The sequence below is a fragment of the Corylus avellana genome, chromosome ca10 (assembly GCF_901000735.1).
Source record: "Corylus avellana chromosome ca10, CavTom2PMs-1.0".
In the NCBI taxonomy this organism is placed as follows: Eukaryota; Viridiplantae; Streptophyta; class Magnoliopsida; order Fagales; family Betulaceae; genus Corylus; species Corylus avellana.
Window position 1 is genome coordinate 5,698,053 of NC_081550.1, and position 61,866 is coordinate 5,759,918.

Genomic DNA, 61,866 nt, shown 5'->3' on the forward strand with positions numbered 1-61,866 from the left:
TTCCACCAAACTGCTAAAATCATATAATATAAAGGAAAAGAAAAATAAGGGAAATTACCACAACAATCATTCACAAAGTGATTGATACTCAACTCATATAAGCAAATTGGATTTTATCATATTCCAAGATGAAACTACTGAGCATTATACCTATACAGAACTATTCACCTCAAACTAGAAATAGCTCAATTATGATGTATGGTTATAGTTTTTCTTCATTTCATTTTTTCACAATGACATAACTTGGGCCGGAACTTGGGCCCCCATCGGCAAAGCCAACACCAACACCCGAACCCACACCCAAAACTCCAACCCACGATTTTACCTTCCACTAAGGGTGGGTTTAACTTTGGGACAGATTTGGGGTCTAACCAGGGGCTCACACGGGCCTTTACCCTTTAACCTCGCATCCTTCAACTGGCCCATCAACTTGGATTCTAAAGCATCAGTAGCACCTTGCCTTTTGAGCTGGGCTTCAGGACCATAGTGACGACCCCCATTGGACTAACCCCATGCTCTGACCTAGAGGGATCCGGGCCCGAATCCAAACGATCAATAATATGATCCAACTCGTCTCTCAAACATTCCAGCTGGCTTCACACATCACGGAGGTCACAGCTCACCTCTTTGACACCCCTTGAGCCTCTCACACCCTCAGCACCACAGACTTTAAGATAGTCCCCCTCAGTGTAAAATCTAGAATATGCTTACGTATGACATCCCCGATCGTTAGCAACTTGTACATCCAATGCAGAAGTGACATGGTTGGGAGGCAAACTCCGACAAGAGGAGGAGCTTGTCGAACTCTTCCCCAGCCCAACCAGCACCCCCTTGTATGAACTCTTAAGAGCCGCTTCACCCGACGCACCCATCACAATCACTGGTGTTTGCACCATCATTCTATGCGCCAGGTACTCATGGAGAGCTTCCCCGGCTTGCACAGCTCTATTTCCACCATCGTGGAGAGACTGGAAAAAATCTAGAAACTTCCGCAATTCTTGAGCAAAGCCCTACCATCCCCTACCACCTTTGCCTTCTGGGATTACCACCAAGCCTCTCTATCCCCCTCCTCCATACTCCATGACTACCAAGAAACAACCAAATTTGATTGCACAATATTGAAAGATGAAAGCTTTGCTCCCCACCCTAGAGAACTTCACGAACTCTTTCGCACCCTCTGCTGGAAACAGAGACTCCATGATGTTCAACAGCCAGCTCACTATAACTTTGCTGAGAAAGATTAAACGAACAGGGCCCCTATCTCTCTCAAAAACCCGCAGAATCAAAACATCAACCTCAAACATAAACTCAGAGGACTTAACTTCAATGCAGAACCAACTCGAATATCCCATCTAAAAGTGCCAAAATGATAAGCTAGGAAGAAGACGATGATCAGGGAACCAACAAACAGAATAGAACCGCCAGGACGCATCTACACTTGCCGATGAGGAAGGAAGAGAGAAGACTACAACCTATCCACTACATTTCGAAAGATTATAGGCTGTAACAACTTGTCTCACTCAATACTCATCTCATTGTTATCTCTCCCTCTCCATATATATACATATTCAAAAAAATCTGAATAGGAGGTAGGGTTAACGAAAAATCCGCTTCTCCTACATTTTTTCTAAAGTTCTCTCCCTTTCTTAACCCTAACATGAACAGTTCAGAAAAGTAGTTCCTTTTGAACTCCATGAAGTCAATTGACTTGGTAAAAAAGAAAGAAAAGGGTGATAATGAGTGATGATGACAATGCCATATGACAGCCACTTAGAAAACTCTTCTCACTTCTTTTCTTTTTTTTTTTTTTTTTTTTTTTGCAGATTCATGACTTTCAACCAATTATTCTTATAAACTGTGCAGTTTCAAAATAAATAGGTATTTCAAGTTAGGGGATGCAAAATATGAAACATCTAAAAACTCTGATGTTCCTGGCTTACTAATTATGGCACAACTCCTCATTTTCAACAAGTTGGTTTCATAATAACCACAACCAGTTGACTACGCATTAACTATATACAAATATATCTCCTACCATAATTCGAACATGAAGAAATATCCATTAATGTATTTCCAAAATACCGTAAGAACACTTATAGCTATGAAGCAAACAAATTTTTGGAATAAGTTACAGAACACGTGATGTGGCCCTCAAAATATAGATACTTAAGACCACAGTTTTGGATGAGGAATCAGTCCAGTTGAATGTTAGGAACTTATAACATGTAAATGTATACGATATTTGATATCTTTGGTTTTACCATCAACGCTTCCAGTGATGAAAAAATCTGCTGGAGAGACAGCAACATGCGTAACCACGTCGCGGTGCATATAACTTTTCTCGTACCTGAAAAACCAAGGCTCAAGGATAAGACATTCTCAATAATACCCACAACCTGTTCGGCCATTATTAAGCACAAACTTAGCATTCTCAAGCACTTGTAATGAACCCAACATTTTCAAACTAATGAAAAAGTAACAATTAATTATACAAATTCTAAAACTTCATTCACAGCAATGACCCAAAAAAAAAAGACAACGAAAAGCAGAGAATTAGAGCCAACGCTCAGAAATGGATCCAGAACAACGAAAATGCAGCAAAAAAAAAAAAAAAAAAACCCCAATCCAAAAAAAGAAACGACAGAAAATAAAGCCTGTCCCTAATTCTCTAGCATAAACCCTAAACCCTAAGCAGATAATTCGAAAACAACAAACCATAAACCTTAAAGACCACGGAAATGTAGAAGCATACATGTTAGCGGAGGGAAGCGCATCGAGGTAGGCCTGCTCGAACTGGAGCGGGCGCTTAGGGCGAGCTCGCGGGGCGGGCCCCGGTCCGACGACGAGCTCGTTCTCGGTCTCTGCTGGCGCCGAGGCTGCGGCGCCGTTTTGAGGTTCCTCCATTCTCTTCGCTGGGTTTGAAGAGTAATTGGCGGTTTGGAAGTGAAAGTCAAGGATTTTGATTTCAAGGCTGAAGCTTGCGCTGGCCTGAAATTTTTGAAGTTTACCTCAACCTTGCGCAGTACTGAGAAACCCTCAAATTACCCGATTGCCACCTCGTCCAAGCTTTCAAATTGTTCGGAAGATAATTAAACCGTCGTCGTTTTTGCCTCTCCAAATTCCACTATTACGCGCCTCTAAAATATGAAACTAGAAATGATCCTAATTCGTAAAATATGAGCTACATGCACTAGATATTATCTACTCGTATCCGCTATATGCAACTATTTATTATTCATTATCCGTTATCCGCACATGCGGATGAGGATGCAATTAGCAAAATTCACTATCCGCATATACGAATGTAGATAGTGGTTTTAGGGTATGTAGTTGAGGGGCAATTTGTATTTGCATGTCGGATTTGTCTTATATCATCAATCATTATTTCCTCAATCCTAAACCATTAATTTTATATTGAGTTTGAAAGTAGTGTGATCATTCATTACAAGGTAACTACTATATAAATAATGAGTAATGTTATATACAAAACTCTTATTTATCTCTTATTTCCCTAAAAGTGACTTGGCTTTTAAATTTATGATTGGATTTGCGGATGTATTACTCATAAATAATGACATGTTTTTAAAGGATAAGTTAATAGATTCAATGTGTATTGCAAAACCGAAGGGGTTTTTTTTTTTGTCTTTCTTTCTTACGAATAATTCAAACCTTGCAATATGATTTGGATATCAATGTCTTCAAAATGATTCTCATGTGATCGACAAAAATCTTGGATGCAGATTTTCACCAAATGAGTTGGGAAAGATAAGTAATCATTTAGGCTGTCCTGTTAAATCGAGAAGCACATATACTTTGATGTTGTGAAGAAAATCATGAAATAACAACATAAATCAGATTTTTCAATTAATTTTTTCTTAATGATTGTTGAGGTGGCAAGCTTTACATACGAAGAAGACAACTGCTGAGAAGTCATATGAATAGTTTATTATTGAGATAATTGAAATTTGAATGAATATTTACTTTCCAAGTCTCTGATGTTGCTTAATAAGTCTAAGGGCCAACGCAAATAATCCCTGCAAAGTTTCAAGTAAAAATAGCATTTGATAAGTACTGTTGATGACAGTTTTTCTATGAGTGATGTGGCATGAAATTTGAGGAGTCAACGGTCTGCAAAATAACAAAATAGGATAAAAGCTGACGGGGCGTGCCGGTGGAGGATAGCTCCAATACCTAAGTCAGTGTTTGTTTTGAGATAGGAAGAGCATATGTGCAATCAGAGCTTGAGAGAGAATTGTGATTACCAAATAATAAATTGGGGTTTCTCTTTATAGACATCAGGTAGCGGTTGTCACTCCGTAATTCTCAGCCCCACGTTCCCGAGGATCCACTGTGTGATGTTGGCAAAGTGGATTGTGGGTTGTGGGTTACTCCATGATCCTGAGATGTATTTGAACTTGTCATTTGATCATGAGATGTATCTTGAATATCTTGAATCTTTAAATCTTGAATGGTCTTCTTATCCGAGAGTTGTATATCTCTAATACGCCCCTTCAAGCTAAACGGTATAAAGATAACATTGAGCTTGTCCCTGAGAGTGCTAAACCGTGAGGATGACCATAGTTTTGTGAAGATATCAGCCAATTGATCTTTGGCGGAGATAAAATTGATAGAGATTAATTTTTTTGCTATCATATCTCTAACAAAATGAAAATCTATCTCAACATGTTTGGTCCTGGCATGAAATATTGGATTTGAAGATAAGTACCTAACTCTAATGTTATCACACCACAGGGTTGGTGGTTGATTGAATTTTATGCCAATTTAAGCAAATGGGCGTGATCCAAGAGATTTCTGTAGTAGTGTTCGCAAGGGCTTTATACTCAGCTTCTGTGCTTGACCGAGCTATTGTGGGTTGTTTCTTATAGCTCCACAATATAAGATTACTACTAAGAAAAACACAATATCCACTGGTTGATCTTCAGTCATCATGACTACCAGCCCAATCAACATCTGAAAAAGCTTGAATTTTATGCCAATTTATGAGCAAAGGGACGTGATCCAAAAGATTTCTGCAGTAGTGTTCGCAAGGGCTTTATACTCAGCTTCTGTGCTTGACCGAGCTATTGTGGGTTGTTTCTTACAGCTCCACGATATAAGATTACTACTAAGAAAAACACAATATCCACTGGTTGATCTTCAGTCATCATGACTACCAGCCCAATCAACATTTGAAAAAGCTTGAATGTGATTAACAAATGACTTTTGAACTGAAGTCTAAACTGAATGGTCTGTTTGATATGTTTGAGAAGCCTTTTTACAAATTGCCAGTGGAGTACTGTCAGTTTGTGTAAAAATTGAGACAAATTATTTACACAAAATGAAATATCAGGACGAGTGATGCATAAGTATTGAAGTGCCCCAACTGTACTTCTATAGAAAGTAGGATTAGAAAAAATTTCTCCCTCAAATGCTGAGAGGTGAGTAGTAGAAGCCATAGGACAGTTCATAGGCTTGGCCTCTATCATTTTTGTACGTTTCAAAATATCCATGATATACCTTTGTTGAGATAAAATAACTCCCTTAGAGTAAGGTAACACTTCAATACCCAAACAAAAATTAAAGGCTCCCAACTCTTTTACAGCAAAGTCATAATGCAGAGCAGTCAATAATTCACGAATGGCAGCATGATTTGAACATGTAATCAGAATATCATCTACATAAATCAGAACTAGCATAGTGTATGTAGATGTGTGATTTACGAAAAGTGAGCTATCTGACCGAGAGCTAAAAAAGCCTAATTCAAAAAGCTTGTTGCTCAACTTAGAAAAGCAAACATGAGGGGCCTGTTTCAATCGATACAGAGCCTTTTTAAGTTTGCAAATATGAGATGGAAATTGAGGATGAGTAAAGCCTAGGGGCTGAGTCATGTAAACTTTCTCAAACAAATTTCCATGAAGAAAAGCATTTTGAATGTCAATCTGATGAATAGGCCAACCTTCAGATATAGCTAAAGATCTAGGCGTACCGTTGTTGGCTTGATAACAGGACTGTAAGTTTCACCATAATCAACGCCCTCTTGTTGATGAAAGCCTTTTGCAACGAGCCAGGCTTTATATTGATCAATAGAACCATCAGCTTTTCTCTTCAATCGAAATACCCATTTACACCTAATTACATTCTTTGCTGAAGATGAGGGAACCAAAGTCCAGGTTTGGTTGTGGAGTAGAGCATCAAATTCCACATTCATGACTTTTCTTGAGAGAGGGTTTTTCATTTCTGAGGAGTAGCAAGTGGGCTCTGGTTCTTGAGGGATTGTGGTAGCAATCAAGGCATGAGGTAGGGGATAACGAACTGTACTGTAGGTGAGAGTTTTGGGTTTTGTGATATTATTCTTGGCTCGAGTAGTCATAAAATGAGTAGGTAGAACTGTGTTGGTTGAGGACTCTGGTTGGCTTTGTGTGATGCTGGAGGTTGAAGAAGGTAAAGATAAGATGGGTAAAGGTGGGACAGTTGTATGTGGTTGATTGGCTGGAGCAATTGCTGGTTGAGAAGAATTCTGTGAAGGAGTTGACGCTTGGGTTGGACAGTGTAGGATCAGGCTGTGTGAAATTGGGCTTTGTGGGACTATGACTTCTTGAATTGCTGAAGGAGATGCTGCTGTGGAGGGATCTGCTGGGGACCCAATATTCATAGGTGAGATGATAGGAATGGACAAGGGAACATGCAAAATAGAATTATCTTGTGCTGGAATTTGAGTGGAATTGAATGAGCATGGAAATGTGGTTTCATCAAAACGAACATCATGTGAAATATATAATCGGTGAGAATTAAGATTTAGGCATTTATAGCCTTTGTGTTGAGGACTATAGCTTAGAAAAAGACATTGAGTTGCCCTGGGTTTGTCACACCCACGATTAAGTAGAATAGGGGAACGCGAACTTAAAAGGGAAAACATAATAATTAAGGAATATAAATATCAGATATCATTACATTAATACTAAACCAAGGAAAGATAGGAAGTCAAAAGTTATATAGAACTAGTGTTTAATATGAACATTAACAAGATCTTGTTTACATACGAGCTCGGAATCCAAAAAAAATAAACATTTCAAGCCATGTTAGGAGGCATAATCAAAAGCGACTACTATAAGGAGGTTATAGCCTCCCCATGCGTCAAGTGTTCTCCTATATATACATAACAAAAATTGTGCAGTCTACAAAAAAAAAAAAAACAAAAGTCCTCACAACAATGGCTTGATCCTTGCAACCCATTGGAATCCCAAGCTCTAAAACTTCTACGGCTCCGCAAAGCAGTAGATACATGTGTCCCAAGCATAAGGCCATATAATCGGGTCCTCAAGAATAAGGACACCTACGGGAAGCCTCATTCTCAACACTATTATGTATAACGGTATCTGAAAAATTTAAAGGGAAAAAGGGGTGAGTTCGACAACTCAGTAAGTAGCTACAACACTAAGATGCTATAAAACATGCTATGCAGATTTTATGTTATAATCTTAGTTATGCATAAATAATAAAATAATTGACAATTAATACAAGAATAACAAGTAACTTATAAGATGTACAAGAACTTCCTTTTACTTTTCTTTCAAAACTACTGTTTTTACCCTTTTGACTCGACACCATAAATTTACCGTAAGCGGCGCACGTTGGCTTGTCCCGAAAGACCTATATGCTCATCTTGTCGTCACATGGGAGAGCTACCAGGTTAGGAACTTCCCTAGGTGAAGGCCACCTGGCCGATAGCACACACCTTCTCGTAACCGTCTTTCGGTATGCTTGCCATGCTACCCTATGCGGTACCGATCGTCATTATAATCGTGTCTCGGGTTAAACATTTATAACCATGAATGCACATATAACATTTCATATGATTTGTAAGCTCATTTGTAACTGTATGCTATATCATGAACTTTGAGAGCTCTTTTCATTCATAATTGCAGTCATGCATAATTCATGAAGTAAGGTAACTGTAACATGTAAAATTCTTAAACAATGATATGTGATTGAATAAAACTTGACATTAAAATATGAAAGGAAGTGCAATTAAAAATTATGTAAGTGAATTCTTCATAAAATCCCAAACATTTTTCCAAAAGATTTATAAAATTTGTTGGGGTTTTTGGTGTTGTGTCCCCTTACTTGGATTTGACGTTGGGTTGAGTCGAGTTGTCATTTCACCTAAATAAATTGCAAAGATGAACTTAGCGGAATATTCTGAAATTTTTGTCTAAAATTTAAATAAATATACCCTTAAGATTTAATCTTATAAGGTACACAAATTAAAATTAGATTGATCTTATGATAAGTTATTATGTGGTGTAACATTATAAAAGACTACATGTCTGTTAAAGGTGTTATAGTCTTCATCATTTATTTATTTATTATTTATTTATAATATATAATGAATCATGGCTTGTAATAATAAAACAAAACTTTTAAATTTGCATGTGATAAAACAGCTGTTAAAATAATATAAAAGAATGCAAATGACAATTCACTTGACTTGCCTTCACCACGTACAACACCATCATGAATTTTTATTTTTATTATTTTATTATTTTATTATTTATTATTATTTTTTTATTTAACTGAATATTGACTTGACTTTGATCATTCTATTTGCAAAATATTCCCAAAGTAATTTGATCTGACGGTGTAGTCAAATAAGATTTAAAATAGTACAAAATTGAATCACCTAACAAAACACCACTACAACTGAAACTGAAACTCTGATTCAATCATTCAAGTGAACACTCATAAATTGAATAATAATCCTCCAAAACTAGAGCTTTGCCTTCCAATAGAAACCCAGCAAATACAACCCCAACAACACAGAAAATGATAACAAAACATTAAACACCTTTTCAGTCAAGAATCTGCGATAACCCACTAAGGAAACACCCAACAGGAACACAAACTTACATCAAACAGAAAAACTTCAAAATAACCAAAGATCCAATTAATTCCAAAACCCAAAAATCACAATTCCAGCCCATAGAGATTCAACCAAGAAAATAATAAATAAATAACAAAATATCTAATGGGTAAGAGAGACGATTTCTACCTTAAAAAGCTTATTAGATATTACGGTGTTAAGGCTGTCATGGAAGAAGAAAGAAAAAAAAAAAAAAAGAAACAAAGACAAAATGACGGTGAGACTTTCGATCGAGAGAAAAGCGTGTAGAAGAAAGGAAAAGAAAAGAAAAAGAATAAAAACACTACTGATATATATTGAAGAGAAAAGAAGGACATTACCAACTAGAAAGATACTTGAAAGAACTATTTTTCTGTGCTATGCTTCAGAGTGTGAGGAGAAGGAAGAAGTTCTGGGTTTTTTATAGGCAACTAGGAGGAGAGAAGATAGCAACGTGTAGTCTGGTAAGAGGACAAGTGGCTGCCTAGGTGTCAATTGCTAAAACAACCGCTTATGCATGCAACACAATTGTCCAAGAGAGAGAGGAGAGCACACGTTGATTTGCCCCTTTTCTAGGGGCTATGCTGGTTTTGAAAAAAATAAATTAAATTAAATTCCCACATTAAGTTGGGGAAAAAGAAAAAAATTATTTCCTCCTATATTCTAGGAGACTTACTAGATATCTAAAAAAATCTCACCTAAAATCCTAGTGGATATTTCTATATATATAAAAATACGCACTCCAATAAATAATCTCATGGATTTACATATAATTTATTTAATAGATAAATAATATTAATATTACTTATAAAAGCATTAATATATACAAAGATGTATTATAATTCTATTTTACATTTAGGGAAAAATTCACTTTACCCCCCCTGAAGTTTCAGGGGTTTTTCAATTTGAACCCCCAAGTTTAAAAATTGGCAATGTACCCCCCCAATGTTTCAAAAATTTTCAATTTAAACATTCCGTTACTAATTTCCGTTAAATTGGACGGAAATTTTTTTTAAAAAAACCTGAGGGTAATTATGTAATTTTAAAGATTTCCGTCCAATTTGACGGAAATTAGTAACGGAAGGTTTAAATTGAAAATTTTTTAAACATTATGGGGGTACATTGCCAATTTTTAAACTTTGAGGTTCAAATTGAAAAACCCCTGAAACTTCAAGGAGTGAAGTGGATTTTTCCCTTAAATTTATAAAATCTACAGGATGTCACAGGGTTGGAGTTTGTGTGAGTTATAACGATGTAAATTTGGCCAACATGCACAGCCAAACGTACGAAGAAATTTATAATCAGGGAGACGTTTGAACAATATTTCAAATGGAGATTTATTTTTGAGCAATGGAGTATGCATTCGATTTATTAAATAACATGCAGTGGAAAAAGCATCATCCTAAAAATATGATGGCATGTAAGCATTGGATAGAAGTGCAAGATCAGTTTCAACTATGTGACGATGCTTCCACTCAATAGCACCATTTTGTTGGTGCGTATGTAGGCAAGATATGCGATGAGAAATTCCATTTGACATAAGTAGTTTGTTTAAATGGCGATATTCACCTCCCCAATCAGATTGAACATATTTTATTTTGGATTCAAAGAAATATTCAACATAAAGTTTGAATTTAATAAAAACATTGGTGACATCACCTTTACAAGAAATGGGATACAACGAAGTGTATTTACTAAATGCATCGAGAAATGAAACATAATATTTAGAACCATTTTTTGAACAAATATGGGAAGGACCCCATACATCCATATAAATGAGTTCTAAATGATTTTTTGTTTGAAAGTAAGATGATGTAAAAGGGAGTTGCTTGCTTTTGGAATTGAGATAAACATGACATATCTCTGGAATTTTATTTGACATAAGTGGAAGACAAAATGAAGAAAGGACTTGAGAACAATCTTGAAAGTAGGATGACCTAAACGTGCGTGCCAGTGAGAGATGGAAGTACACTCACCAATGAGAGCTAACGATGGCACTTTATTTGCGGAAGGGAAAAATTGGTAGAGACCATGATTATTCAGGCCTTGAAGCAGCACCTTCCCTGAACAGCGATCATTCAATAGAAAATAATGGGGATGAAATTCAAAAAAAGTATTAGTATCCTTGGTAAATTTATGAATAAATATCAGGTTTTTGGTAATGTGGGGAACATGTAAAACATCTAACAAATCACAATTTAGAGATGGAGATAGAAGACAGATGTTTCCAATATGATGAATGGAAAGCCCTTTATCATTGCCTATGCGATCTGATCGGTTCCAGTGTACTCCTTAACTTTGAGATTGAGATTAGACAGATTTGAAGTTAAATGATGCGTAGCTCTAGAGTCAGGGTACCATATGGGATTAGGCTGCAGACTGCTTGGCATTGTGAGATATGCTTGATGGGAGGGCTTAGAATAACAAGTATAATTGTTATCAAATCTTGAATAGCAATCCAGTGCAATAGGACAAAATTCTTGCAAACCTGACAAATGGAACAGCTTGAGGATGAGCCATGTGAGAACCACGGCCATGATAGCCTGAAGTGCGTCCTCGTCCACAAGAGAAACGTGAGAAAGTGTTGGAAGACGAATGACGTCCAGTGGATTGGTTTGAGTGAGATCCACGTGGGTTATGACCTCCACGATATGAGGGACTACGTGAAGCAGTATGTGCACCAGCAACAGAGAGATCAATTGCTGTGAGGTTTTATTCTAGTCTTTGTTCATGAGCTAGCAAGTGACCATAGAGGTCATCTATGGATAGAGGTTCAGCCCGTGTATGAACGAAGGTAACAAGTGGATCATAGTCTGATCTAAGTCCTGCAAGGAGAAAGGATACCATCTCTGTATCAGCCAGTGGTTTAGATACGGCAGCTAGTGTGTCAGCCAGAAGTTGGAACTTCTGATAGTAATCAGCAATAGAATCATTTCCTTTCTTGAGAGTGGTCAATTTGTAGTGAATTTGAAAAGTTCGAGCCTTCGAGTGAGACTGAAATAAGGTCTCGAGTGTTTGCCAAACAGCACGAGATGTGCCACACCGTGTGACATAAGAGAGCATATGTTCTGATGATGAAGAAGTGAGGGCTCCAAGAATCAACCGGCCTTACATGTATCAGTTTAGATAGGCAGGATTTGAGATATGGTTTCAATACCATCTTTTGTCGAGGACAGTGTCTTTGGTGGAGCACAAATGGTGCCATCAACATAGCCGAATACGTTTCCTCCTTTAAGTTGAGGAACGATTTGTGTGAGCCAGTAGTTGTAGTTGTCACGGGATAATTTGAGAGGATTAAAGTGAGTGAAGGTAACAAGTGGTGGGGTTGAAGAAGCCATCATAAAAAAAATAAAAAATAAATACAAAAAATAAATACAAAAATAAAAAAATAAAAAATTGCAAAAAGAAGAAAGGATATGGACGTGAGTCAAAAAAGGTCTGATACCATATAAAGTCTTTGAATTTATGTTTGTTGCCTTACCTTCAACTTGTATATATATAAGTTGAACAGTTTACAAGATAAGATATCTAAATACAATTGAAATATTTGAATGTAAATTATCTACAATGTTATCTTGTATTTGAACTTGTCATTTGATAATGAGATATATATTGAATATCTTGAATCTTTGAATCTTGAATGGTCTTTTTGTCCAAGAATTGTATATCTCTAATAATCTCGATCCCAATAGTTGTGTGTATGCATTTTTGTGAAGTTGAATATGAAACCGTATGGTGCATATTGAGGACTCTCCTTTGGATTGGAACCCCTGAAGTTAGGCTGTCCGAATTTCATTGAACTGAGCAACCTAAGGAAGGGGACTATGGGGTCCACTTACCTTGGGCAGGTTTGCCTGACACCTTAGGCTAACTATGGCCTGCAACCTCTGCTCAAAAATTCAGGCAATTTAATTTCAGGAAATTCACATACCTCTCCTTCCCCTTTCTGTGAACTACTTCGATGTACTGTTATATTTTCTCTTTTCTTTTTTCTTTTAATAAGATTGTGACAAGTGTTTAAACTTATAAATATTTTGGAGATCTTTATGCATGTATGTTTGAACTAAATTCCAAGGATGAAGGAAAATCTTTCTAAAGGTTATGAATTGCAAAGGACTTCTTTTTCTCAAGGAAAATCTTTCTAAGGACCATGAATCTCTTAAAAAAAAAAGTGCGATATTTTAGTGCAAACAAAGGAAATATCAGCCACAAACCCGAAGTACCCAAATCCCACCGCAATACCAAACATGCTTTTAGACTAAGAAGAGAGCATATGAGCAAGGCAAATCCCTTGAGATTTGCTTGCAGGTAAACTCTAGTACCACCAGCTTTATGAAATGAAGTTGAGCTTATCTCTTTTCGGGCAATTGTATTTGTCACTTGAATATGAAAAATAAAAATAAAAAATTTAAAATGATCTTTTTCACATATCATAATGCAAGACCTGTTGGAACAATATATATATATATATATATATATGGTGTAAATTTAAACGCATACCACACTATATTTGTCAATGCATCCCATACAAAAAATTTCTATGTTCGATATGAAGGTCATTACGAATTTCTCTGATGCAGTAGCTCAAGGCAATGTTAAATTGTGTATATAACATAGCTCAAAGCTACTTCCCCCCCTATGGTATTAACTACTTACTGGTAAGGGCTTTGATTGCAGGCAAAACATGTTCACTTGGATGTGCAGAGGATAGCCGTCAGGGGGTCTTGGGCTATTCGGCTTGTTAGAGAGGAAGCCTGTGAGGAAATAGTACAGCGATTGAGGCTTTCTTTTATTAATGGTCCCACTCCAATTGGTGTAGTGGCCTGTAAGGGATTAATTGATCTTGGAATGTGGCATGGGCCTCAGGAAGTTGAGGGGGCATTGGGTGGGGACTTCACATCAAAAGACCCAGATACTAGGCAGGCTTTTTAGTCATGTAAACGTTTCTGATATAGATGAATGAGAATATTTTAGCCTTTTTCAAGCTTTTCAGAATTATTTTATTCCCATTATGCGGTTATCACTTTTAGGTAACCACATTCGTCCACATTCATATCGTGTGATTATTAACCTTCTTATATTACATAATAGGCTTTTGGGCCTATTTTAATCATTTTGGCCTATAATGGGTTCATCCGTTCATATAATGGGAAGGAAAACCTTCAAAATAATAATAATAATATTGATAGGAAGGAAAGGCATGTCAACAAGCAAAGATGAAGCGTTCCAACTTGTCTACATTATGACGAGTAGATATCGCATAACACAACACTTAAGCAAGGCAATGGGAGTTTTTAATGGACAAGTCAATCGGTTAAGAACTATGTCTCATGAACAAAAATCACTAGTTCGAATTTCCCATTTTCATTCTCTTGTGCAAACATATATATATATATATATATATATATATAAAAGGAGAATAATATAAATAAATATAAACTTAAATTTGGATGATATTATTAAGGAAGAGTACAAGCATCATGTGAGTCGTCACCGAAAAGAAAACAAGACTTGGTCTCACAAAACCCCTCTTGCCCCAGCCCCACATTCCTCCCTCGCAGAAAACACGTCACGTGGGGTGGGCATGCTCTTCACAAGCAAACACGCACCAGCCCATTCGCTCCGTCCCCGCGATGGGTGAACACCCAAATCACTCGGCGCCACCACCCTCCCCCGTCAATATCACTGTTTTTAATTTTCGGGATCCAATGTTCCCGACACAGCCATTGACCAATTAAGCTGCACTACCAATTTTCTTTTAATAAATAAAAAAAAACAAAGCAAAAAACAAAGGCCACTAAAAAACATACAACCAGGAACCCGGGCTGTCGCTGTTACGATCAAGTGAGATACCAAAAATATTCCGATCAATTTTTTCTGCTACGTACCCATCAATTTCTTGCCGTTGAGGGTAGGTTTTCAATCTCTCTCTATGCGATGGCAACTCCTTTCTTCTCTTTTACCCTCACAATAATTCGTCCCATTTTTCACTTCCAAGTAAAATTGCCAATGCACATGGTAAAAAGTGGGTCAAATTATGGCAAGTGGACCATATTATGCTTCTTACCATCTTTAGCACCATATTGCCCACTTGAAATTTCCTTTTTTTTATTGAAAATCCTTTTTTTTTTTTTTTTTTTTTTTTTTGAGAGGGAGGCTCGTTAATAATACTCCATAGGGGTCTCAGGACAACTTTCATCTGATACAACTTCTTTACTAAATGGTGGGGGGGTAAAAGGTGGAGGCGTACATCTTAACAATGCCCAGTTGACCCCTTGGAAAAACGGGTGGTGCTTGATGGCTGAGGCACCCATTGTGCACCCTAGTCGCCTGGCTGGGTCTTTCACTAATAGTTGTGATATGAGGTCCTTGGCCGTAGCTGGCACGGTTGGCTCTTTCGGGAACTCGAGGGCTCGTGCCACAATATTTGCTAGGGTTAGCTCGTTGTCCACTCCCCTAAAGGGTGTGACCCCATAAAATAGTTCAAACATAAATACTCCTAGTGTCCACCAATCCACCGCACTCCCGTGCCCCTCGCCGGACACGATCTCCGGCGCCAAATACTCGTGGGTCCCAACGAAGGACATGGACCGGACATCAATGGGCTCGGCCACAAACTCCGGCCCGCCTCGTTGGCCCAGCTTCTTCTTGCGCTTGCGTCTTGGGTGGAAGCATGATACGGCAGGGACTATACAATTGGGAATAATGCATGAAGATGAGGTGAAAGGAGGTGGATCCACCGAGCAGTCCCTTTGTGGGGCCGGGGTGGGTGGTTTTTGATCAGAAATTAACTGAGCCGTCGATGTAGAGCTGTCACATTTTAACGAGAGGTCAAAGTCAGTGAGCATGATGTGACCGTCCGATCGAACGAGCACATTCTCAGGCTTGAGATCACGGTATACAATCCCCATCATGTGAAGGTATTCAAGAGCCACCACCACCTCCGAAGCGTAGAACCTGGAGACACCAATAGATTAAGAGCATTATTAACCGACCAACTAATTATATAATTAAGTCAACATGATTGATTAAGACCAGCCAGAAATTGTAGCGGGGTCCAATTGCTTTAGACAGGGATATGATTACCCCCCATGTTTGATGAAATTGCAATAATGCCAATATGCATGATTTCGTTGAGATATCATTGTCCTTCCAAAATCATTGGTCTTTGCATGATATATGCAAATTAGGTTTGTGATTAATTGACGTGTAGATAATGGAATAAGTGGACAAGGGGAGGGAACCTTCAGACACCCAGTTATCCCATAATGTTTAGTTCAACTGTTACTGTCCCCCTACCCCCCCCCCAAAAAAAAAGAAAAATCTTTCTCCTTAAAATAATACGAAAATAATCTTTTGGCCTCGTTTGCTAACATTTTTTCGTTTTTACCATAATAATACAAACATTAACAAACAACTTTAAACACAAAACACTCACCCAATCTCAAAATTACTTTTACGTTTATGTCATAAAAAAAACGTTATCAAACACGTATGTTTTGTTCAAAATAAACCATATTATAGCAATTAAGGTTTAAAGAGAGAGAAAAAAACTATATGATACATCAAGTTCTAGCATGTGCCAGATAGGACTAACATGACAAGATTGATGAAACAGATTTGTTGCACTCTTTTGTTATGATGCTGTTGTCTACTATCCATATCTGTTCAAATTCACATCATTATCACTATCTCTTGCAACACACTGTTGCATACTTTCCAAATGCGTTCAAACGGTTGAAAATCACATAATCATCATCATCATCATCATCAAAATCCATACATACATACACCAAAAATCAGTCCATGATCGACATAGATTCTAAAGGATAAACAGGACAAGACAAAACAATAAAAAAAAACAGGACTAAAATAAATTATGAAGGTAATGGATTCTAGACGTCGCGAAAAGGCAAAGAGAGATATTTAAAAATATTTCGATGCCAATTATGCAAATCAACAAGGGAACAGAACGCAATAAAATAAATATAAAGAGGCCAATATGTGAGATAATATTGGGAAAAGAATCCCAGAAATCCCGTGAAAGGCAACAGATATACAGGAATTACGGATTTCCTGGACACCCCTCATTGCCATGAAAATTGTTTATATGCCCCCCAATGCTCCTTAAAGAGCAACAACTTGTATTATGAATGACTAATAGAAGGCTCAACCATATTAATAAATAATAATAATATGGCATTTACCATGTTAGCACCAACGTTGGTGTCCGAGTGGTTGACCTTCCATAATTAAATTAGTACGGACTAGGAAAGACAACAGAAGTGGCATTAATGCAATTAATACCGTAATACAAGCCCTGTTATTACCGGATTGCACTATTACCGATGAACTCTAGTACGCGTTGAATACGATTGGCTGGAAGGGTCAACCAACGGATTCGCGACTCTCGAGCTTACCTAGGCTTTCACGTAGCCGAGCGCTACACTCTAAGCATCGAAGAGCCAAGTGATCCCCTGTGGGACTCACACACGGTAATCCAGCTTCACCCGACCAACCGGTGGGCCCGATTATGAGACGCACCGGTTCTGCCAGGTGTTGTCCCCACAGGCGATCTATCATTTCGTCGTCGTCGCTGAGACGGGAAGGAGCGCGCGTACAGTGTACACACAAACAGCGCTCTCGAATTTTAAAAGAAAGGAAAAGCGAAAGATTATGATGTGCTTTAGCAACGTGCGCACCTGACGGCAGATTCGGGGAAGCGTTTGGAGGGCTGGCGTTGGCGGAGCACGTGGAGGTCACCGCCGGGGCAGAACTCGGTCAGGAGGCAGAGCCACCGGGGCGAGTCGATGCTGGCGTAAAGAGTGGGCAAGAACGGGTGGTCCAACATTTCGAGAATTTCTCTCTCGGTCTTTGCCCGGCCTTCCTTGCTCCGGCTAGCCAGCTCCTTCTTGTCCATCACCTTGGCGGCGAAGAGGCAGCCGTCGAAGGACTTCAGCTGGGCGAGGTAGACGGAGCCGATGTCGCCGGAGCCGAGGCGGACAGCGAACCGAAGGTCCGGGAGGCCGAGCTGGCGGGCCGGAGACTCGGACCGGATCCGGTGGATGGCGGACCAGCATGGGTCGGAGGAGGGCGCGTGGGGCTTGGTGGAGGCGAGCGGGCCGGAGGAGGCCGCGAGGGTGGCCTCGGAGCCGGAGCTGGTACTGCGGTTGATGTCAGCTGTGGTGGCTGTGGTGGTGGTGGTAGCGGTGGAGGTGAAACTCAGGCTCTGGAGGTCGTCGGCTAAGTCGTCTAGCCACGGCTCCATTTTGCACGGAGATAGAGAGGGAGTGAGAGAAGAGTGTGCGTGTGTCTGTGTGTCCATTGGCAGAAAAGAAAGGAAGTAAAAGGGGGAGGTTTTGAAGGGTAGGAGTGGGACAGTTGTTTATATGGGTGTTGGGCCGAAAAGGTTGTTTTGGGCCATGTGGAAGTTCACCTTTGCCGGGAATTTGGGCAAAGGGTGGCCTGGTTTATGTAAACATTGCCCAATCATACTCGTTTAGTCGTTTTTATATGGGAGAATAAATATCCATTCACGCACATGTATGCTAAACACAAACAACCAATTTTTTTTTGAGTATATCCATGCATACAAGCCTATTGGATAATATTAAAGCTATAAATGCTTAAAAACACCATTGATGTAAACACATTTATTTTCTATTCTTTCTGGTTAATATATGTTAGAATATTAATTAAATAATTAAATTCATAATTTTTTATTTTTTTCTCTATAACTTATCTTTAATTTCAATTAAATATTCTATTTATTAGGTCTTACTTGTTAAGGAAATATAGCATTAAATTAAATGATTAAATTTATCATTTTCTATCAACTTAGCTTTTGTTATAACTTGTAATTTAACAATAGATAATATTTTAATACGAGAGTTGTATTCCCACGATACTACATGTGATCGCCCAACACACCGAGATTTTGAGTGAAATATCTCACTCTTAAATATATGGAAGTGACCTACACTCCTCTCAAATGATTGAGAGTCAATGCTATAAGAGATCGTGAATTCAAGTTATTTCTATTGACAAAAGTTATATATAGTATAACTACTCACATGTGAGTTGTCATACTAAGCATGCAATTAATTTAAACTAGCTTAGAACCCGCGCTATGCATGTGATTATTTATTATAATTTGATTTTAAAACTTAAAACACATCTTCATTGTATTTTTTATTATAGGTCAAAAAAGTTGTGTAAACAAATCTATCATGCCTATTTCAATAAAAAAATAAAAATAAAAATACAAAAGGTTATTCAATAGTATATTGTTTAACATAGTGACACCATTACACATAAGTTTGCATGAATACATAAATCACATAAAAATATACTATCATAAGAACCATATATAATTTTAGTTTTAATCCATATAAATTAAAACATATTAAAAAATTTCAATATGTGTAATTTAAAACCAGCTGGAATTGGTTAAAACATAAGACCCTTAAATTATAAGACACATAAAACATATTAAAATATTTATTCTCATAGGAGTAGTTTTATTTCTTTCATTAAAGTAAGAGATAAAAAATCGTAGAAGGAATACTAGAATACAAAAAAACATAATGAACAACAAAGTCAATTACATTTACAAAAGAACAATAAGAAATTTGAATGAAAAATAATATATAAATTAGAACAAAAAATAAGGAAAGAGTAACGCTAAACCCTATAACAATATATTGAGAATGGTAGTAAAACTGAGAATAACCATAAACCCAATAGGTTTTTGTGTAATACCTATTATGTTTCAATACAAATAAAACTCATAAAATTTTGGACATTCAAAAAATAATACAAAGCAAAATAAAAATTTTTATTTTATTTTATTTTTTATGGATACAAAAATAAAAAAATCTTTCACTCAATATTTAATGCAATCAAATAAATCATTTCAATCTTCCCTTCATCTAAAAAATAAATTAAAACAACCTAAATCTGTTCCATATGTGTAGTTTAAAATGAAAAGCATAAAATAAATAAAATAAAAAAAATCAAGAAAACATGAATTTTGATTATCAAAGTATTGAAATAAAATTAGCATAAAATAATTTTAATATTTTTGGTGTAATACCTATTATATTTTAATACAAATAAAACTCATAATTCTGAACATGCAAAAAAAAAAGAAAAAAAAAAGAAAAAGAAAAAGCTGAACATAAAATTTCACAAAGCAAAACGGAAACATATTCATTTGTATCTAATCTCTAATTTAAAACGGTGTTTGGTACAAAAAAAATTCTCAAGAAACAAACTAAAGATCATCAATTCACAATTGCTAAAAATTTATACATAAAAGCACAAAGATATATTAATCTAGAATATCTCATACCTTAAACCATAGTTTGGAGTCACATATATTTGCATGAAACTGATCAAATAAATTTTGTGCAACCATCAACTTCTATAGGAAAGAGTTTTGAAACGTTGTTGCCGTAAAAGGAGAGACATGGGAGAGATTGATGTGATTTAGGGTGAGAGAGATAAACGTGAGTTAATAAAAAAAAAGGTAAAAAAGAATTAATTAAGGAAAAATCGTACACTCAATTCATTAAAAAAATAGAAAATAGAAAAAAGAAAAACCCTTTCAATATTTACACGGTTCAATTATTAAAAATTATGAGTAAAAAAATTTAAAATTTAAACAAAATATTGTTGGTGTGAAAAAAAAAAGGTTATAATTTCATTTATATTATTTGTTTCCTTATTTAATTCGGACATTGATAATACTTAATTTATTGAATAATTTATGTATGGAAAACTCTTGAAATATAATCAACACAATTAATTATGCTAATTAATGACCGGAGGTAAAAATAAAAATAAAACGGTTCAGATATTAAAAACATGGACACGTGTCACAATTCAAAGCACTCTCAGATATTAAAAAATATGGACACGTGTCGCAATTTTAGGCACTCTCTACGTCAAAACTCGGCTTATCTATATATATATATATATATATATATATATATATATATGATAAGAAGTAATGAAAAATAGCAAACTATTAAAAGAAAAGGACTATGGTTTTGGAATCCACCTCCTACATGATAATCTAGAAATCAATCTTATTATCATTATTGAAAACCTTAAATAAAAAAACTAAAGCATATTCTCCTTTCCTCAAAAGTTTAAGACCAAATAATCTATTGTATTTGTTCAAAACAAACGCAAGAGATTCAAGCATACCCAGAATTCAATCAATTCAGAGGATCCTCAATTATGAGAAAAAACATGATTAAACTCATATTCAGAATTCTATGTTTTATTAAGTGATGTGAAGCAAGAGAAATTTAATTAAAATAAACTTTAGGTTTAAGGTTAATTAAAACTTCTAATTAGGGGAAACACCAAGATTGGCCCATTAGAGCCTTCCTCCAACTAGTTCAAGACCAATAGGTCCAAAAACTCTAACTCGAGCTTACTACACTATTAACTAGCTTGGGCTCACTTAGCACTAGCAAAGTCAATATGGATTAATTAAGAACATATTAAAACATCTTTATGAAATTTAACTAAATCAGAACATGATGCATGATTATTTAAAAAACTTGATGCTACATGATCCCAAAACATGCCCATATTGATGCAAATCGATTTCTATCATTAAAACTCACATTTTAACCTTATGATTGATTTATAGGTCTTTGGAATTTCTATTCAAAATTCTAAATCATCTCGATCTTAAAATCAATTTTTGAAAACTATTTTTGAAGATGTAAGGATCTACATAACAACTGTTAAAGTAATGGTTATCTCTTCATATTAACTTAAACTTTTGGGATAACTGGTAATTTAACATAGTATCAGAGCCAAAGGTTAGGGGATCAAACCTTAACTCCATCAAATCACCTCTCATTTAAATTAAATATTTCACATGTCGGGCATCACCTATTAAAAGGGAGTTTAAGTCCATACGTGAAGGGGGGTGTTAAAGTAATAGTTAAGTGATTAAATTTACCTCTTCCTATCAATTTAAATTTTTGGGATAACTAGTAATTTAATAGCAACTATATATAATATATGCAATATAGAAATTAAGAGCATGAACTAGTAGAAACGTGTGAGATTTAATCTCTACCGTGGCCAATACTATATGTGAGTTTGAAAACTATTTTCATGCATCTTAAACAACAAATCAATGCACTCGTAGTATCGTACACTTAGGTGATGATCAAGAACGTAAAGTTACGATTTTTATAAAACTACTCCTAGTTTATGCATGCTTTTTGGGTAGTTTATCATAAAATTGATTTGGATGATTGAAAACATGATAAAATAAGTAGCATGGATATGTTTCTAAGATGTTTATATGCATGAAAACAATACAAAAAAATGTTGGTTCATGCAACCTACATCATATCTCTATATCAATTCATACAAACTTTCATGCCGAGACTTTGTCGGACCAGAGACTTGCCAGGACCTTATATCGTAATCGAACCACTATCCAGACTTCACTAGGATCCAACTAGGAACCCGGCCACGAAGACCCAAACAAGAATCGGTCGAGACTTGACTTGGACACCACCCGACAAGAACTAAGAAAACCAAAGACATACACCTCCCTAACACTCGGTCGTGGCCTACATGAATGGCTAATTAAACAAGAAAAAAAAAAAAGTCGCTATTTGTCAAATTTCGTTCGACAGTATCCCAAAACGTTGCTATCAACTTTTTGAGATGCCACTATCACCTGTGCTTAAAAAAGTCGATAGTATTTTGTTAGTGTTTCTTTGAGCTTTGGCATGGCGTTTTTTGTATATAAAACGGACTTAGAACACAGATAAAAACTATAGGCTAATTGTCAAAATTAAAGACCGAAAGACTAAATAGAAATCACAAGAAAAACCTATGGACTAATATTAATTCCTCCCCCACCCTCCCAAAAAAAAAAAAAAAAAAACAGCTTTTTGCAAACTAAACCTAAAATGTGCAGTAAACGGCCATATATTGGACAGTCCAACAACACTTTTGTCATAAAAACCAATCATGCATCATGTATATCCATTTTCTAAGGAAAAGTATACATCAAACTAACACTCAATTTTGTAACTTAGGAAAAACTACACATATTTAAAGTTAGAACCACTATATATCGTTCATGGTTGATCACACCAAACAAGTGCACTAACCCAACCATAATAGAGATGGATCCAAAATGCATCCCGATCGAGTCCATGTCAAATAAACAAAATTGATTCTGCTGCTTCGCTTTAATCTTACACTTTTCTATTCAACTCCACCTTAACATGCATGGAACTACCTGCTTGGTCTGCTCCTACATCACTGTCTTCACCATTAAAGACACAAACAAAGGACACAACCCATCTGCGTCATCACCTTCTCCAACACTGTATATATGTGTTGTTGATCTTTTACATAAAAGTTGTATTTCTATATATATTTGTAGTCTTTTACAGTACTATATATTAAGCTATAAATGAAAACTGAAGGGCAAGTGGCACGTAGCAAAAAAGTTGTAAAGGAGTTAATAGAGTAAATATATGTCAACTTTTCTTCATCAATCATCATCATTGATCATATTGATGAGTATTTTGTCATTTCTCTATCTTCTTAAGTGAAAAAAAAAAAAAAAAAAGAAGAAAAAAGTAGATCCTTTGAGCCTGAGGGCTCAGAGACATTATGGTTTTTTTTTTTGTTTTTTGTTTGTTTGTTTGTTTTTTTTTTTTTAATAAAGAAAAAAAACAAAAATGCCATCATAACATGAGTGTTTTTTTTGCATTGCTTTGTTGACCTATATATCTCTTTTGTTGAATCATGAATGACATCTCTAATTCCATAAATATGAGAATTAATGATGGGTGACGTCGAGGGTTGGTGTTCTTTCTTTTAGATGCATTAGAAATATTGTTACTGTGCACACTTGATGAACAATATAGAATTGAAAAGAGAGAGAGTCAAGACACAAATTTAACGTGGTTTAGCAATGTACCTATATCCATAGGGATGCAGCTGTATTTTTCTCTTAATGATTCAGGGTTATATCATAACCTAAAGTACTCTACTTGTACGGATGTATTAATGAAATCTCAAAAATACCCCCGCTTTGTAAACGTTGAGATACTTGGACTTCCACTGGTGTTAATATGGGCCACCAATTCCAACAAGAAAAATTATCTAACAAATAAAAGATCAAAATACAGATTCATCCCCTCCATCTTCATGATCATTCAATTTGGTCTAAAAAAGAAGAAGAAAAGAAGATGAAAAAGAGAGAGAGGGAAGGGAAAAGTCCAAGGAAAAACGAATCCTCCGCCATGAATAAAGTGAATTATTCAGAAATATACATATATAAAAGCAGGACTTTTGAAGAAATGAGAAAGACGAAGAGCGTACTTGATATCTTGTCATCTGGTATACAAGTGAGACTCTTCAGCAAGTGCATTTATCAGCGTGTTGTCCTTTTGATTCCTTGCCTGCGAATGCTTCGTCAAAAGCTTGTTTAGCCAAATGAAATATAGCTTGATTATCTTCAAGGGAAATGTAGCTTGATTATCTTCTGATTATGCAGAAGATATACACAGAAATTGAGAGCAAGGCTGTTTGGTTGATACAAAGTAGCTAGGGATGATATTACGTGTTTACATGATAAATTTTGATTGTTTAGGATTAATTTGACCTCTTTAATTAAACGGATTAGGTTTTTCGATCCTAATTCACTAATTTTGTGATGGGTTCGTGTATAAAATTGCTTACCTATGGCTTTTTTTTTTTTTTTTTAATATGCTTACCTGTGGCTTATCAACTAGAAACGTTGCCTAAGATTAACTATAAGTCTATACCCTTATGCTGCGTGTCGAGTTCGAGTCGTGTCGAAGCATGAATGTAAAATTATATATGTTAATTCCGATCAAACTTATTTAACAAAACGTGTCAAAACCTTTAGTAACAATCCGCTAATTTTGTATTATGTTTGTGTTAAAATCACAAATTATGTCAAAAATTATAAACTATACCATGGATGGAATAAAAGAGCAATGTGTCATTTTGAGATTTTGGAGAGAAGATGGCTAAAATTTTCATAATTTTATCTTAAAGTTAGTTTGAAAAATCAATAAGATCTTAATCTGAATTATTTGACATTGTTTTGAGCATCAAGGGGCCATGTGCAAGACGGTGTTGTGTTAACTTTTCTTTCCTTTATTTTCGTCTCATCCTGTTTAAGATTTTTTATTTTTTATTTTTTTATTTTACCAAAATGATGTCAGTGCTTGCTGAGGTGACAGGGACAATTCTAACACTGAGGTGAAAGGAGGACTGCGTCAGGTGAAATATGAAAAAGGTTCAAATTTTAACCCCCCAAACCTACACGTGTGAGATGGTTATATTTTCAAACTTTAAATCGATATTTTACCCTTTCCAACTACTATACCCTATACGAAATTTAGGCTATATATATATATACACATAAAATCAAATTCTTGCTTTTTATGTTATAATTTTTTTTTTTTTTTAATCATATGATATTTCAAGAAATAATCACAAATTAAAATGGTCATATGAAATCTCAGGAAAATAGTAGCTCTTCTTAGATTTTCATCTTGTTTCAAATAAATTCATCTGGCAACCTACTGTCCAATTAATTAAACAGTATGCCGCATCAAAGTAATCAATTAATGACACATGACACATGACACATATTCTTGGTACATGACGTGTTGAACAAAAGCTACGCTGAATTAGTTGATTGGTCTAATGTAGCACATCATTAATTAGTTGGACGATAAGTTAACAAAGAAATCTTTTTTTTTTTTTTTTACATGTCCGCACAAGAGGGAGGAAAGAGATTTGAACTGGTGACCTCCGCTTCATTAAGTGTGGTCTCAACCGATTGAGCTACCTTTTGATCTATTTGAAACTAGAAAAAAATCTAAAAACTTAATTGCAGAAATTGTATGAAAAGCTTAAAAGTAAATTTGACTTTTTTCTCCTTATATTTTAGTCTTTCTAATTAACTATTAGTTATAATTAAGGGTTAAATATTATTCCAGTACATGTGGTTTGTACCAAAATCAAATAGCTACCTAGGTTTTTAAAGATATCACAAATAGTACCTGTAGTAAGCCAATAAACATACTTGGTACTTATGTCAAGATTCTGTTAAGTTTTTTAACGGAACACCACGTCACTCTTATACATGGGCGCCACATGGCATGGTACCTGGGTTTTTGGGTGCCACGTCATATTATATATTTTAAAAAAAAAATCCAAAAAAATAAAATAAAAGAAAAAATATGCTGGGGTGGGGTGGTTCGGCGGTCCAAACCCTCAAAATTTGGGGGGGCCGGCCACCCCCTTGGGCCAAACCCTCAAAATCTTTAGGCCATGGGGGTGGTTTGGCCACCCCCAGACGGCCGGCCTGGGGGTGGCCGAACCACCCCTAGGCCAAACGAGGTGGCCGACCACCCCAGCATTTTTTTTTTTGTTGGATTTTTTTTTTAAATAAAAAATAAAATATGATGTGGCACCCAAAAATTCAAGTCCCACGCCACATGGCATCCACATGTAAGGGTGATGTGACGTTTCGTTAAAAAACTTAACGGAATCTTGACAAAGGTACTAAGTGGGTTTATTATCTTATCACAGGTATCATTTGCGATATTTTTAAAAACCTTGGTGACTATTTGATTTTGGTGTAAACCACAAATACTGGAATAATATTTAACCCTATAATTAATATAAATGATTGAAACTTAACTTTCATTTGGCTCTTCTGAATTTCTCTTTTCTTTCTTAAACTCATTCTATCCAATTCCACAAAGTCTTCAAGAAAGATCACTATCTTATGTTAAAACTTACTTTAGATCATGGATTTAAAAGTTCTCTTTAAATTTTCATGGTATTTGTAGTCTCTTTAATAATTGGATAATCCCTCTTTACCCATTTTTTTTTTTTTTTTTTGGCAATGAATTAAGCATCAAATTGCATAAATGTTTCTATTTTTATTTTTTTTAATTTTTTTACAAGTGCTAATTTCCACTGTCATATTATCAAGTTATATGACAATCATATAACAGTCTAATAAATAACCTTATTCGTTAATTTTTTCTTACTTTTATCTCCAGGTAATAATGAGAAGGTAGATGGGACAACCATTGTCACTCTCCAAAGAAGTTTCTGCACATTCAAACTCCATAATTTATCCTGACTAACTCATCCTCCTTCAAAGATGGGATATAATATCAGCTCCATTTTATCTCTATGATGATGGTTTAAGACAGTAAAGCATTTTTACCTAGAGAGTAAAAGGAAGAAAAATTTGGACCTACATTATTTTGCTAGCTTTAAAGTTGTGTATTTGATTATTTTGCTGTAGTGTTACCATTATTACATGATAATCAAGGCACCCCTTTTGCTTTCTATAAGAATTATAACACCACTTATCAAAAAAAAAAAAAAAAGAATTATAACACCAAGTTCGATGTGCTTGATATTCTAACAAGTGGCATTAATAACAAAGACAATATGCTATTTTCTCGTGTGCTTTTAACCTTTTTCTTCACATGTTGCCCACTTTTGTTTTCTAACTTTTTAACAATAAGACGTAACAAATCTTCTAGGCAATGGTTCTAGTGGTCCCCTAATTAAGCACTATTGATATTTGTTATTTTTAACAAATTTTACAATAATTATTAATGTCGTATTTGAATTTGTATGTCTATCACCTTCACAATGGAAAATTGAATTGCACATATTGGAGCTATAGATTTATTCTTTTATTATTAATTTTTTTTTAAAAAAATAAATGTATCGTATAAGATTAATTTTAAAATGAGTAATGTTACATATTACATAGTTATCTCACTCAGTTGATATAACAGTGTCATTAGTTCTGATTTTTTTGTTGGGGTAACTTCACTGAAGATTCTTGAACTTCAACTCGATTTGACAAACCCGCCCTCCTAAACTTCAGAATATCTCAATTTAGTCCCCTGAACTTTCAATTGCGCTCAATTTGAACTATTCCGTCAAATTTAGCCATTAGAAATACCAAAAAAGACAAAAATATCCATGATTTTTTTTTTTAATAAAAAAAGGTTTTGGAATTAAGGGTAAAGTTAGAATTTTATAAAAATGTAAGGGATATAAACGTCATTTAATGTTTAAAATCTAACGGAGAGGTTTAAATTTATTGTAATTGAAAGTTCAAGGGACTAAATTAAGAGATTTTGAAGTTTGGAAGAGGATTTATCAAATCGGGTGAAAGTTCAAGAGTCTAAGTGAAGTTCTTTTTTTTTTTTTTTTAATAACTAATTGATATTGCTAGATCAGTCCAATAAAGTAGGTTTAGGATAAATGTGTAATATGTAGAATTTTTCTTTTAAAAGTACTTTGTTTAATTTATATATTATTTTCACACATTCCTATGTTTACTTTTGTTGTTGTTGTGGTTGGTATGAGAGGAGACTCCACTAATGTAGCACAAATTAAGGAATTGAAACAACGGATGCATGGGATAATCCACCTATTTCTATAAACCATATAGTTTTTAGCAAACAATCCAAGTATTATCCAACCCTAAGAAAAACTTTGTTTTCTCTCAGGAATGTCTCTTTATAAAGTTTATAGTCACCCTAAGCCTAAGGTATGTTCTTTTCTCAAGAAATATTTTTCAATATTTCAATTTCTTTTATCCTGGTATGTTTGGACCGACATTAAAACAGTAGCTTCCACTTATGTGATAACTTCCGACTATTACTGTGACTATCGTTTAGTTCATTTTCAATAAGTATCTATATTACTATAAATTTACCCATCATTTGGTTTTGATTAATGGAGGGTGTGATGAATAGAGTTATTCTTTAATTTTTTTTATCCCTAAAACCCTTAGGAAATTATGAAACTATATATGGACAAGGAAGAGAAGAATTCTTCTTGAAAATAAATTATGTTGTACGTATTATTTTTAGGTCATCCTGTAAATAAATTATACATTTTGATATTTTTCATAAAATATAATGTGGGATTTTATTGAATAAATAATTAATGCAGAAGTTAAAAGATTAATTGAAAGCCGAGCGTTTTTGTTTTATTAATAGCACTAACACTTCAAAAAACATGGTCCATTAGGCTTCTATAGTGTAAATCACATGCCTAAACAGAAGGATTAGACCCATAATGGGAAGTTATTGTTGGCCTATTCTGAAGATCATTGATAACAGACAAAGCATGTTCTTTACAACTATTATGATTATGCTCCTTTTTTTCTTTTTTTTTGAAAAAGTGAACATCTTTCGTATTTTTCGAATTCAGGAGATGAGGGATTTAATTCAGGAGGAAAATTATGGAGTGGTCTTCGTGGGAAGTTAGGTGAGCTTTTCACTCAACGATGACATTATTTGATTCTTAGTGTTTAATTGTATTGGAAGTTTTACTTGGTCAACAATGGTGATGATCGATTAACCTTCCTTAAAAGTGGGAGTTTGTGGTGGTTTTCCTTTGTTGTATTGTTGTTGTGTTATTCCTCCTCCCATTTTTTTTTTTTCATTAACTAAATTGAAAAAGAAGAAGAGAAGGGGTCGATGAGGGTATTGTGTTTGAACTTTGACTCTGTTAATTCATTTTCATTTAATTAAAAATATTTTACGTGTTGGATTTCATCTATTAAGAGAGTGTTAACTCACACGTGAGGAAGAATGTTACAATAATGATTAAATTTATATATTCATACAAGCTTAAATTTTTTAAATAAGTGGTGATTTAACACTAAAAATGAGCTTTATCTCTTAAGGTCACAATAAGGAGAGGTTTTAAGGGTTTTTTTTTTTTCTTTTTTTTTCTTTTTTTCGGGGGTGGGGCGGGACGGAGGGTGCTACTATTGACACAACATATTAGCTTTTCGTTTTTTATTAAAAAAAAAAAAGAGTAAGAACAAAGAGAGAAGAAAAAAATTCCACTACGGAGAAATGCAACCTTTAAGACAAATCCATTTAGAAAATGTATGAGGTACTACAACTTTTATTACAATCTCTTTATAACCTGACATGAAAATCTATATTTTATGAAAATGAGTATTTCCATGAAAGTCCACATTTTAGTGGGTGGCATGTGAGTGCCACGTGAACAAGCACAATGGTTTGTAAATGTGGTTAGTACCGTGTGGCTGTTGATTTTAGTGGGTGAATAGCAAGTGCCATGTGTACTGTTATCCAATTTGTAAAGAACTTATAATAAAAGATATAATACCACTAATATCGCTAACCCTATTTTATATGAGTAATGCTACATACAATACTATTATCTCATTATAATGACGTGACATTGTCAATTTATCATTAAATTAGCCATGGTTAAGAGTAAAAAAATAATAATTGTAAATCAACAATGCCGCGTTAGTATAATGAGATGACGGTAAAATAATAATATGAAATATATATTAGTCATTTTATTTATGAGGGTTGGATCACATGGCATTTTCAAGAATAATGTTCACCTAATAAGGCTGCTAATATTACGTACCAAGGACAACCATTGACCCTATTAAAACTTTACTAATTGAAAAAGATAACACTCAGGGGCTACCTCCTATGAGTCCTATGCTTCACTTTTGGGCATCGCATTGAGTGCATGTTTCCTTCGTCCACGATTCAAAAGTTCTCTCAGTAAATCAAATTTCTAAATGGAACAATTTGCATCTTCTTTTTAAATAAAAGTAGTGGATTGTCAAAGTTAACTCTCCAAAGCTGGAAAGTTCAAATTGCAAATGTTTTCTTTATAGAGATGGTTTAGGCAACTAAAAACATTTTATATTTGAATTTTTAAATGAGATTGATTTTGAAATATTACAAAATAGAATTAAAGGATTTTCTTGGAGATGGACAAAGTTCCTTTTTTTTTTTTTTTTTTTTTTTTTGAAAATTATACTTTGTTCACTCCTAGGTGAGAGGAGAGGAGGGAAACCCTCCCCCCTCCGTCATTTCTCTTACTCTCTCTTCTTTCCTCTTTTGCTTAGATTTGCTGTCCAACTGTCTACCAGCATGTTACGTTCTACGCACCGTCATTCCACCAGATTTGATGGGATTTTTAAATCTATTTTTTTCAAAATCAGATTTGGCTTTCTCCATCAGTTCTGTCCATCCACACTACTGCTCACCGTGCTCGTCAGCCTCCCCTTCTTTCCAATCGCTAGCCTTTATGCATCATTCCGCCGGCGTGTCAGCGATGTCGTCACTATGAGTGTGGTGTTTTTTACTTTTTTATTTATTTATTTTTTATTATTATTATTATGTATTTTCGTTTTTGCTTCTGAACAAGACAAGTCTGCTGTTGCTCTGGCTGCAATAGGTCTTAGATTTGTTGTTTTCTTAAGTTTTGCTTAAGAATAACGTAATGGTTTCCAGTATGTCTTTTGTTTTCTTCTGATTCTTTTCTAGGAGCAAGCTATTGACTGCCAATGGAGGAGCTATCAAGTTTATGGAAGAATCGTCATTGATGAAAGTGACAACGACTAGTATTGTAGATCTATATACTGACTATAATGATGACATTTCTCAGGTGTTCTTTTGTAATAACCCAAGAAGATATTGGGTATATCATAGATCGTGTTGGAGCCGTAAAGTTTTCAACTCGTATCTTTGGCATTGTATGATGGAGTATTTTGCACCAGATTGATTTTATATCAATGATGAGAACTCGCTTGTTTGAAAAAAAAAAAAAGAAAAAAAAAGAAGTATGAGACTACATGTTTTTCTTAATCTACTTATTAAGTGTTCGAGAAATTTTACATACTACGTACACTTTCATTTCATTGGACTAATACGACAGTACTCATCAGCCCTGTTGGGGGTGGCTTAGTCATCCCATTTGGCCTGAGGTGGTTTCAACCACCTAGACTAGCTGATCTGGGGTTGGGGGTTCGTCTACCCCAAAAGGCCAATTCAAAAATAGCAAAAAAAAAAAAAAAAAGTGTAGAGTATATTGTCATTTTTTTCACAAAGCATATGAACAATTCATGCATGTTTAACCGCAAACTTGATAGACAACAAGGAAATGAAACTCAACCGGATAAAACATTCATTTCTAAACTACACATTGGTAAACTGAAATGGTCATATTACAACTAGGTTAAATGTAATTTTTACATTTTCTTCTTGATGTGGACGTGTAAACTAATTGAATATAATCACAATGAGGTCTATATAGAGTTTAGGTTGTTATCGAGTTAAGACAATTTTTAACCAATGATTGGTAATTATAAGTGAAAAGAAGTGAAATCAAGATTAGACACAAAATTACTATGACAAGGATTTGGATTTGATGCTGATTTTTTTAACGGTTTAGATTTAATTTTAAAATTTTTATAAAAATGAGAAAGAGAGTGAAATTAAATTTGGATTATTGAAACTATATAACACAATATTTTTTTATAACACTTAAGCCAAATCCCTATGACTATGAGAATTTTTTTTTTTTTTTTTAAGTCAACTTATTATGTTTTGTAACCAAAAAAGAGAAAGCAAATCCCTATGACTATGAGAGTTTTAAGTCAAATCCAGAGTTTTTTGTTATCTTGGTCTTTGAGTTAAGGATGAAGTTGTTATCCTGGCCTTCGGGTTGAGGATGAAGTAGATCAGTGTGAGGGGGTTATCTCCCACGGTTGGTTTTTTAGTTTTTTTAGTTTGTTTTTATTTTTGTTTTTGTATTTGGGCTACCCATGTTATAGATTTAGTTTGCACAAACATATTTGCTCCTTAAATGTATTTATACATAGATAAACGGAAGATTGAAGTCAGTTTTATGACTTTGTAACCGTCTTAACTTTTGGCTATAATTTTTTAGAACTTTATACTCTGTGTTGTATGAGTTTAATGCTCGTGAAATCTCATAAATGGAAATTATGTTTTTTTCTTAAAAAAGAAAAAGAAAAAGAGAAAACAAAGTGTAGAAAACAAAGGGGAGTAATGCTGAATACTATAATCACATTTCAATGAATCGTTCATCAATTTTTAAATAATGAGAGGGGGATGGAGGTATAGTGTATTTAGTATTACTCAAATTTCAAATTGTTGTGAATATGTATATTATTAAGGAAGGCAATCAACATCAACATTGAAACCAATAAACTAAGCAAGGAAATGACAGAAATCACAGGGACAATTCATCGAGTACCTACCATGCATGTCGGACAAGGTTGATAGCTTCCATATCTAACTTTGCTATTCCATACTAGGCTTCTGTCGTGTAAACACCATATTAGATTCTTGTTTTTTACAGTCAATAAAAATATTTGGAATCTCATTAAATGGAATTTCACTGTCAATTCTACAATTGAAAAATAATCAGATTTTTTAAAAATAAATAAGACACGAAATGTGAATGAACATTTAAGATTATCACGTACGTACGTACGTTACATGAGTTATAAATTTATAATCAATGAATCCTGAAAAAAATAGTTATACCATATTATGGCTAAACCAAACAGGGCCTTACTAATTTAAATAAATAATAATTTTTCACAGGGATACTTGATGATGTGTACGAAATCCGCCTAGAGCAGCATTTTGTATGGGCCCCGCTTATAGTCTACGGCGACTCCATTTCTTTGTCCAAATCACCGGCAAAAAACTAAAAATAATTAAATAATAAATAAAAAAAGAAAAAAAGAGAAAACTCTTTCCGCCATTTAGGAGAGAAGGAAGGAAGGGGAGAGGAAAGGAACAGTACGCAGAGCTGTAGTTGCAGCAGTGAAGTCTCTGATATTTCTCGTGATTTGCATTTCAACCTTTTTCCCTCTCTCTCTCTCTCTCTCTCTCTCTCCTCATTCACTTCCCTCAACCTCTAACCAAACCCACCTTCCTCCTCACCAAAAGCCCAAAAAGCGACTCTCGTTCTCTCTCTCTCTCTCTCTCTCTCTCTCTCTCTATCTCGCACTGTCTCTGTCTGTGTCTCTGTGGGTTGGAGAAACGGAACCCTAGGTTTTTTGGCTTGAAGCCGCGCCTCTCTCTCCGTTCAAAAAGGGGGCGTCTTTTTGGTGTTCTTTGTAGCGGGTTAGCGATCAGTCTCGGTGTTTAGCGGGACCACTCTGATCTTATTCCAGGTCTGCTTTACTTTTTCTCTGTGCCTTCAAAAGTCTCTGTTTTGTTGTTCTTCTTGTTGTTTTTCTTTTTTGAAATCTCTTTAATTCGATTCTGATGGATACTAAGAGTTTATTTTTTGAGGTGGCATTTGCGTATGATCATATGATTTTTCTTTCTTATTTTTTTTTTTCAAGAACTTTTCTCACTTTTTATGTATTTTTTTCTTTTTCAGCTTTAATTGTTAGTGTAATTTTTTTTTCTTCTTCTTTGCATTCTTCATAATTTTCTGGAATAATTTTCTTAGAAATGTTTGTAATTGCTATCTTGTGGTGTAAAGAGCGGATTTTTATTTAGTGTTAAAAAATACAAAAAGGGATTAAGTGGATCCATTATCATTTAGCTGATCCTGAATTATGGTTTGGCTTGTGAAATTTTCGCCCTTTTTTTGGGCGAATTGTTTGCTGAAAAAGATCTATACGAAACTCCCTAGTTTGTGAACGGCCAGTATCAACCACACTTTGTGCATTGAAAGCTAGAGGCAAGAACACAGATGCTTGAGCCGGTGATTCTGAATTTGTGATATCGAACTTAACACATTAAATTTTTCTTAAATTTTTGAGCTTGTGTGAAAAGAGGATTTTGAGAATTGTTATGGTTTTGCCCATGCTCCTTGGATCAAATGGCATCTCTTCCCCACACTGAAACAAGGGCTAGAGGGTAGGGTTGCAGTTTCGATCCTACACTGTTTCATAATTTGTGTTTGCCTATAGAAAAGATTGTTATGATTTTATGATAGCTTCTGCACTTAAAAAAAAAAAGAAAAAAAAGAAAGAAGATTTCACATTTTTTTTCATGTTTTCCAAAGTTTCGCGCTGGAAGATTTTGTAAATGAAAATCAAAATTGAGTCTTTAGCCCTTTGGTTATATATAGATTTTTTAGCCCTTTTTGGAAGGCGAAGTATGTACGTGTGTGTTAACGTTAAGATATAATTTTAAGGCATGTACTTATCTGAGATGTTTCAATCATGACAGATTTGGATGCTTCATTTTTAGCGAAGAGACTTTAACGACCCATTTGAATCTGCAAATCAGTATGATTGAAGGAAGATTCAGAGTATATGTGGCTTGTTTTCTAGTTTCTGTGTTCGTCCATATGCGTAATTCTTCTCTAGAATTGGGTTAGATTTCATTTGCAAAGCTGTATCTATCTTTTGTGGAATTTTGGATGAATCCAGCAAAGATGGAAACACTGCCCAGTACTAGTGAAATTGTTGAATCAACAGAAGAATCAGATTCTCAATCAAAAAAGAATGAGGAAAAAGGAAAGCGCTGTATGCCAGACTCAGGAAATAAGTATTCTATAGAGGATGATATTAATCGCCTTTTCCAGGCAATTGACATCCGAACTAAAGCTAGAAGATCAGGTCAGTTGCATGAAATTGGTAGAGACCCTTTGAGAAAGAGTGCTCAGAAAAGGCCAATGAGAGTCAGTTCATCTCATGCAACGGGAATTGGAATATCTGAGCCTGTGAGTTTGAAGCAAGCCTTAAGAGGACTGTGCATCTCGCAGGCATCAGAGATGGCTGCCATGAAACGATTATCTAAGCCAGCCAGTTCGCCAGGGCTGTCGGAAGCGGGAACTATCAAAAGGTTGTATAGGGCAGTGGTTGTTGAGGCAAATGGATCTGGCACTCCATCCAGAGCAGGTAAGGGGAATTTGATGGAAATCTCTCTTGTACCAGAAGAAAGCACATCAAAATTTTCTGTTATGATGCCTGAATCCATGCAAGTTCCTGAAGCAGAGTTATCAAACGCAAGGGCTCATCCTTCTATTCCGTTGGCTGATAAAATGATCCCAGAGGCAATGATGACCAGATTAGCATCACAGGGTCAGATTGTTCCTTTGCAGACAGAGGTTGGGAGTGAAATTTTGAAGGCAGAGGTTGGAAAACTGAAAGCTGCAGATTCTTCAATCTCTCATGGTAGCCAGAATGTTCAGGAGGTGGATGCAGCTGCTCCCACCTTGATAGAAGTTCCTAGCAAAACTCCAATGCCAGATGAGGGACAGAAAGGCAAGTTGCATTCTCTGAGTTCCATAGCTAGCTTCAGCAGTGCTAGTAAGATTAGCAAATGGACTAGTAATAGTCCAAATTTAATGAAGCCAGTCTTCGGGAACAAGACCTCTGTTAAGAAGAAAATAAAACAGGATTCAAATTCTGCCTCAAGCAGTTCCAATCCATGTAATGAAAAACTTGATGATGATTCGGTTCCTAGTACGAGTAATTTGGACAACCAGACACAAACTTGTACTATAGAGCATGATAGGAAACATAATGAAAAAGCTTCTCCAGCATCCAGCAGTACAAATCTTAGCATGGAAGTCAATTCAAGTACTCTGGACACGGGATCAAGCAAACCAGGTTTTGGTTTAAATTGCACCAACAGAAGTAAATCTCTAGTGACAAAAGCTGATGACAGATCAAGGTCTAGAGAAAAGGGGGAGTTCTCTCAGAGCTCAAAAAGTAGCATTGGTGAGTACAGCAGTAGCACAACCAATAGTGAGGAGAGCAATGTGTGTGGGTCTAGTCGTAGTGGCAAAAGGCCTCACATGTCAAAAGACTTGAGATGGGAAGCCATCCATTGTGTTCAGAAACAGCAAGGAAGCTTGAGTTTGAGGCACTTCAAGCTGCTCAGAAGGCTTGGCTGTGGGGACATTGGAACTGTTTATCTTGCTGAGCTAACTGGTACAAACTGCCTTTTTGCTCTGAAGGTGATGGATAATGAGTTTTTGGTAAGCAGGAAAAAAATGCCCAGGGCCCAAACTGAAAAAGAGATACTGCAAATGCTGGATCATCCTTTTCTTCCTACGCTGTATGCCCATTTTGCAACAGATAAGCTGTCATGCTTGGTTATGGAGTATTGTCCAGGTGGAGATTTGCATGTGCTGCGGCAGAAGCAACCAAGCAGGAGTTTCTCTGAACTAGCAGCCAGGTAGTGTTTCTTATTAAGGTTCAGGTTTGAAAATTTGTGCATGCATTTTTTGCTTAATAATGTTATGAACTTGATATTGACCTGTGCGTATATAATATTGTCCTGTGATACATCTTCAATAGTTTATTTATGAGTGATGTGGTCATTTTCTCTCTCTTAAATTCATTTTCCCAATGTTTTATCCAGTATACCACTTTGATGCTATATGTGTTTATGCACACACATTTAGGTTCGAGTTACACCTGATTGATTTTAACAAAAGTTACTCCCCTTAATAACTTTTCATTACAATAATATTTTGTTAAATCCACCATTGGATCAAATGGTTTTCTCATAACCATCATACTTTGTAAATATCAAGGTGACAGGACATAGAAAACCATCTTATCCACAAAGTATTCAAAATATAGGTCTTTTGCACTCTTTGCAGAGTTTTTTGTATTCTTATCCAAACAAATAAATTTATGATTTTAATAATAAAGGGAAATAAGGTCATAATCCTTGTGTTTTTTTTTTTTTTGTGGTCATTTTGACTTTAAGACTCCAGTTTTCAATTTGATAGATTCAAGACCCGAGTTTGAGCCCATTTTAAATTTGAGACTTTTATCTATCTTTCCGTCAAATAGATAACAGAAATTGTTGTGAAAATACAATTATGTCCCTCAAATATGTATGTGTATATATATCATTTTTTTAAAAAAAAGCCGGCGGTGGCTAGCGGGTGGCTCCAGGAATTACCTTAAGTCTATGCTGACATTTAATTTCAGGGCACTCAGCCTGTGCTTACTAGGTAAAAGTTTGATTCCCATCAACTTACATATGACACTGATTCCTAGGTTTCCCTTAATACGAAGTATAGATTGGATGCATGTCTTGTTAATTGGAGTTGGAATGAGGTGTCTGGCTAAGTGGTAAGGATTGATCCTGTGTCAACTGAGTGCTAGTTGTTTATTTTTGATTGTTATCTTCTCTTGGTGAAAAATGTGCTGGACTCTTCATGATAGCCATAGATTACGTGAAGGAGAGAAATTAACTACATGCCAGTAATAAAAGATTAAGGGAATTTGCTACATCATCTGTCATCCACAACATAATTGTTCATTGGTCTTTCAAATCTGCTTTAGAATAATTCAAGCCAACGGCATTGCAGGTTTTATGTTGCTGAAGTCCTCCTCGCATTGGAGTATTTACACATGCTTGGAGTTGTGTATAGAGACTTGAAACCAGAAAATATCCTGGTCCGAGAAGATGGTCACATAATGCTTTCAGATTTTGACTTGTCGCTCAGATGTTCTGTCAATCCAATGGTACTTAAATCGTCTTCTCCAGTTGTGGAGCCCGAAAAAAAGATGTCTAGTCCATGTACCGAATCAAGCTGCATTGACCCTTTCTGCCTCCAACCTTCCTGGCAAGTACCATGCTTCACGCCTAGACTTATAACTGCTGCAGCAAAAGCTCGGAAGATAAAAGCTGATCTAGCCGCCCAGGTGAGCCCATTGCCACAGCTTGTCGTGGAGCCAACAAGCGCCCGATCAAACTCCTTTGTTGGAACCCATGAATACCTTGCTCCTGAGATCATCAAAGGTGAGGGTCATGGGAATGCTGTCGATTGGTGGACGTTTGGAATATTTCTTTTCGAGCTGTTGTATGGAAAGACACCCTTCAAGGGTTTAGGAAATGAGGAAACGTTATCTAATGTAGTGTCAAGAAGCCTCAAGTTCCCAAATAGCCATATTGTTAGTTTTCACGCAAGAGATTTGATCAGAGGGCTGCTAGTAAAGGATCCTGAAAATCGGTTAGGATCTGTGAAAGGAGCTGCAGAGATCAAGCAGCACCCTTTCTTTGAAGGCCTTAATTGGGCTCTGATACGATGTGCGGTACCACCAGAACTGCCGAAGCCCTCCGACGTTGAAACTGCACAGAAAAAGGAGGGCACCAAGTGTACTGAGCTGGAGGCTACAGGAGGAGAGTATGTGGAGTTTGAGCTTTTCTAGTTAGAAAAAAAAAAAAAAGGTTTCTTTTCCAAAACTTTTTTCATCCTTGTTGCAACTGATAATACAGCTTATAATGTCAATGTAATTCAATAGTAATGGCGGCAAATTATAGGGTTTTATATATATCAACACTGAATCAGTAGCTGAGAGAGAGTCCAAACGGGGGAATTTAGGGGAGCATTTTTCTTGTTTGTTTCCTTTTCCTCACTCTGGCCTTGTTCATACGTTTTCTGTTTTTGGCAGAATTAACATTTGAATCCCAGGTTTTGTGCCGGTTAAGCATTTCTGGAGTCATGAACGTTTGCTCTTTATTATAAATCATATGTAAATTCTGCTCAAATTCTGTTCCCATTGCCCATGCATCCATTATAGAATTAGAAAACATTTTTTTCTTTCTTGTTAGTCCAAATGTCATGCCCTGGAGACCAACATCAGAAATAGTCAAAGGATATGTAGGGGAAGAAGATGGCCTGGATTTTATATTGAAGGTATAAGACAGAATTTCAAGCATAATTAAATTAATTATGTTTTTTTCTCAGTAGCACAATTATATTTTTTCATTTTCCTCTTTAAAAAAAGAAAAAGAAAAAGAATGTCTTTGGGAAGTTGCCTTACCCTCCCTCTGCCCCCCTTGCAGGGATGGAGGGGTGAACCTCTATGCCACTCTCTTCGGTTTTTTATTTGCTTTTTTTTTTTTTTTCTTTTTCTTTTTGTATTTTTTTTTTAGTAATGCTATTTAATAAAATGTTTATTGATTGCTATATAAATTGATGATGTGGTAGTAAAAACCAATTATTAAATTATTACTTGAAAAAGAAAAAATTGATTGATTTTTACTATTACGTTACTTAGTTGTAGTTGTACTGCATTAGTATAATAGTCCACTAAATAGTATTATGTGCGAAACATGACTCAGGGTTTACATGAAAAGAACTTCCGTTAAATTGTTGAAGGTGTATATTATAGAGCCAAAAGATAGAATCATAGAAGGTAATTTCCCTACCCTATATGGCTAATCAGCAGGATGTTACCTGAATACAAATAACCCGAAACGCACCCGACCCAAACCAATACCAATCTGGCCCATGAGAAGCCCCATCTCCAACAAAACATGAGTTTTCAAACTCTGAATCCAATGAAATTCACACAAATCCTCCACACTCACAGGAGGGATGAGGGCTCTGCAAAGTAGACATTCAACTCCTCTAAATTTAGGACGGTTTTGCTCCTCCCATCCACGCCCTGTAAAAACCCCATTTCTTGTTCGCCTTTTCCCACCAACCCAATACCCATCTCTTCAAAACTCAATTCCCCACAAACCCAATTCCTCATTTTCATTTGGCTCTTCGATAATAGCATCAATGGCTTCTTCCACAACGCCACCCACAGGCGCAGAGGCAGAGACCAAACCTTTCTCTGTGCTCTTTGTGTGCTTGGGCAACATCTGCAGAAGCCCAGCCGCTGAAGGAGTCTTCAGAGACTTGGTCAAGAAAAGGGATTTGGATTCCAAACTCAACATTGATTCTGCTGGCACCATTAACTACCATGAGGTGGGTATCATTCGATTATAACCCTTGTTTGGTCACCGAGAGAACAGAGGGAAGGAAAAGGAAATGGAGATAGTAGTGAGGAATTGAGAGTTGATATTTGCTCTTTTCGTTTGTTTTTAAATGTTTTCCCTTTCATGAAAGGGAAATCAAGCGGACCCAAGAATGAGAGCGGCCTCTAAAAGGCGTGGGGTTGAGATAACATCTATATCGAGGCCCATCCGGCCCTCTGATTTTAGAGATTTCGATGTCATTCTTGCAATGGACAGGCAAAACAGAGGTAGGATAATCTTAGGCATTGCGTTTAAGAACCAAGATTTTGATTTTCCCCCCCTTGAATATTTGATAATTCCGGCGTTTTCTATTTGCTGCGTGCGCAAGCATATACACATTGTATATTTTTAATTTTTTATGCAATAATTTGTTTATTTTGTGGTTGTTGATGCTGGCTGTAGAGGATATATTGGAGGCTTTTAATAGGTGGAAATTTAGAGATACCCTCCCTGCTGATGCACACAAAAAGGTTAGTGTAAGATTGTTATCTGGGTCTGCTGTGGTTTGGATCGTGTGGTCTCATTAGGGTATGGATGATTCAGGTGAAGTTAATGTGCTCCTATTGTAAGAAACATGATGAAACTGAAGTCCCGGATCCTTACTATGGTGGTCCGCAAGGTTTTGAGAAGGTAATATAATGATTAGTTCATCTAGTTTGTTGTCATATACAAAGATGGAAAATATATGACTGTCTTCTTTGTGGATGTTTTGGAGTTCGAAATAGTTACATGCAGTAAGGTCGGAATATATGCTCCAAATGGTCATAATATTGTTGCATTTATGAGATTTTCAACTAAAGAATTATATGCAGTGTATTATGACACAGGGTAATGGTCATGAAATTGTTGCCTTCATGAAAACTTTAATGGAATTTCAAAAAATTGAGATGTGATGACTTTTTAATGTAGGTATGATGTCAAATATCTGCAAGCATTCAAACTGTTTGAAGGTTTTAATCTAAACTTCAGTTAGGAAGTTATTGTATGGTTCTTGCTGTATGATCTAGATGGGTCATTTAAAAGACAAGTATGGTATTGAGGTTTGGCTTGACAAATTATGTTGTGTCATCTGGTCAGCTTCTGTAGCTGCTTTGCATTCATTTTTTTCCCCTTAAATCACCCATGTCAACTTTTTTGAAATAGATTATTACTATTTGTTTTTGTGTACTCAGCATTTTGTACTTTAAAACTGGGATATTTTATATTAAATACTTGTCTTTAAAGAATTTCAGTACTGCTATACTATTAAATGGTCTCCAGCAGAAGATTTCTGAGTTATATACTGCAGACCCTTCCCCAACTTTCTGATTTTAAACTAGTAATAATGGCAAGAATTTCAGTACTTCTAATTTATAGTTGGCTTATGCAACCTCATTTTATGGCAGGTTTTAGATTTACTTGAAGATGCTTGTGAATCATTGTTGGATAGCATCTTGGCAGAAAACAAACACATTCTGGATTCTTAGCAACTGGTTGAAAGCCAGATGATCTTCTCCTGCAGAAGATAGAGGAGAGAACTGTATTCTTCACTGTATAATCCTCTTCTATTAGTATGTAAAGTATTTACATCTGGCCTCAATGTGGGTTTTTTTTTTCCCATCCATAAATTGGCTTATGGTACTTCTTGAACTTTTTCTGTGGAATTGGATTTGTGGTGTCACTGTGTTGAGCTGGATAATTTGACCCAACAAAATGAATAAATGAAAAGATATAGTGTCCCCAAGGGATAGTTGAATTGGCTGGGGACAACTCCTTATGAAACAGAGATTACTAGTTCGAATCTCTTTTCATTTTTTCCCTCTTTGTGCAGACATGTTAAAAAACAAAACAAAAAAAAGAAAAAAAAGAAATAGTTATTATTGCATCTGAGGCAGCAATAAGGGATTAGGGCAAAGACCTTGCTTATGGCCTATCCAAGCATAGGAGGTGCAAAAGTCAACAAGCATTTCATGCTCGAGTGAAACCCAAGTGTCTGGACGAAAAATTTAAACATGGCACAAGAGTCTTCCTTAAATCAAGTTCTACATGGCACTTGCGTTAGAGCTCTCTTCTCCATAGACATGGACATAACACCAAAAGACTTCCCCAAAAGACATGATGAGCACCTGTTAAGGAGTGTATAGAGTCGTCTTTCCAGCCTTGAAACGGCAGTATGCGAAAAGCAAGTGTTCTCCAATTCATATTCTTGGGAGAACAGCAGTCAGAAAATCATAAATTTAGCGAAAAAAACAATGTCTAAAAAAATCAACAGCATGTAAATTATCAAACCCAAACAGGAAGGACATACCGCTTATTATTATTTCTAACAACACAAACATCCTTTTACAGACTGTTGGTTGCGACAAGAATAAAAAAGACTAGCTTCAGATTTAAAGCAAAACCTTTCTTCCTCGAAAGAAAACCATTTCACAGTAACTTGTATAGGATAAAAATACGGGATACACTTTTTATTTTTTTCTTGGCCAAATTAAAACGGAGGCTTTATCTCATTTGTTTCCTTCCTACCACTCTGCTTCAAAATTTAAACTCAGATTATGAAGCTCCGTCTCTTTTGACCCCGTTTCCTCCTTGGGTTGCCACTGATCATGGAAGAAAAAGCATTTGCAAGTTCTGAATCCTCTTCGTTTATAAGGATGTTGGCCGCACTTGGGTTGGCAAGGAGGAGCTTTGCCACAAGATATCCTGCAATTGACCACGTTTGATACAGCCTTGCCTGTTTTCCGATAAATCTTCCTCGCTTGGTGTCATAATATTCAGGCCACTTATCTCCGGAAATGTGTCTCTCAGCAATCTCAACAGCCTTCAAGGCGATTTCTGGTCGATCCATCTTTATACATGCCACTGTGAGCTGAAAACCAAGCCCGCACCATGTTAATTTAATTTTTTTGATAAGCACATCATCCTCAAAAAAAAAAAAAAAAAAAAAAAAAAACATCATGTTAATTTCATAAAACATCTTTCCAGTCATTGTGCTGTATGCTATAACAAGAAAATCGAAAACTTTGCAGGTCCTGCTTCCCGGATCTACTGCAACATACTAAGCATGTTTTAGTGGTGAAACACAAAGAACAATTGCCTAACATAGAACAAAGAACAATTGCCTAACATGTATACTCCCGGTGTACTTTGGGGCGCCTTTACGCTTTTAATAAGATTGGTTATTACTTATCAAAAAAAAAAAAAACAAAAAAAACAATTGCCTAACATAGAACAATGAACAATTGCCTAACATATCAGATAAAATGAAAACACCAAATACCTACAAAAAACCATATGGAAGAAACTCCAACACATGCAGGCAACATACTAGTTAGCCTGAGTTCAACACACAGACATCTTATATTGCCTAAAAGCGGAGTTCAGGTTTTACATGAAATACCAAATTGGGCCAGTTTTTTTTTTTTTTCTTTTGAACATAAATTGGGCCAATTATACACACCCCATGTGTTGTTCTATTGTGATTCTAAATATCCCTTGTCTGGTTTTTTAAATTAATTAATTCTCGTGCCTTGTCTTGCCTTACCAACTACCACCTGCCTCAGCTTTAGGGTCTGATGGTACAATTGACTAGGCAAGTCCTCAAGGACACCTAGGATAAAAGTGTTCCACACTTTCAGTAATGTTAAGCGGTTTGCATACATAAAGTATCACAGACCCATAACTACTTTGATATCTGTCACTGGCAAGAATTTGCCAAAACATAATCACACATTTTGAACTAGGTACATACATGAAGCAAAGATTATTAGGCCCTTCAACTGTAGCCTTCTGCCCCCCATTATGTAAAACTATTAATCTACAGCATCCATTAATTGGCATCGATTCTGTAAATATATGGAGCATTATAGTTGTAAGGGAATAAAGGCTCTTCCTATTTGGTTTTAAAGATATGTTTTTAGACAAAGATAAGCATATTCAATTCAATAATGAACCCTACAGGATGTCTAATTAAGAGGGATAAAAAGAAAAATGGCTCTTAACATGGCCGAAACAAAAGGACAAACAGGCCTCTTCAAATTCTTTACAACTAAAGACTAAGAATTGTGGAGCATAGAGGTTTTAGGTACCACAATGACCTCTTGTACTTGAGATGAATTTAACTTTGACCTCTTCGAAATGTCCTAATATAAATATTGATAAGAAAAGAGGGGAATCTTGAGATTATATCCATTGAGCTCAGACTTGCTTTCTTCAAGCGTGCATAAACCCACAAGAATGCAGGGGATGGAGTGCCACAGGAGGGAAGCATACCAAGATGGCATAGATATCAAGGACATTCATGTTCAATGCAGTGGCACACACTTGCTAGGAGTAAGCAAATTACATGGTACCGGCTTGAGCACATCAACAAAACTCTTCTTTTGTAGAAACATTGAATTTAAACACGTATTAATTGGCAAATTATTAACTTATTGTGGCACTCTGACATAGTGGTAAGACCTAAAATAAAACAAAAAAAATACCAAACTAACCTGCCAGAGCAATGTTGGCCAAGAACCTCCATTGTGGTAAGACCAAGGACTGCAACAAATAACAAAGTTAAAGGGAGGAGTTAAAAGTTAGGAATAGGAACTTAATAAAAATCAATGTAAACGCATTACGTGTTCTTGGGATCACTGCCTGTGATAAGTCGCCATTCCTGGCCTTCAAGAGCAGGATAACATATTTTGAGTGGCATATCTGCAACTAATTGAGCCCATTTTGTTTCTATAAGGTCCAATATTGCATGTGACTGATCTGGCGTCGCAAGACTGCTTACAATAGACCATAAATTTCCAAGAGAAAACATACGGAAGTCCATGTGAGCTGGCTGCAGATTTCCAATCAAATAGCCTCCTTTACTGGGCATAAATTCCACCAGCCAGGAAGGGATCTGATCTGGGTATATGTTGAACTTATTAACAGCATCAAATGAGTATTCCTCTGTCTGGTAACGGTAGATCTCATTGAGCTTTCTCATATCAATCCAGTAATATTCCCTAATGTGGAAAGACAATGCAACTAGACGATTATTAAGTGCTCGTATAAGGTCGGCTGATGCATCCTCAGGAGCAAGCATCTCACGTGCACAAAGTAATGCTGAATAAAAGAGCGCCTGCAAGGACATGCATCATTGTGTACAAAGTTATGTCATTCATCTTTTCTCTTACACAGGAAAAATGCTCATCAACAATCAACATGCACCAGAAGCTTTAGCTTTTGCAAACAAAATAACAGATTGCCTATAAAGAGTCTTAACTCAAATCTCAGTCCCATGTAATGGTTCTTATGTTCTCTTGTAGTCATTGCAGAATTTTTAACTTGAATTCTAGCATTGCAAAATAACATGTGCAACCTTTATGCTTCATAGTTAACATATATGCCACATGTCAGCTTTATCAGCTTCTAAAGAAACCAGCATGTTTATCTCATAAAATCCATAAGCAACAGGTCTTTCTATTCTTCTAGAATGGGCCCTAAATTAAGAAAATAACAATAATAATAAGAAAAACTAAAATAAATAAATAACTAAACAATGATACTTGTATCAAAGTAGTATTTAAAGTTATTAAAGAAAACCTGAATTTCCAAAGGATGTCCATGAATTCCCATGCGACGATCTATCATGCAAGAGCCATCAGTGACCAATAAAGTAGGAAACATATCAAAACCATCAGCAAGACACAACTTTAAAATCATTTTTATCCCAGTTTGCACATCAACTCTCTCTTGCACTGATAAATCTCCAGAACATTTTCCATATGCTCGTAACAATATAATCCACCACAATCCTGAGTAAAGTTATATTATTAACAAATCAAAAATCATAAAGCCACACATATTTTCAAAGAGAAATTATTAGCCAAAAATGTTATTTCTCACCAGAATCAACTGGTGCCACACGGCCAATTGCTGCTTCACCAAAGTCGGGATCCAATACATCTTCAGTTGCAGAATCATCACCATCTAGGGGAACTGTGCGCACCTTGAAACTGGCAGGCATCAGTCCTTGACCAGGACTATGGCAATCCATGGTTTTCTCCCAACTCTGTCAAGAGGAGTGTTAATCGCTCGTCTAGATTAGGAAGAAAAAAAAACATACAACTCAAAGACAACATCTGCAACAAGTAAGATTCTTGTGCTAAGACTTACAAAAAATAAAAGATTCTTGTGCTAAGGGGAGTTTTCCAAACAAAGAACCTATTAAGCATGAAGTTGACCAGATTATTTTTTAATGTGGCCCCCAAGAAAGCAAGACATTTGGTATGTACTCCTTGAGCAATTTTCCCTACGTAAAATGTTCAGAAATAGTTCATTTACCATAGTTTAAATCAGATAACCAATTAGTGCTTCCCTAAGATTACATTTATAGAAAAATAAAATAGAAGAATCTAGTTCAGAACTGGCTTAAGCATGTGTTAGTTGTGATAATAGAAAACAACTCCTAGGCCAAAATCCAAAATTTGCTTTAAACCCCAAAAAAAAAAAAAAAAGGAAATAAGAATACATCACATGAAAGAGAATCTTCCCTTCAGTAAGCATAAGGAGATTGATCAAATAATTAATCAAGAGAAATCATATTACCTGCAACTGAAGGGTGTACAGAATGAAATTTCGTACAATGTCATACTCTCCCTTTAAAAGGAAAGCTATCCCAGAAGGTATGAAATCTCTAATAAAGACCTGATCATAGTTCAGAATACTAGAGCTGCTTGGGTCATTAGCAGCGATGGTTCCAATTGGATTATTACAATAATAAACAATGGAGTCCCTCAGCAAGTTCCATGCTTCATCCTCAATCAGATTTACCCTACCTGCAAGCATCGTATCTTTGATTGTTCCGGCTGCAGCCGACTTGCCATTTGTAGTAAGACCTCCCTTTTCATGTTTCAATTGTTCACCTATCCCAAATTCTTCAGTACTTAGTTCACTGCTCGTTCCATTGACAGGCACTGATGGTATACTTTCTTCCCTCCCCATGACCCAGGTCTCATTATGATCCTCTGCAGTCACCCCACTCACACTTTCAGCCTGTTGGCATTTGCAACCGATAGATTCCACTCTACTAACATCAGTCTTCCCACGAAAAACACCACCTCTACACTGTAATGCATAGACCCGCCTGCAACTCTTTAACACTCGCATGGAGACTGGAAATTTTTCCCTTGTATTATTGACATTGGCTTTAATTGCATGAACCGAGTTAAAATTGTTGGTACTTTTATCAGAATGATGAAGGCCAGGTAACAAAGACCCAGATAGAACTTGTAGAATTGCTTCTGACGTAGCCATTGCCAAAAAAGAAAAAAACACTAATTTTCAAATCTACACCTCTGCGAACTACCTCTTGATTTGGTTAAAGGCACCTATGCAAAACAAAATAGGCTCAAACCATCAACATATAATTCCGTAAAAAAAGCTAGAACACATAAATTTGATAGAAAATAGTCCACACAACGAAACTTGAAATGAACTCTCATATAGAAAATCATCATGATTAAGTAACACCAAGATTTTATTATTTAATAATAAAAATTCAAGCCAACGCAGGCTACAGGAACCAAAATATGTTTCTGTTCCTGTATTCTTGTTTGGTTGCTGAGAAAACACGAAGGGTGAAAGAAAGAAAGAAAGAAAGAAAGAAACCAAAACAATATTTGCCTCAGTTTTCTCACCAACCAAACAGAAAGTACCAATTCCCGTTTCTTCATTCATCATCTTCAGTAAAAGACAAAAAAGAAGAAGACAAAAGGGAAATCTCAAACACTGAGAATTGAATTCCAGTAGAAAAAAGAGAAGAACAAACAACGTTGCACCAGGCATGTGGGGGGGAAACTTGGGAGAGGGTGCCCATCATCATTCATCCATTATACATGTGCATGGGATATCAGAGTAGTGGAGGGTTTGCTTACCTATTTCTCATTCATTCAGTTAATCATCTTCGCTTGCCATTTGTCTCCGCCTGATTTTCTTCGGAGTTTGGGGTTTTAATGGGATTGCTCGCTACTCGGCAGGAACCAAGGATGAGACCCAGTCACTCACGCCAAATCGTCACAGTTTTGGCAACCCAGAAGATCAGACAGGATAAAGATTCACTTAATAACATTATCAAGCAATGTAAAATATTTTCTTATACAATTTATTTATCTAAATAAATTTCAGATAAGTTGAAAAAAAAAACAAAAAAAAACACAATAATTGGATGTTGTAATCGGTATAGAGTAATATACTTGGTACCATCTTTTTATCATCTTAAAGCTGATGTGACTTTTAAAATCACCATTAAATTTTAGATAAATTATACTTGAATTTTAATCCAATAGTGATTTTAAAAGCCACATCAGCTTTAAGAAGATTGTAGGAGGATAAAAAGATGGTACCTAGCATTACTCATCCGTATATCATTTATTTGCTTTTTAAATTTTAGTTAATATTTACAACTTTTTGAGTGCAAACAATAATGATTTAGTCCCGAAGAGGTAGCTCAATCAGCTAAAAGTCTAAGACTACCCCTAATGAAGCGGAGGTCATTAGTTTAACACGAGGAGTCATGATTTTTTTTTTTTTTTTTTTTTTCACAATTAAGATGTCACTTTTAACCAATTTTTATTTTCTTTCTTTTCTGAACAATGATTAATACAAGAGTTGAACCGTATTATGTTAATAACAATTGAGATAATTATAAGATAAAAATGTAATTCTTAAGGTAACTCGTTATATTTGTTTGAAGAGAAAGTGCATTTATACTTAATGAGTTTTCTTCATTTAAATTCAACGGTTTTAAATGTCAGTTTTTCCTTGTTAATGAAGCTGTAAAAGATGTTAATTGCATGGAAAAAGGACTAGCAAATGTACCTACCTAATCAAATTGCTATTCGATTTCTCTTAATTTTGGTAAATTGCAGTGTTTTTCTACAGCAGTCATATTTGTTACATCAGATCACGTGAATTCCCTTGGGCGCTACACATAATTGGGAGTCTAATTACATCTTCCTTTCTAAATTGCAAAGTTACTCTTCCTGCAAAAAATATGTAGGGCTCAGGTCACAACAACTTATACGTCGTCCATATTCTGATCATTATCATGGTCTCCTTCATAATATTCATCGTCGCGCTGAATGTGCTTGTCTTGGGCTTGCTCTGAAAATGGCCAAAATTTTAATGGAATCAACAAATGCACAACAGCTGAGAAAGAAATTCAAGTGGTAAAAATTTTGTTAGGGTTCTTGGATGCATATGAGTTTTCATTTTACTTACGATCCATGCGCTCATCGGGGTCTCGCTCGTCTTCATCGAAATCAGGAACATAAAAGTCGGGTGGAACCTGCAAAAGACAAACCAATGTATGATCACTTTCGTAAACTTTAAAATGGGAAAAATCAGCAGAAGCTAAACTTAATTGTAGCTATCAAAGGCCATCCAAGAGAATGGCATAGCAAGTAAATAAAAGTGTAACCAAATCGTACAACAAATTTCACTTTCTAGAAATAAAGCGGGTTCGGCAACATTTGTATTCAACTCACCTCTTGCATTTGTACACCAGGAGCATGTTGGATGCTGCGAAGATTTTCGAAGACCTGCATTTTGATTGTGCTAAGGTACGATTTGCTGTTTAAGTTCTCCTGCTCAAGCAATGGGGAGGAAAAATATAGAAGAAAGAATGAGAGAGAGAGCTTCAATGCTGATAATCTCTGTAGCACAATGAAAACTAAGTTTTTAAAAGTGTTCATAGATATGCTCAATCTGCCATGTAAAACCAATCAGTTTACATGTCCCAAAACCAGCTAATTACCATAACAATAATTGGTTTGGCAATGAAATTGATGCATGAATGAAGTAAAATGCACTAGTAACATTAGATTTCTTAGAAATTACATACTATGTGCCCATTTGGAATCCTCAACGAGTATTCTGGACCAAAATATTTGATATACTCATTTTCTGGGATCTCTGCAAGAAAGAAAAAATTGATAAATGAAACATGAAACATGAAACAAAAAGAATCAGAATACTAGTTATAGCAAGGTTAGAGCATTCACACCCGGCTCTTTAAACTTAGCTAATTTATCTAATAAAAAGTCACTTTTTCTATTTTAGCTACCTACTTTTCAAATACACTCTCCATCCCACTCTCTAAAACTCTCTCTATTTTTATTAAAATATATATATATATTTTAAATTTTTATCTCATGTTTCTCTCTCCTCCATATCTCTCTCGCCACTCTCTCTCCTCCAAATATCTCTCTCGCATCTCTTGCGTCTCTCTCGCTGCCATCATGAAGCTGCGCAACAACAACTGTTGGTTCCATGGCTCGTTGTCCAAATCTCGCTCGGATCCCAGGGCTCGCTGTCTAGATCTCGCTTGTCGGTGAAGCTTGCTGTCCCACCGTGGTTGTCACCACCGTGTTGTTCTTGTCCTTCACTCAGTCTATCATGTTGCAAAGGAGAGAGAAAGTGGGAAAATAGAGAGATGGAGAACAGGAAAGAGAAAGAGGAAGAGGAAAAAAAAAGGGGAAAATGCAGTTTACCCCCTTGAAGTTTCAGGAGTTTTTCAATTTTAACCCCAAAGTTTAAAAATTGACAATCTACCCCCCTGAAGTTTCAAAAATTGGCAATTTAAACCTTCCGTTTAATTTTTCCGTTAAATTGGACGGAAATTTTTTAAAAAAAGCCTGAGGGCAATAATGTAATTTTATAGATTTCCGTCCATTTTGACGGAAAAATTAAACGGAAGGTTTAAATTGCCAATTTTTGAAACTTCAGGAGGGTAGATTGCCAATTTTTGAACTTTGGGGTTAAAATTGAAAAACCCCTGAAACTTCAGGGGGGTAAACTGCATTTTTCCCAAAAAAAAATGAATAAAAATTTTGAGAGGAGAGAGAATGAGTAATTTTTTTTTGCCTTTTACAAATGCTTGCAAAAACCCTCTCCAAATTGGAAAACCGGATTTAAGGAGATTTTTGGTGATTTTTGCTACAGAGCTAGCTAAATTAGCTAAAAAGTTAATTTGTTAAGTGGGATGTGAATGTGCTAACCATCATAATAGGTGGTTTCTCCCTATAAAATAGGAAATACATTCTTAATAGGCAGTCAACAGAAAGCAGATGGCATAAGCAAAAGCTGGAGTTATGCCCAAGAAATATGAAAATACAGGATGATTATTTTACATATAGGACAGACATAACTGGTTACAGCTTGCATACATAGGGCCAACACTGCATAAACTACTAAAAATGCCACATGGAAAAACTAATTTTCTGGTTACAAATGTTTTGAAAATAGTAAATACATACATATCATATCATATCTCCCCACCATCCTTTTTTTTTCTTTTCATTTTTAGTGTGAAAACTGAAGAAAGTTTTTAAAAAGGGCCAGGCTTTAATAAAAAGAAAAAAATCTCCAACTTCAAAAGGTAACTACACACAATAGGATATATCAACCAAAACAATGCCAAACATTGTAATTAAATTAAATTCTTACACTAAATCAAACACAATCTCTTGAATATGTTGCATGTCTTTCACCCCTCGATTAGTTTTAGTGATTTTCTTTTTTGTTTTGCCCATGTTAATTAGGTGGTTCCTTTCGTATATTCTCTATGTACTTAGCAACACATTACGCTTTTAATGAGATTGATACGTTATAAAAAAAAAATCTTCCACCCCTTCTCATAGTAAACAAGAAAAAATGTAAATAGAATTCAACATCTCATGTTGGCATTCTAAAAGCGACATATCATTTGATGATTTGGACATTGATTTCTGGATCTGAGGTAATGTAACCAGAAAAGATCAATTGCACTTACCATGATAAGAATTAGTAATAATAAAAATAAAAGATATCCAAAACGTCATGGCATATCTGCAAATTAAATATTAAAAAGAAGGAGCATCTAATTAGCATACCATTGGGAAGTTCTGTATCCAGAAGAACTCCAGTTTCCACAGCCCAACATCGAGCAACGTTCTCTTTCGTATATCCCCCACCTCCAGTTACCTGCACAAGAGGTTACTCTCTGTATGTCTGATATATGATACTAATGAACTATAAGTTTTGGTCAAAATAAAAAAACATACCAGTAAAGGCAAATTAAACTTCTTCACAAACCTAACACATTCAGCATGCCCTGTAAGAAGCATCAGAATGTCACCAAAAAGTAAATTTTGCAATCAAAGCTGAGCCACTGCAACTAATTCAAGACCAATTTAAAATTGACAGTTTTTTTTTTTTTTTTTGGGTGGGGGGTGGGGGTGGTATAAGCATAACAGGTGAGGAGAAAAAAAAATAATAATTACAAGGAGTATGCACCATCAATGGAGAGATTGAAGCAGCCTAAGCGGTCCCCAGCTAGTGAATCTGCCCCACATTGGAGAACTATTGCACCTGGTACATATGTTTCAACAACCTTGGAAATAATCTACAACATGGAAATTTGCAACCAAAAGTTTATACTTGGCATGATCAAGCCACAAAAAAAGATATCAATCTCGAATTATTTGCTTATTGCCAGAACTTACACTCTTAAAAAGTCTGGTGAAGCTGGAATCATCTATTCCATCCTTGAGCGGGACATTTATGGCATAAAACTTCCCTTCCCTTTCTCCTATTTCCTTCAGTACAAAACAGTAGCAATAAACATCACTCATAATTCAACTACATACCATTCTTGTGTTCCAAAAGTCCTATGCTAATACAAATTTAAATAATAAACAGGACAGAGTAGGAATAGGACCAGTGAGCATGCAAAAGATCTTTGAAGGTCAAGCGCTCCCTGGGAATGGTTTGTGTACGAACTATACTTTTTTTACATTAGCTAATTCTAAGGCTTTGATATGTTCTTACAACTGTAATGATGGGCAAAGCAGAGGGTAACTAATTTGGTCACTTGACAGGCACTGCTCAGATGGTTCTGGAAATTTATGGCCAAAGTGTGGGTGTAAATGCCCATTTGAGAGTAATAGGTGATGTTCTAGGTGGAACAAAACTAGTGTGCTAATTCAATGTTCTTTTAGACTTGGTTGCATATGTGCATAATATCTATCACTCAATAAAAAGTACTTGTTCGCGCAAAATCCTCTTTTAAGTTCAACTAGGAATTCAGGTTCTTCATGATATTCGATTACATTATTATTGACACTTTCATGATATATGGAATATATACATTATGATTACTGTGCTCAGATTCTATAACAGTTGACACTGAAAGCTTACAAAACAACTTCTGTAATTGTTTTGACCAAAAACAGATGAATAAACAACTCTAGATTGAGTAGCCACATACATGATTTATCAGGATGCCTGAAATGCAGGTGGGTGTGTGTAGAGCAAACAGCCGAGTTAAGGGTAGGAATTGCTTGGAAATAACTGGCTCGATGCATTCAATACAAAGAAATCCTAACAGCATTAACCCATGCAGATCTGAAATTTGAAAGTTGTCTTCGCCTATAGAAGACTATCCAAAAAGAAAGCAATAAAGCCTTAAAAAATCACCTTAACATCACCAGTTCCTGGAAAAAACATGTCCCCATACTTGTGAAAACTAACAGTCATCACCCTGCCATGTCCAATTTCACAGATTTAGTCGAGTATAAAGAAAGCATGATAACTTTACCAAAGAATATACAAGTTGATCAACTGGACATATAGAAATCATATATCCTTAATAATTTATAGAATCTTTTAACTAATAGCAAAAGAGAAAGACAGCATAAAGTAAATTTCTTATGGTTTAACACAAGAAAACCAGTGTGATTGAAGGTCAGCACTCTCGAATTTTTATTTATTTATTTATTATTATTTTTTTCTTTTTGATAAGTAAAAGAAGTTCAATAAATGTGCAAGGGCCGCAACTATAGTACACAAGAATACGAGAGAAAAACATCCAGCAAATCAAGAACGAGAAAACAGAAAATAAAAATCTACAAAGCTAGAGATATTGAGAAGGGTATTATCATAGATCCACTCAAAGAGGGATTTAAGAAAAAAAAACTGAATCTCCAAACTTGTTTCCTTGCAATCATCGAAGCTACAAATGTTCATTTTTCTCCAAATGCACCACATTAACTATTTAAATATTTATCAGAATCAAGAGTGCTAATACTTATCAAAAAAAAAAAAAAAAAATCAAGAGTGCTAATAGGACTCTTGATTCTAAGAAACATTTAAATCATTAATAAAGGCCAATTCTTTGATTGCAAGACAAAAGAATATACAGTTTACATGTGAAAAAGAGTTTCATTAACATAATTTTTAGCCCAGTGTAGAGCTAAAAATTCCCCTTTGGGAGTTCAGATGTAGGATGACAATAACTTGGAGATGGCCAAGTGCAGAAAACGAAGGTGTCACCATATAAAAATAAAAAATAGAAAGGGTGTTCTCAAAATCTTCGAGGGTTGTGGGGCCCTCAAATGTCCTACTACCCCCACCAATTTGGGCCCAAATTCGCCAGCAAGTTGCTTGTTTCAGGCTGCAGTATAATTCGCCAAGTACTTTGAGCTATCTCGTACTAACATAACAGTATCTATGATGGTGTCTTCTTGCCTTTTGTGGTGTTCTTTAGAAAAAAAGAAATGATATAAGTTTTAAGGACCGCAAGAGGACATTGGAGGAGCTTAAGTCCTTTTTTCTTTTGTACTCTTTATATTTGGACAGCTGCGTTTGTAACTCCTTTCATGCTTAGTTTTCATGATTACCTTGTTTTTTTTCCTCCTTCTAACTAAGTGTTTCTCTTGTATACCTTCTATGTATATGAGTAAAAACATCATAGATACAACAGTTTACACTTATCACTTTTCTAGCAAAGTAACACTTAGACCCTATCAGCATATATTAACACATTTGAAACATATATCACTGCATCAAGAAATTTGAAGAAGCCTAATCATATAGTATCATTAGCAGTAAGCTATAATATGTAAACTGATCATTTCACTAAAAATTCAAAGTTCCCAATGGCCTTCTTGTAATACCTTCCCTTATCCAAATTCTTTATATAATCAGACGGTTATTTTACCTGTCTGTGAAATAAAAGGCTTCTTCTACACCATCGCCATGATGCACGTCTATATCAATATACAAAACACGGGCATGATGTTTTAGAAGCTCCAAGATTCCCAAAACCAAATCATTGATGTAACAAAAGCCAGATGCCTCGCACTTCTTGGCATGGTGTAACCCACCAGCCCAGTTGATAGCAATGTCACAAAGTTGATTGTTCAATCTGCGTGCAGCATCTGCTAGCAAATGTCAATCACTATATAAGGTTGAAATAGGAAAGAACCCAATTTTTAAGATCAAAATTCCAGTACTGAAATTACCATTAATTACCTATCGTTCCACCAGCATAAATTTGACAAAACTCAAACAAATTTTCAAAGACAGGGCAATCTTCTCCAAGATTATCTGGTTTAGAAAGTAATAAAAAGAAAAAAAGAAAAAAAAAAAGAAGGGAATCAGCAAAATGCATAGTTTATCAAACCAAAGAAAGTTAAATTAAAAGAGAATCTTGGACAATGACATTCAAATTAGAGTCAAATTATTTACATCTATTGCACAACCCATAGGGTTATAACATTGACTCCACAATCATAATCAATTAGTACTAATAATTCAAAACAAGTTCATTGCATACTAGCATGTTATGGTTCACTGGCAAGAGGATGGACAAACACACTCTTAAACAATGACTTGTAAAACTATGTATACCATTAATCTATGAAGTGTGTCAAAATACCACTCACGCTCACAACTGCATTTTTCAAAACAATACCGAACCATTCAGTTGAACCAGTTGGTGTTTGTCTTGATATTTTCATCATACCGGTTATGCGATACAACTGGTGAGCACTGATTTAAGTTGTGGGTTTTTAGGAATCATCAATAATGCTGAGTGACTGAACTGCATATCTTAAAAATTATAGCTTCTTGTTGTAGTTATTTGGACTTGGAACCTCAAGTTTGAATGACAAAAGGCAATACTGCTAAAATACCAGAGCTTTTGAGAAAAAGATATATATATTTTTTTAGTACTACATTATTTCTACACATATTTTATAATTACAAATATTATGTAAGAAACACTTATAACATTAAAAAATCAACAATTCAACTGGTGAGCCAACCATTAAATCGGTTGTATGGAGAACCAAACCTTCTACAAATTGATTCTTGGTATGAGTCTGATGACTATTTTCAAATCCAAACCTTCACAGGTATTAAGACCTCAACACAAAATGATTAACCACATCAATCTTTTCAAGGGGCAAAACACTACAATCAATTTTTCTATAAAAGATCTGAAACATACACTCACTACCTTTCCAACATTCATTGTAAACAATAAAAAAAACAAAAAAAAGATTATTGACACATCAAATGCTTATAAATAGCAAATTTACAAAAAATAGGTCATACATTTTGCCAATTCATTTGAGAACAAGTGTTGACTGTTGGGTGTGATCCGGTGTAAAAAGTCAACATAATCGGCTGAATGGAACTGAGCAAGTTCAACAGGATACGCTTTGTGAGGCCGCTGCATTATACAACACAAACAAACCAAAACATCAATAGTTTACAGAATATTTACAGAATCAACCACTCCAATCTGCACAATAGAAAGAAAACTATCAAATACAAAGAACCCATTTATTAAATAAAGAGATTCCATGTTCAGTAACTAACATAAATTTCCATCTTCTGATGAAGCTCATAGGAGAGGACAAGATGGTGGGTCATACAAAGCCGGTGTGGTTTCATTGGATGGTTCGGCCCAAAATAAACACTACCCACATCCCCTGCAATAGCCATTTTCACATAAGTAACTTTCTATCAACTGTATTAGTTTCATTGAAATATAAGCAGAGTATCTACCATAATTGTAAAAAAATAAAATAAAAAATAATAATTATGCAAATTAATTAAAAATATATAACTTTGAAATCGATTTATTGTGCATAACACGCCCTAGCCAGGTTCCTACCAAAACCAATCAAAAGAATCCATTAGGCTTAAATTGTTCTTCCTTTGTGTTTTCGAAGTATCCAAAACCACAAAAAACTAGCTTCAATTCATGAAAACCTTATAAATAAACAATTTCATGCACTCGCAAAATTTTATCATCCTCATATGATTATGATTCATGGTAGCAACAACGTTTACTTTCAAAGCTACCAGTTCAGTCCCAGGGTATCATGCCCTTGTTCACACACAAAATTATTAGCCAAATAGCGAAATAGTTACATGATAGACCCAAGAGGCATGGCTTTAGAAAGGAAAGTTGAATTAAAATAAAGGTTGGTAAGAAACTAAAAGGGAAAGAAGAAAGAATGAAGCTGAATAAAAGGCACGAGTCTAGAATAAAGAAGGAAGCTGGCATATTGCTCTTCCATCATAGCAGATGCTGGACATGCAGCTATAACAAGCATAAACACAATTCAAGATAGAAATGATTCAATGAAGTATTTTATAACACAAAATGTGCATTTCAAAAAGTATATCTATCAAACTTCATAAATATGTGCCAAGATTGATATATCAGTAAGGTAACATGCACTAGTACAAAAAGTAAACAAAGAATATATATAAAAAAAAATAAAAAATAAAAAACTATCTAAAATTGTAGCCTACGCTTTTTTAGAGAACTAAATCATCAAGTATCGAAACAGAATTGAAGTTTTCAAACAATTTTTCTTTTGATGTAGACAACTAAATTATTTGCAAGAAATTCATCACTTGTTTCAACAACTTTTATAGTTGAAAATGTTCGTTCGGTAGTCGTTGTAGACACTCGAACAGTGAAAACAAGACAAATCAATCCATCAATAAATTCAAGAGTTCGTTTTAAACTCTACTGTGATATATACAAGGGTGGAGAGGGGGCAATTGATGGGTAGAATTGTAGAAACTTTTTTGCTCCCACGAATCCATGCAATATTTCCCCCATCTAACTTAAGTGACTCAATAAATTTGTTATATAACTTTATATTTTTTCAAGCTTTTTTTTTTTTGGGAGGTGGGGAGGGGGCATGGTCCCCTTGGTCTCCATGTGGTTCCACATTGATGGCAACCCATAAGGATTAGACTGAGCGGATGGAGAGCAACATGCAGGAAATACACGAAAATATTCAAAGCATGCAAGACAACATCCATCATCTTGCTGCCAACAAGACGTGTATGCAAAGTATGGAAGACAACTTGCGCAACATCATGGAGATGCTGTCAAAACCCCATGAACAATGATTCCCAACTCCTGAGAAGACCCCAATCAACCAGGAGTAAGCAATCGTGGCTTGCGAGGAAGGCATCTACTTGCATGGCTTCACCCGCCATGTCAAGATGAACTTTCCACATCATGTGGGATATGACCCCATAGTTTGGCTCAACCATGTGTAACAATTCTTCAACTACCAAGGGACACCAAATGATCAGAAGGTCCTCCTAGCGTCCCTCCACCTCAAAGTGGAGGCAAATCCATTGTGGCAATGGCTACAAAAGATGTACCAGGAGGAGGGTACTGCAGTTACTTGGGCATTGTTTAAAAAAGAGATCCTCACGCAGTTTGCAACGAGGCTTTGACGCATATTTGCTAAAATGGTACATTGCGTGAATACCAAATGGAGTTTGAGCGTATAGAGTGCCCGGATGACCACAAAAGGCCCTGATCGGATCATTTGAGGGGGGGTTTGAAGGATAACATTGTGTCTGAGGTTTGATGCTCAAACCCCACACTCTCGCAATATCATTGACTTGGCCCATTTGAGAGGCAAAAAGCTATGTCGGTAGCGACGTTATCTGTACTCTGACTTCAACTGAATACCTTTGCACCCTGCTGCTTCAAGTGTTGCATCTAAATAGCTCAGTGTGCAACGCTTCACGTGGGATGAAATGCAACAGAAGCACAAGAAAGGCCTATGCTTTTACTGCACCAATTGGTTCGTTCCTGGCCACAAATGCAAGCCATCCCAAGTGTTTTCCATCGAGGTGCTGCAGCAAGGAACCAAGGAGGGTGACATTGCAAAAGAAATCACCACAGATGAGAAAGGCAGAATGATAGTTTTGGTTCAATGGAAAATGCTACCAATTTCCTTATTTAGACCTCGAGGACAAGGTTCATGGGGTAAATGATAGACCCAAGAGGCACGACTCTATAAAGGAAAGCTGAATCCAAAATAAAGGTTAGCAAGAAAAAAAAAATTAAAAATTTAAAAAAAATTTAAAAAATAAGGAATAGAGAAGGAAGCTCAATACAAGGCATGACTCAAGAATAAAGAACTAAAAGAAGGAAGCTGCCATATTGCCCTTTCCATCATAGTAGACGCTGGACGTGCAGCGTAGAGTTACTCAAGAAAAGGCATGAAATTTGAGTAACTGTCTGAGGTCCCTCTCCGCCCCGAAGTGGAGAATATATTTTAACTAAAAAAATTCAGTTATTGTTCCATCATTACATCAGGCCCAGCTGCATCGTAATTAACTCTTTTTTTTTTTTTTTTTTTTTATCTGGTTTAACATTTTCTTCGCACCAATACAGACTGTAAGATCGTATATACAGGCACACACAGACCGGCCCAGGTCGCATACAGCAAGGGCTTCGGTTTCTATAAACTATATACTAAGATCTTTACGCAAGAAAAATTCTATAATATACAGATACACACACACATATATATAGAGAGGTAAACAAAGATTCTAAATTCAGCTTTGAATTATTCTCTAAGAGAGATTAGTACGTACCGTCGTAAAAGTAGGAGATCCTGTCCTTGGAGCGCATTTTGGCGAGAAGCAGAGTGGGGGAAGAGCGAGGAGGAAAGAAGATGGCTATACAGCTTTCTCCAGTATCAATTCTCGAGAGACACAGAGTCTATACAGCTTGGATTTCGCTCCGGTAGAATTATGGGGGCGTCGCCGTTATACAACCATTTGGGTGTTTATAGTTAGGAATTCCCATTATCCAGTATCTGAATTTCTATGTATCAGAAATGCAATATACCTTTTATTCCATAATTATTCCAAAAGTTTTAACTAGCTCTTAAATATATATATATATAATTTTTTAATAATAACTAATTCAAGAGTTAATTGAAATAAAAATATGATTTATACTTATTCTTCTACCTAATTGTATTTTGCTTCTTCTAGACAGGTGGAATCCACGCTTCATTTGCCTTGGAAAGTTTAAAAGATTAAAGATTATATATATATATATATATATATATATATATATGTTTCTCTCACGTGATTTTTAGAATATCACCGATTGCAAATGACCCGTGTCACACGATAATTGATGTTCATATGAATTTTGTGAACTTTTGAAATGGTGGGGACAATTTTTTTTGTTATTGTTTTTCTTATGAGAAATGATACAGCCCCTACTTCGGGCCAAGTTAAGGCTAACTTTTTTTTTTAATTAATTTAAAAAATAACAAAAATTTAAAATTTAAAAAATTTCTGAAGTAATAATTTTTATTTTGGTTATTCTTTTATTTGGTATTTTTTTTAAATAAAAATTGTATTTTTATTCATAATAATAACTAATTTAAAAAAAAAATGATCATTATTATGAAGAAAAATACAGTTTTTTTTTTTAAAACACCAAATAAAAGAATGACTAAAATAAAAATGATTGCCTCAGAAACTTTTTAAATTTTAAATTTTGTTAATTTTTAAATTAAAAAATAAAGAAAAAGTTTTTGAAGTAAAATACATTTTTTATTTTTTTAAAAAATACCAAAAAAAAAAGAATAACCAAAATAAAAATTATTGCTTCAATTTTTTTTTATTTTTTTTATTTTGTTATTTTTTAATTTAAAAAAATAAGGCAAAAATTAACCATAAGTTGAGCAAAATAATTGGGCCTTTAACATTTTCCTTTTCTTATATCTTTAAAACTCAAAAAGTTTTTTTTATCAAAACTTTAAAATACATAAACAACAAATTGCATTTATCCCTTGTCTTAGAGCCCAAGCCCAAACCATAGAAGCATTCTAAACATGCCCAACATATACTCAATCATGTCGACGACGTGGCAAGTCATTAGCGTACGCATTGGAACCCACTGTAGGGAAATCACCGGAGGGGACCCAAATCCATTTTCCCCAATACATATTCAATCCCCACTCTTTCGCGTCTTCGACAATCTTCTTTATCGCCAGCAGTCGGCTCCGAAACGTTGAAGTCCTCACGCACCTCCAAATCCGCCAATCTCAGGTAAGCTCATCGAGTTCATTTTCCAACTACTTATCCAAGATTAGGATGTCTCCGACCGGTTTTTGATGCTTTAGATCTAGGGTTTTGATACTTGTGCTTTGGTCGCGGTTGTCTTCTTTTTTTTTTTTT

The 61,866-nt window shown here is 35.5% G+C and overlaps 6 protein-coding genes across 7 annotated transcripts in view; 2 read left to right on the forward strand and 4 right to left on the reverse strand.

The window, feature by feature from the left end:
• The window catches only part of LOC132164574 (peptidyl-prolyl cis-trans isomerase CYP71), a 14,351-nt gene extending 11,294 nt beyond the window's left edge, over positions 1–3,057 (reverse strand). The window contains exons 1-2 of the mRNA XM_059575105.1: positions 2,753–3,057; positions 2,262–2,347 (exon numbers count right to left, since the gene is read on the reverse strand). Of these exons, the coding sequence (XP_059431088.1) occupies positions 2,262–2,347; positions 2,753–2,904 (238 nt within the window). The 5' untranslated portion in view covers positions 2,905–3,057. The remainder of the gene's footprint in view (positions 1–2,261; positions 2,348–2,752) is intronic.
• Positions 3,058–15,056: 11,999 nt separating this feature from the next.
• On the reverse strand, positions 15,057–18,426 carry LOC132163612 (serine/threonine-protein kinase D6PK). The gene is made up of 2 exons (XM_059573964.1): positions 17,602–18,426; positions 15,057–15,856 (listed from the first exon to the last, which is right to left on the reverse strand). Exons 1-2 carry the CDS (start codon positions 18,222–18,224, stop codon positions 15,061–15,063), a joined length of 1,419 nt encoding a protein of 472 aa, XP_059429947.1. The 5' UTR covers positions 18,225–18,426; the 3' UTR covers positions 15,057–15,060.
• Positions 18,427–33,549: 15,123 nt separating this feature from the next.
• On the forward strand, positions 33,550–39,245 carry LOC132164749 (serine/threonine-protein kinase D6PKL1-like). The gene is made up of 3 exons (XM_059575304.1): positions 33,550–33,986; positions 34,999–36,957; positions 38,108–39,245. The coding sequence occupies exons 2-3, from the start codon at positions 35,192–35,194 to the stop codon at positions 38,949–38,951; spliced, it is 2,610 nt and encodes an 869-aa protein (XP_059431287.1). The 5' UTR covers positions 33,550–33,986; positions 34,999–35,191; the 3' UTR covers positions 38,952–39,245.
• A 515-nt stretch (positions 39,246–39,760) lies between these two features.
• Positions 39,761–42,276, forward strand: LOC132164750 (uncharacterized). The gene is made up of 5 exons (XM_059575305.1): positions 39,761–40,501; positions 40,643–40,778; positions 40,954–41,021; positions 41,095–41,181; positions 41,937–42,276. The coding sequence occupies exons 1-5, from the start codon at positions 40,124–40,126 to the stop codon at positions 42,015–42,017; spliced, it is 750 nt and encodes a 249-aa protein (XP_059431288.1). The 5' UTR covers positions 39,761–40,123; the 3' UTR covers positions 42,018–42,276.
• Positions 42,277–42,806: 530 nt separating this feature from the next.
• Positions 42,807–48,617, reverse strand: LOC132163496 (alkaline/neutral invertase E, chloroplastic). The gene is made up of 7 exons (XM_059573805.1): positions 48,444–48,617; positions 47,116–47,897; positions 46,414–46,579; positions 46,111–46,322; positions 45,153–45,646; positions 45,024–45,072; positions 42,807–43,399 (listed from the first exon to the last, which is right to left on the reverse strand). Exons 2-7 carry the CDS (start codon positions 47,821–47,823, stop codon positions 43,079–43,081), a joined length of 1,950 nt encoding a protein of 649 aa, XP_059429788.1. The 5' UTR covers positions 47,824–47,897; positions 48,444–48,617; the 3' UTR covers positions 42,807–43,078.
• Positions 48,618–49,381: 764 nt separating this feature from the next.
• LOC132164070 (histone deacetylase 9) lies at positions 49,382–60,504 on the reverse strand. 2 transcript variants are annotated; one of them, XM_059574481.1, is made up of 14 exons: positions 60,262–60,504; positions 57,214–57,326; positions 56,947–57,064; positions 55,861–55,935; positions 55,547–55,766; positions 54,025–54,088; positions 53,052–53,144; positions 52,843–52,951; positions 52,611–52,660; positions 52,440–52,530; positions 50,411–50,481; positions 50,055–50,153; positions 49,789–49,855; positions 49,382–49,671 (listed from the first exon to the last, which is right to left on the reverse strand). In XM_059574481.1, exons 1-14 carry the CDS (start codon positions 60,296–60,298, stop codon positions 49,586–49,588), a joined length of 1,293 nt encoding a protein of 430 aa, XP_059430464.1. In that variant the 5' UTR covers positions 60,299–60,504; the 3' UTR covers positions 49,382–49,585. The 2 variants fall into 2 exon arrangements, with proteins under 2 accessions (XP_059430464.1, XP_059430465.1); XM_059574482.1 differs by lacking the exon at positions 60,262–60,504 and having other exon boundaries at positions 56,947–57,136; positions 57,214–57,302.
• Between the last annotated feature and the right edge of the window lie 1,362 nt (positions 60,505–61,866).

What these genes read in the sequence shown, in the direction of transcription:
- LOC132164070 (XM_059574481.1), bottom strand. Translation starts at nt 60,298, where the DNA reads ATGCGCTCCAAGGACAGGATCTCCTACTTTTACGACG. An exon ending in TCACCAGACTTTTTAAGAGT is followed by an intron (nt 52,952 to 53,051) that starts GTAAGTTCTGGC and finishes TCCATGTTGTAG; the next exon opens with ATTATTTCCAAGGTTGTTGA. An exon ending in GGATACAGAACTTCCCAATG is followed by an intron (nt 50,482 to 52,439) that starts GTATGCTAATTA and finishes TCTTTCTTGCAG; the next exon opens with AGATCCCAGAAAATGAGTAT.
- LOC132163612 (XM_059573964.1), bottom strand. Translation starts at nt 18,224, where the DNA reads ATGGACACACAGACACACGCACACTCTTCTCTCACTCCCTCTCTATCT. An exon ending in TTCCCCGAATCTGCCGTCAG is followed by an intron (nt 15,857 to 17,601) that starts GTGCGCACGTTG and finishes TGGTGTCTCCAG; the next exon opens with GTTCTACGCTTCGGAGGTGG.
- LOC132163496 (XM_059573805.1), bottom strand. Translation starts at nt 47,823, where the DNA reads ATGGCTACGTCAGAAGCAATTCTACAAGTTCTATCTGGGTCTTTGTTA. An exon ending in GGCAGTGATCCCAAGAACAC is followed by an intron (nt 45,073 to 45,152) that starts GTAATGCGTTTA and finishes TATTTGTTGCAG; the next exon opens with TCCTTGGTCTTACCACAATG. An exon ending in GGCCAACATTGCTCTGGCAG is followed by an intron (nt 43,400 to 45,023) that starts GTTAGTTTGGTA and finishes CTTGGTTTTCAG; the next exon opens with CTCACAGTGGCATGTATAAA.
- LOC132164750 (XM_059575305.1), top strand. Translation starts at nt 40,124, where the DNA reads ATGAGGGCTCTGCAAAGTAGACATTCAACTCCTCTAAATTTAGGACGG. An exon ending in AATGGACAGGCAAAACAGAG is followed by an intron (nt 40,779 to 40,953) that starts GTAGGATAATCT and finishes TGCTGGCTGTAG; the next exon opens with AGGATATATTGGAGGCTTTT. An exon ending in CTGCTGATGCACACAAAAAG is followed by an intron (nt 41,022 to 41,094) that starts GTTAGTGTAAGA and finishes TGGATGATTCAG; the next exon opens with GTGAAGTTAATGTGCTCCTA.
- LOC132164749 (XM_059575304.1), top strand. Translation starts at nt 35,192, where the DNA reads ATGAATCCAGCAAAGATGGAAACACTGCCCAGTACTAGTGAAATTGTT. An exon ending in TTCTCTGAACTAGCAGCCAG is followed by an intron (nt 36,958 to 38,107) that starts GTAGTGTTTCTT and finishes ACGGCATTGCAG; the next exon opens with GTTTTATGTTGCTGAAGTCC.